The sequence below is a fragment of the Salmo salar genome, chromosome 11 (genome assembly GCF_965601325.2).
Source record: "Salmo salar chromosome 11, fSalSal1, whole genome shotgun sequence".
In the NCBI taxonomy this organism is placed as follows: domain Eukaryota; kingdom Metazoa; phylum Chordata; class Actinopteri; order Salmoniformes; family Salmonidae; genus Salmo; species Salmo salar.
This window is the reverse complement of record NC_138301.1, coordinates 93,424,277-93,496,365: the sequence shown is the minus strand read 5'-3', so window position 1 is coordinate 93,496,365 and position 72,089 is coordinate 93,424,277. Positions and strand designations below refer to the sequence as shown.

Here is a 72,089-nt window from a genome sequence, read left to right as displayed (position 1 = left end):
GTTATTATACAGTAGGACTACTGGAGTATGTGTGTTATTATACAGTAGGACTACTGGAGTATATGTGTTATTATACAGTAGGCCTACTGGAGTATGTGTGTTATTATACAGTAGGACTACTAGAGTATGTGTGTTATTATACAGTAGGACTACTAGAGTATGTGTGTTATTATACAGCAGGACTACTAGAGTATGTATGTTATTATACAGTAGGCCTACTGGAGTATGTGTGTTATTATACAGTAGGACTACTTGAGTATGTGTGTTATTATGTTATTATACAGTAGCACTACTGGAGTATGTGTGTTATTATACAGTAGGACTACTAGAGTATGTGTGTTATTATACAGTAGAACTACTGGAGTATGTGTGTTATTATACAGTTGAACTACTGGAGTATGTGTGTTATTATACATTAGGACTACTGGAGTATGTGTGTTATTATACAGTAGGACTACTGGAGTATGTGTGTTATTATACAGTAGGACAACTGGAGTATGTGTGTTATTATACAGTAGGACTACTGGAGTATGTGTGTTATTATACAGTAGGACTACTGGATTATGTGTGTTATTATACAGTAGGACTACTGGAGTATATGTGTTATTATACAGTAGGACTACTGGAGTATGTGTGTTATTATACAGTAGGACTACTAGAGTATGTGTGTTATTATACAGTAGGAATACTAGAGTATGTGTGTTATTATACAGCAGGACTACTAGAGTATGTATGTTATTATACAGTAGGCCTACTAGAGTATGTGTGTTATTATACAGTAGGACTACTGGAGTATGTGTGTTATTATACAGTAGGACTACTGGAGTATTGTGTGTTATTATACAGTAGGACTACTGGAGTATGTGTGTTATTATACAGTAGAACTACTGGAGTATATGTGTTATTATACAGTAGGACTACTGGAGTATGTGTGTTATTATACAGTAGGACTACTGGACTATGTGTGTTATTATACAGTAGGACTACTAGAGTATGTGTGTTATTATACAGTAGGACTACTAGAGTATGTGTGTTATTATACAGTAGGACTACTAGAGTATGTATGTTATTATACAGTAGGCCTACTGGAGTATGTGTGTTATTATACAGTAGGACTACTTGAGTATGTGTGTTATTATGTTATTATACAGTAGCACTACTGGAGTATGTGTGTTATTATACAGTAGGACTACTAGAGTATGTGTGTTATTATACAGTAGAACTACTGGAGTATGTGTGTTATTATACAGTAGAACTACTGTAGTATGTGTGTTATTATACATTAGGACTACTGGAGTATGAAAGTTATTATACAGTAGGACTACTGGAGTATGTGTGTTATTATACAGTAGGACTACTGGAATATGTGTGTTATTATACAGTAGGACTACTGGAGTATGTGTGTTATTATACAGTAGGACTACTGGAGTATTGTGTGTTATTATACAGTAGGACTACTGGAGTATGTGTGTTATTATACAGTAGGACTACTGGAGTATGTGTGTTGTTATACAGTAGGACTACTGGAGTATGGGTGTTATTAAACATTAGAACTACTGGAGTATGTGTGTTATTATACAGTAGGACTACTGGAGTATGTGTGTTATTATACAGTAGGACTACTGGAGTATATGTGTTATTATACAGTAGGACTACTGGAGTATGTGTGTTATTATACAGTAGGACTACTAGAGTATGTGTGTTATTATACAGTAGGACTACTAGAGTATGTGTGTTATTATACAGTAGGACTACTAGAGTATGTATGTTATTATACAGTAGGCCTACTGGAGTATGTGTGTTATTATACAGTAGGACTACTTGAGTATGTGTGTTATTATGTTATTATACAGTAGCACTACTGGAGTATGTGTGTTATTATACAGTAGGACTACTAGAGTATGTGTGTTATTATACAGTAGAACTACTGGAGTATGTGTGTTATTATACAGTTGAACTACTGGAGTATGTGTGTTATTATACATTAGGACTACTGGAGTATGTGTGTTATTATACAGTAGGACTACTGGAGTATGTCTGTTATTATACAGTAGGACAACTGGAGTATGTGTGTTATTATACAGTAGGCCTACTGGAGTATGTGTGTTATTATACAGTAGGACTACTGGAGTATGTGTGTTATTATACAGTAGGACTACTGGAGTATTGTGTGTTATTATACAGTAGGACTACTGGAGTATGTGTGTTATTATACAGTAGGACTACTGGAGTATGTGTGTTGTTATACAGTAGGACTACTGGAGTATGGGTGTTATTAAACATTAGAACTACTGGAGTATGTGTGTTATTATACAGTAGGACTACTGGAGTATGTGTGTTATTATACAGTAGGACTACTGGAGTATATGTGTTATTATACAGTAGGACTACTGGAGTATGTGTGTTATTATACAGTAGGACTACTAGATTATGTGTGTTATTATACAGTAGGACTACTAGAGTATGTGTGTTATTATACAGTAGGACTACTAGAGTATGTATGTTATTATACAGTAGGCCTACTGGAGTATGTGTGTTATTATACAGTAGGACTACTTGAGTATGTGTGTTATTATGTTATTATACAGTAGCACTACTGGAGTATGTGTGTTATTATACAGTAGGACTACTAGAGTATGTGTGTTATTATACAGTAGAACTACTGGAGTATGTGTGTTATTATACAGTTGAACTACTGGAGTATGTGTGTTATTATACATTAGGACTACTGGAGTATGTGTGTTATTATACAGTAGGACTACTGGAGTATGTCTGTTATTATACAGTAGGACAACTGGAGTATGTGTGTTATTATACAGTAGGACTACTGGAGTATGTGTGTTATTATACAGTAGGACTACTGGAGTATGTGTGTTATTATACAGTAGGACTACTGGAGTATTGTGTGTTATTATACAGTAGGACTACTGGAGTATGTGTGTTATTATACAGTAGGACTACTGGAGTATGTGTGTTGTTATACAGTAGGACTACTGGAGTATGTGTGTTATTAAACATTAGAACTACTGGAGTATGTGTGTTATTATACAGTAGGACTATTGGAGTATGTGTGTTATTATACAGTAGGACAACTAGAGTATGTGTGTTGTTATACAGTAGGACTACTGGAGGATGTGTGTTATTATACAGTAGGACTACTAGAGTATGTGTGTTATTATACAGTAGGACTACTGGAGTATGTGTGTTATTATACAGTAGGACTACTAGAGTATGTGTGTTATTATACAGTAGGACTACTAGAGTATGTGTGTTATTATACAGTAGAACTACTAGAGTATGTATGTTATTATACAGTAGGACTACTATAGTATGTGTGTTATTATACAGTAGGACTACTGGAGTATGTGTGTTATTATACAGTAGGACTACTAGAGTATGTGTGTTATTATACAGTAGGACTACTAGAGTATGTGTGTTATTATACAGTAGGACTACTGGAGTATGTGTGTTATTATACTTTAGGACTACTGGAGTATGTGTGTTATTATACAGTAGGACTACTGGAGTATATGTGTTATTATACAGTAGGACTACTGGAGTATGTGTGATATTATACAGTAGGACTACTAGAGTATGTGTGTTATTATACAGTAGGACTACTGGAGTATGTGTGTTATTATACAGTAGGACTACTAGAGTATGTGTGATATTATACAGTAGGACTACTGGAGTATGTTTGTTATTATACAGTAGGACTACTGGAGTATGTGTGTTATTATACAGTAGGACTACTGGAGTATGTGTGTTATTATACAGTAGGACTACTGGAGTATTGTGTGTTTTTATACAGTAGGACTACTGGAGTATGTGTGTTATTATACAGTAGGACTACTGGAGTATGTGTGTTGTTATACAGTAGGACTACTGGAGTATGTGTGTTATTAAACATTAGAACTACTGGAGTATGTGTGTTATTATACAGTAGGACTACTAAAGTATGTGTGTTATTATACAGTAGGACTACTAGAGTATGTGTGTTATTATACAGTAGGACTACTGGAGTATGTGTGTTATTATACAGTAGGACTACTGGAGTATTGTGTGTTATTATACAGTAGGACTACTGGAGTATGTGTGTTATTATACAGTAGGACTACTGGAGTATATGTGTTATTATACAGTAGGACTACTGGAGTATGTGTGTTATTATACAGTAGGACTACTAGAGTATGTGTGTTATTATACAGTAGGACTACTAGAGTATGTGTGTTATTATACAGTAGGACTACTAGAGTATGTATGTTATTATACAGTAGGCCTACTGGAGTATGTGTGTTATTATACAGTAGGACTACTTGAGTATGTGTGTTATTATGTTATTATACAGTAGCACTACTGGAGTATGTGTGTTATTATACAGTAGGACTACTAGAGTATGTGTGTTATTATACAGTAGAACTATTGGAGTATGTGTGTTATTATACAGTTGAACTACTGGAGTATGTGTGTTATTATACATTAGGACTACTGGAGTATGTGTGTTATTATACAGTAGGACTACTGGAGTATGTGTGTTATTATACAGTAGGACAACTGGAGTATGTGTGTTATTATACAGCAGGACTACTGGAGTATGTGTGTTATTATACAGTAGGACTACTGGAGTATGTGTGTTATTATACAGTAGGACTACTGGAGTATTGTGTGTTATTATACAGTAGGACTACTGGAGTATGTGTGTTATTATACAGTAGCACTACTGGAGTATGTGTGTTGTTATACAGTAGGACTACTGGAGTATGTGTGTTATTAAACATTAGGACTACTATAGTATGTGTGTTATTATACAGTAGGACTACTGGAGTATGTGTGTTATTATACAGTAGGACTACTAGAGTATGTGTGTTATTATACAGTAGGACTACTAGAGTATGTGTGTTATTATACAGTAGGACTACTAGAGTATGTATGTTATTATACAGTAGGCCTACTGGAGTATGTGTGTTATTATACAGTAGGACTACTTGAGTATGTGTGTTATTATGTTATTATACAGTAGCACTACTGGAGTATGTGTGTTATTATACAGTAGGACTACTAGAGTATGTGTGTTATTATACAGTAGAACTACTGGAGTATGTGTGTTATTATACAATAGGACTAGTAGAGTATGTGTGTTATTATACAGTAGGACTACTGGAGTATGTGTGTTATTATACAGTAGGACTACTAGAGTATGTATGTTATTATACAGTAGGACTACTGGAGTATGTGTGTTATTATACAGTAGGACTACTGGAGTATTGTGTGTTATTATACAGTAGGACTACTGGAGTATGTGTGTTATTATACAGTAGGACTACTAGAGTATGTGTGTTATTATACAGTAGGACTAATAGAGTATGTGTGTTATTATACAGTAGGACTACTAGAGTATGTGTGTTATTATACAGTAGGACTACTGGAGTATGTGTGTTATTATACAGTAGGACTACTGGAGTATTGTGTGTTATTATACAGTAGGACTACTGGAGTATGTGTGTTATTATACAGTAGGACTACTGGAGTATATGTGTTATTATACAGTAGGACTACTGGAGTATGTGTGTTATTATACAGTAGGACTACTGGAGTATGTGTGTTATTATACAGTAGGACTACTAGAGTATGTGTGTTATTATACAGTAGGACTACTAGAGTATGTGTGTTATTATACAGTAGGACTACTAGAGTATGTATGTTATTATACAGTAGGCCTACTGGAGTATGTGTGTTATTATACAGTAGGACTACTTGAGTATGTGTGTTATTATGTTATTATACAGTAGCACTACTGGAGTATGTGTGTTATTATACAGTAGGACTACTAGAGTATGTGTGTTATTATACAGTAGAACTACTGGAGTATGTGTGTTATTATACAGTAGAACTACTGGAGTATGTGTGTTATTATACATTAGGACTACTGGAGTATGTGTGTTATTATACAGTAGGACTACTGGAGTATGTGTGTTATTATACAGTAGGACTACTGGAGTATGTGTGTTATTATACAGTAGGACTACTGGAGTATGTGTGTTATTATACAGTAGGACTACTGGAGTATTGTGTGTTATTATACAGTAGGACTACTGGAGTATGTGTGTTATTATACAGTAGGACTACTGGAGTATGTGTGTTGTTATGCAGTAGGACTACTGGAGTATGTGTGTTATTAAACATTAGAACTACTGGAGTATGTGTGTTATTATACAGTAGGACTACTGGAGTATGTGTGTTATTATACAGTAGGACTAGTAGAGTATGTGTGTTATTATACAGTAGGACTACTGGAGTATGTGTGTTATTATACAGTAGGACTACTAGAGTATGTATGTTATTATACAGTAGGACTACTGGAGTATGTGTGTTATTATACAGTAGGACTACTGGAGTATTGTGTGTTATTATACAGTAGGACTACTGGAGTATGTGCGTTATTATACAGTAGGACTACTGGAGTATATGTGTTATTATACAGTAGGACTACTGGAGTATGTGTGTTATTATACAGTAGGATTACTAGAGTATGTGTGTTATTATACAGTAGGACTACTAGAGTATGTGTGTTATTATACAGCAGGACTACTAGAGTATGTATGTTATTATACAGTAGGCCTACTGGAGTATGTGTGGTATTATACAGTAGGACTACTTGAGTATGTGTGTTATTATGTTATTATACAGTAGCACTACTGGAGTATGTGTGTTATTATACAGTAGGACTACTAGAGTATGTGTGTTATTATACAGTAGAACTACTGGAGTATGTGTGTTATTATACAGTTGAACTACTGGAGTATGTGTGTTATTATACATTAGGACTACTGGAGTATGTGTGTTATTATACAGTAGGACTACTGGAGTATGTGTGTTATTATACAGTAGGACAACTGGAGTATGTGTGTTATTATACAGTAGGGCTACTGGAGTATGTGTGTTATTATACAGTAGGACTACTGGAGTATGTGTGTTATTATACAGTAGGACTACTGGAGTATGTGTGTTATTATACAGTAGGACTACTGGAGTATGTGTGTTATTATACAGTAGGACTACTGGAGTATGTGTGTTATTATACAGTAGGACTACTGGAGTATGTGTGTTATTATACAGTAGGACTACTAGAGTATGTGTGTTATTATACAGTAGGACTACTAGAGTATGTGTGTTATTATACAGTAGGACTACTGGAGTATGTGTGTTATTATACAGTAGGACTACTAGAGTATGTGTGTTATTATACAGTAGGACTACTGGAGTATGTGTGTTATTATACAGTAGGACTACTAGAGTATGTGTGTTATTATACAGTAGGACTACTGGAGTATGTGTGTTATTATACAGTAGGACTACTGGAGTATGTGTGTTATTATACAGTAGGACTACTAGAGTATGTGTGTTATTATACAGTAGGACTACTGGAGTATGTGTGTTATTATACAGTAGGACTACTGGAGTATGTGTGTTATTATACAGTAGGACTACTTGAGTATGTGTGTTATTATGTTATTATACAGTAGCACTACTGGAGTATGTGTGTTATTATACAGTAGGACTACTAGAGTATGTGTGTTATTATACAGTAGAACTACTGGAGTATGTGTGTTATTATACAGTAGGACTACTGGAGTATGTGTGTTATTATACAGTAGGACTACTGGAGTATGTGTGTTATTATACAGTAGGACTACTAGAGTATGTATGTTATTATACAGTAGGACTACTGGAGTATGTGTGTTATTATACAGTAGGACTACTGGAGTATGTGTGTTATTATACAGTAGGACTACTGGAGTATGTGTGTTATTATACAGTAGGACTACTAGAGTATGTGTGTTATTATACAGTAGGACTAATAGAGTATGTGTGTTATTATACAGTAGGACTACTAGAGTATGTGTGTTATTATACAGTAGGACTACTGGAGTATGTGTGTTATTATACAGTAGGACTACTGGAGTATTGTGTGTTATTATACAGTAGGACTACTGGAGTATGTGTGTTATTATACAGTAGGACTACTGGAGTATATGTGTTATTATACAGTAGGACTACTGGAGTATGTGTGTTATTATACAGTAGGACTACTGGAGTATGTGTGTTATTATACAGTAGGACTACTAGAGTATGTGTGTTATTATACAGTAGGACTACTAGAGTATGTGTGTTATTATACAGTAGGACTACTAGAGTATGTATGTTATTATACAGTAGGCCTACTGGAGTATGTGTGTTATTATACAGTAGGACTACTTGAGTATGTGTGTTATTATGTTATTATACAGTAGCACTACTGGAGTATGTGTGTTATTATACAGTAGGACTACTAGAGTATGTGTGTTATTATACAGTAGAACTACTGGAGTATGTGTGTTATTATACAGTAGAACTACTGGAGTATGTGTGTTATTATACATTAGGACTACTGGAGTATGTGTGTTATTATACAGTAGGACTACTGGAGTATGTGTGTTATTATACAGTAGGACTACTGGAGTATGTGTGTTATTATACAGTAGGACTACTGGAGTATGTGTGTTATTATACAGTAGGACTACTGGAGTATTGTGTGTTATTATACAGTAGGACTACTGGAGTATGTGTGTTATTATACAGTAGGACTACTGGAGTATGTGTGTTGTTATACAGTAGGACTACTGGAGTATGTGTGTTATTAAACATTAGAACTACTGGAGTATGTGTGTTATTATACAGTAGGACTACTGGAGTATGTGTGTTATTATACAGTAGGACTAGTAGAGTATGTGTGTTATTATACAGTAGGACTACTGGAGTATGTGTGTTATTATACAGTAGGACTACTAGAGTATGTATGTTATTATACAGTAGGACTACTGGAGTATGTGTGTTATTATACAGTAGGACTACTATAGTATGTGTGTTATTATACAGTAGGACTACTGGAGTATGTGTGTTATTATACAGTAGGACTACTGGAGTATGTGTGTTATTATACAGTAGGACTACTGGAGTATTGTGTGTTATTATACAGTAGGACTACTGGAGTATGTGTGTTATTATACAGTAGGACTACTGGAGTATATGTGTTATTATACAGTAGGACTACTGGAGTATGTGTGTTATTATACAGTAGGACTACTAGAGTATGTGTGTTATTATACAGTAGGACTACTAGAGTATGTGTGTTATTATACAGTAGGACTACTGGAGTATGTGTGTTATTATACAGTAGGACTACTGGAGTATGTGTGTTATTATACAGTAGGACTACTGGAGTATATGTGTTATTATACAGTAGGACTACTGGAGTATGTGTGATATTATACAGTAGGACTACTAGAGTATGTGTGTTATTATACAGTAGGACTACTGGAGTATGTGTGTTATTATACAGTAGGACTACTAGAGTATGTGTGATATTATACAGTAGGACTACTGGAGTATGTGTGTTATTATACTTTAGGACTACTGGAGTATGTGTGATATTATACAGTAGGACTACTGGAGTATGTGTGTTATTATACAGTAGGACTACTAGAGTATGTGTGTTATTATACAGTAGGACTACTAGAGTATGTGTGTTATTATACAGTAGGACTACTGGAGTATGTGTGTTATTATACAGTAGGACTACTAGAGTATGTGTGTTATTATACAGTAGGACTACTGGAGTATGTGTGTTATTATACAGTAGGACTACTGGAGTATGTGTGTTATTATACAGTAGGACTACTGGAGTATGTGTGTTATTATACAGTAGGACTACTGGAGTATGTGTGTTATTATACAGTAGGACTACTGGAGTATTGTGTGTTATTATACAGTAGGACTACTGGAGTATGTGTGTTATTATACAGTAGGACTACTGGAGTATGTGTGTTGTTATACAGTAGGACTACTGGAGTATGTGTGTTATTAAACATTAGAACTACTGGAGTATGTGTGTTATTATAAAGTAGGACTACTGGAGTATGTGTGTTATTATACAGTAGGACTAGTAGAGTATGTGTGTTATTATACAGTAGGACTACTGGAGTATGTGTGTTATTATACAGTAGGACTACTAGAGTATGTATGTTATTATACAGTAGGACTACTGGAGTATGTGTGTTATTATACAGTAGGACTACTATAGTATGTGTGTTATTATACAGTAGGACTACTGGAGTATGTGTGTTATTATACAGTAGGACTACTGGAGTATGTGTGTTATTATACAGTAGGACTACTGGAGTATTGTGTGTTATTATACAGTAGGACTACTGGAGTATGTGTGTTATTATACAGTAGGACTACTGGAGTATATGTGTTATTATACAGTAGGACTACTGGAGTATGTGTGTTATTATACAGTAGGACTACTAGAGTATGTGTGTTATTATACAGTAGGACTACTAGAGTATGTGTGTTATTATACAGCAGGACTACTAGAGTATGTATGTTATTATACAGTAGGCCTACTGGAGTATGTGTGTTATTATACAGTAGGACTACTTGAGTATGTGTGTTATTATGTTATTATACAGTAGCACTACTGGAGTATGTGTGTTATTATACAGTAGGACTACTAGAGTATGTGTGTTATTATACAGTAGAACTACTGGAGTATGTGTGTTATTATACAGTTGAACTACTGGAGTATGTGTGTTATTATACATTAGGACTACTGGAGTATGTGTGTTATTATACAGTAGGACTACTGGAGTATGTGTGTTATTATACAGTAGGACAACTGGAGTATGTGTGTTATTATACAGTAGGACTACTGGAGTATGTGTGTTATTATACAGTAGGACTACTGGAGTATGTGTGTTATTATACAGTAGGACTACTGGAGTATTGTGTGTTATTATACAGTAGGACTACTGGAGTATGTGTGTTATTATACAGTAGGACTACTGGAGTATGTGTGTTGTTATACAGTAGGACTACTGGAGTATGTGTGTTATTAAACATTAGAACTACTGGAGTATGTGTGTTATTATACAGTAGGACTACTGGAGTATGTGTGTTATTATACAGTAGGACTACTAGAGTATGTGTGTTGTTATACAGTAGGACTACTGGAGTATGTGTGTTATTATACAGTAGGACTACTAGAGTATGTGTGTTATTATACAGTAGGACTACTGGAGTATGTGTGTTATTATACAGTAGGACTACTGGAGTATGTGTGTTATTATACAGTAGGACTACTGGAGTATGTGTGTTATTATACAGTAGGACTACTAGAGTATGTGTGTTATTATACAGTAGGACTACTGGAGTATGTGTGTTATTATACAGTAGGACTACTAGAGTATGTGTGATATTATACAGTAGGACTACTGGAGTATGTGTGTTATTATACTTTAGGACTACTGGAGTATGTGTGTTATTATACAGTAGGACTACTAGAGTATGTGTGTTATTATACAGTAGGACTACTAGAGTATGTATGTTATTATACAGTAGGACTACTATAGTATGTGTGTTATTATACAGTAGGACTACTGGAGTATGTGTGTTATTATACAGTAGGACTACTAGAGTATGTGTGTTATTATACAGTAGGACTACTGGAGTATGTGTGTTATTATACAGTAGGACTACTATAGTATGTGTGTTATTATACAGTAGGACTACTGGAGTATGTGTGTTATTATACAGTAGGACTACTAGAGTATGTGTGTTATTATACAGTAGGACTACTGGAGTATGTGTGTTATTATACAGTAGGACTACTAGAGTATGTGTGTTATTATACAGTAGGACTACTGGAGTATGTGTGTTATTATACAGTAGGACTACTGGAGTATGTGTGTTATTATACAGTAGGACTACTGGAGTATGTGTGTTATTATACAGTAGGACTACTAGAGTATGTGTGTTATTATACAGTAGGACTACTAGAGTATGTGTGTTATTATACAGTAGGACTACTGGAGTATGTGTGTTATTATACAGTAGGACTACTGGAGTATGTGTGTTATTATACAGTAGGACTACTGGAGTATGTGTGTTATTATACAGTAGGACTACTAGAGTATGTGTGTTATTATACAGTAGGACTACTGGAGTATGTGTGTTATTATACTTTAGGACTACTGGAGTATGTGTGTTATTATACAGTAGGACTACTGGAGTATGTGTGTTATTATACAGTAGGACTACTGGAGTATGTGTGATATTATACAGTAGGACTACTAGAGTATGTGTGTTATTATACAGTAGGACTACTGGAGGATGTGTGTTATTATACAGTAGGACTACTAGAGTATGTGTGATATTATACAGTAGGACTACTGGAGTATGTGTGTTATTATACTTTAGGACTACTGGAGTATGTGTGATATTATACAGTAGGACTACTAGAGTATGTGTGTTATTATACAGTAGGACTACTAGAGTATGTATGTTATTATACAGTAGGACTACTATAGTATGTGTGTTATTATACAGTAGGACTACTGGAGTATGTGTGTTATTATACAGTAGGACTACTAGAGTATGTGTGTTATTATACAGTAGGACTACTGGAGTATGTGTGTTATTATACTTTAGGACTACTGGAGTATGTGTGTTATTATACAGTAGGACTACTGGAGTATATGTGTTATTATACAGTAGGACTACTGGAGTATGTGTGATATTATACAGTAGGACTACTAGAGTATGTGTGTTATTATACAGTAGGACTACTGGAGGATGTGTGTTATTATACAGTAGGACTACTAGAGTATGTGTGATATTATACAGTAGGACTACTGGAGTATGTGTGTTATTATACTTTAGGACTACTGGAGTATGTGTGATATTATACAGTAGGACTACTAGAGTATGTGTGTTATTATACAGTAGGACTACTAGAGTATGTATGTTATTATACAGTAGGACTACTATAGTATGTGTGTTATTATACAGTAGGACTACTGGAGTATGTGTGTTATTATACAGTAGGACTACTAGAGTATGTGTGTTATTATACAGTAGGACTACTGGAGTATGTGTGTTATTATACAGTAGGACTACTATAGTATGTGTGTTATTATACAGTAGGACTACTGGAGTATGTGTGTTATTATACAGCAGGACTACTAGAGTATGTGTGTTATTATACAGTAGGACTACTGGAGTATGTGTGTTATTATACAGTAGGACTACTAGAGTATGTGTGTTATTATACAGTAGGACTACTGGAGTATGTGTGTTATTATACAGTAGGACTACTGGAGTATGTGTGTTATTATTCAGTAGGACTACTGGAGTATCAGTGATATTATACAGTAGGACTACTAGAGTATGTGTGTTATTATACAGTAGTACTACTAGAGTATGTGTGTTATTATACAGTAGGACTACTGGAGTATGTGTGTTATTATACTTTAGGACTACTGGAGTATGTGTGTTATTATACAGTAGGACTACTGGAGTATATGTGTTATTATACAGTAGGACTACTGGAGTATGTGTGATATTATACAGTAGGACTACTAGAGTATGTGTGTTATTATACAGTAGGACTACTGAAGTATGTGTGTTATTATACAGTAGGACTACTAGAGTATGTGTGTTATTATACAGTAGGACTACTGGAGTATGTGTGTTACTATACTTTAGGACTACTGGAGTATGTGTGTTATTATACAGTAGGACTACTGGAGTATATGTGTTATTATACAGTAGGACTACTGGAGTATGTGTGATATTATACAGTAGGACTACTAGAGTATGTGTGTTATTATACAGTAGGACTACTGGAGTATGTGTGTTATTAGACAGTAGGACTACTGGAGTATGTGTGTTATTATACAGTAGGACTACTTGAGTATGTGTGTTATTATGTTATTATACAGTAGCACTACTGGAGTATGTGTGTTATTATACAGTAGGACTACTAGAGTATGTGTGTTATTATACAGTAGAACTACTGGAGTATGTGTGTTATTATACAGTAGAACTACTGGAGTATGTGTGTTATTATACAGTAGGACTACTGGAGTATGTGTGTTATTATACAGTAGGACTACTAGAGTATGTCTGTTATTATACAGTAGGACTACTGGAGTATGTGTGTTATTATACAGTAGGACTACTGGAGTATGTGTGTTATTATACAGTAGGACTACTGGAGTATGTGTGTTATTATACAGTAGGACTACTAGAGTATGTGTGTTATTATACAGTAGGACTAATAGAGTATGTGTGTTATTATACAGTAGGACTACTAGAGTATGTGTGTTATTATACAGTAGGACTACTGGAGTATGTGTGTTATTATACAGTAGGACTACTGGAGTATTGTGTGTTATTATACAGTAGGACTACTGGAGTATGTGTGTTATTATACAGTAGGACTACTGGAGTATATGTGTTATTATACAGTAGGACTACTAGAGTATGTGTGTTATTATACTTTAGGACTACTGGAGTATGTGTGTTATTATACAGTAGGACTACTGGAGTATTGTGTGTTATTATACTTTAGGACTACTGGAGTATGTGTGATATTATACAGTAGGACTACTGGAGTATGTGTTTTATGTTACAAGTTCCCCTAACGTAACCTCATGTTGAGGCAGAATGTTTTAGTCTGTTTTTCCCTAGTCACTACTACCTCATTGCTTGGTATAGTTGCCTGTGTCAGTTCTAGTTTTGGAGTTAGATTACTAATTCCATTGCCTTTTATGGATGTCAGAAACTCTCAGAAACTCTACCACAGTAGGTTGATGGCACCCTAATTGGGGAGGACGGGCTCGTGGTAATGGCTGGAGCGGAATAGGTGGAATGCTATCAAATGCATCAAACATATGGTTTTCATGTGTTTGATGCCATTCCATTTGCTCCGTTTCGGCCATTATTATGAGCCGTCCTCCCCTCAGCAGCCTCCTGTGCACTCTACAGCGCCCCAGCAGCAGCAGCTTACTCTGATCTTTACACTTTTATTTCACAGCCCTCGGTTTAAAAGTCATGTTGCTATTTTAGCTCAATCCCTGACCTCTGGCCTTCCCAGCTGGGACATGTCCCTCCAGTCCATGGGAGGCCCTGCCCTATTGGCTGAGCCTAGCTGTCCATCAGGGGGTGAAGTTCCCTCATTGGTGGAGAGCAGTTTATGCCCGGCTGCTACGCAGGGCTTCATTCCAGAATGCTATAAAAAGAGTGTGTGGGGAGTCGCTCGGGGCTGTTGGTCTCAGAGTGTGTGTGTACCATAAGGGAGGGCCGTGTCTCGTGTGTTTGGTAAAGGAATTTAAAGCAACACTGCAAGCATGACTACTGCCCATAAGTTGGTGATCGTCCGTCATGGCGAGAGTGAGTGGAACCAGTACAACAAATTCTGTGGTTGGTTTGATGCCGACCTCAGCGAGAAGGGCCTGGAAGAGGCCAAACGTGGTGCCAAGGCCATCAAGGACGCCGGAATGAAGTTTGACATCTGCCACACCTCCGTGTTGAAGCGAGCAGTCAAGACCCTGTGGACCATCATGGAAGGCACAGACCAGATGTGGCTGCCCGTGTACCGCACATGGCGTCTGAACGAGCGCCACTACGGCGGCCTGACAGGTCTCAACAAGGCCGAGACAGCCGAGAAGCACGGAGAGGAGCAGGTCAAGATCTGGCGTCGTTCCTTTGACACCCCCCCTCCCCCCATGGAACACGACCACGCCTTCCACAAGATCATCAGTGAAGTAAGAGGCCGGTGACGGTGGTGGTGAATAATAGTACTACACAAAACAGACTTGTGAACCACATTTTAGGTCTGTGACTGCTAACATAGAATAATAACACCTGGCACATTATTTTAAAATGTTGCGTGCAACTACCCCTGGAATATGTTCCCATTTTACAAGGAAACCAGTCAATTTCAGGAGATGTATGACTTGCTTAGGAGATCCTGCAAGACTAAGACTTGCAGGTGTTAGTCGAAGTAAAACAGCATTGGATGGATGGAACAGTGTTGGATGAAATTCTAGAACTTCTCATGTAAGACTTGTTACTTGTATGAGCCAAAACATGCACTGTAGAAATCAAATCAAATCAAATGTTATTTGTCACATGCGCCGAATGGAACAGGTGTAGACCTTACCATGAAATGGTTACTTACAAGCCCTTAACCAACAATGCAGTTTTAAGTTAAGTTAAGTTAAGAAAATATTTACTAAATAAACAAAAATGTAAAAAATTATGAAAAGTAACACAATTAAATAACAATAACGAGGCTATATACAGGGGGTACCGGTAGGTAGGGGTAAAGTGAGTATGCATAGATAATAAACAGCGAGTAGCAGCAGTGTAAAAACAAAGGGGGGGGGGGGGGGGGGCGCAGTCTTATTGTTCACCAGTCTTATTGCTTGGGGGTAGAAGCTAAGGAGCATTTTGGACCTAGACTTGGCGCTCTGGTACTGCTTGCCGTGAGGTAGCAGAGACAACAGTCTATGACTTGGGTGACTTCCTCTGACATGTACTGCTTGAGGTACTACGTAGACTTTGCCAGGTTTCATTTGCAACCCTCTAGGATGTTACATCACACCTGCTTTTGTGATGATACATTTGAGCAGTGTAACCCAACATGCTGTTCTGTCCTCCCACCAGTCACGGCGCTACAAGGGCCTGAAGCCCGGGGAGCTGCCCACATGTGAGTCCCTGAAGGACACTATTGCCCGTGCCCTGCCCTACTGGAATGATGTCATCGCACCTGAGATCAAGGCTGGCAAGAACGTCATCATCGCTGCCCACGGCAACAGCCTCCGCGGAATTGTCAAACACTTAGAGGGTTGGTATTATGGGCTGCTGCAGTGGCTGGGGGGGGGGGGGGGGGGGGGGGGCAGGAAGTGGCAGAGGGTGTACAGGGAAAAGGTTAGAGTTCATGTTTCACAAGGAATGTCCAGCGTGGCATGTTGTCAAACATCACATGACTCACACATCTAACAGATGCATAGCCACTGCTATACACTCATGACATTACAGTTACTCACCTAACTGTTTGCTGACTGTGGCTCAGTGAAAATACAGCTGCTGGGCCTGTAGGCATAGTATGGTACACCACATGCACCCAGTCACATAAATATATATATATATATATTACATTTTTTGCCCATTAAAATAACATCTGGTTGATCAGAAATACAGGGTAGACATTGTTAATGTTGTAAATGACTATTGTAGCTGGAAATGGCTGATTTATTATGGAATATCTACATAGGCGTACAGAGGCTCATTACCGTATCAGCAACCATCACTCCTGTGTTCCAATGGCACGTTGTGTTAGTTAATCCAAGTTTATCATTTTAAAAGGCTAATTGATCATTAGAAAACCATTTTGCAATTATGTTAGCACAGCTGAAAACTGTTGTGCTGATTAAGGAAGCAATAAAACTGGCCTTCTTTAGACTAGTTGAGTATCTGGAGCATCAGCATTTGTGTGTTCAATTACAGGCTCAAAATGGCTAGAAACAAATAACTTTTTTCTGAAACTCGTCAGTCTATTCTTGTTCTGAGAAATCAAGGCTATTCCATGTGAGAAATTGCCAAGAAACTGAAGATCTCGTACAACGCTGTGTACTACTCCCTTCACAGAACAGGGCAAACTGTGGGAGTGGGAGCCTCCGATGCACAACTGAGCAAGAGGACAAGTACATTAGAGTGTTTGGTTTGAGAAACAGATGACTCACAAGTCCTCAACTGGCAGCTTCATTAAATAGTACGCGCAAAACACCAGTCTCAACGTCAACAGTGAAGAGGCGACTGCTGGCCTTCTAGGCATAGTTCCTTTGTCCAGTCTGTGTTCTTTTGCCCATCTTAATATTTTATTTTTATTGGCCAGTCTGAGATATGGCTTTTTCTTTGCAACTCTGCCTAGATGGCCAGCATCCTGGAGTCGCCTTTTAAAATGATAAACTTGGATTAGCGAACACAACGTGCCATTGGAACACAGGAGTGATGGTTGCTGATAATGGGCCTCTGTACGCCAATGTAGATATTCCACTAAAAATGTGCCGTTTCCAGCTACAATAGTCATTTACAACATTAACAATGTCTACACTGTATTTCTGATCAACTAGATGTTATTTTAATGGACAAAAAATGTGCTTTTCTTTCAAAAACGAGGACATTTCTAAGTGACACCAAACCTTTGAACTGTATATATATACAGTACCAGTCAAAAGTTTGGACACACCTACTCATTGAAGGGTTTTTCTTTATTTTTACTATTTTATACATTGTAGAATAAAAGTGAAGACATCAAAACTATGAAATAACACATATGGAATCATGTAGTAGCCAAATTGACTATTTAAAATGGATGAAATAAAACATTTGCTCAGCAATCTACACACAATACCCCATAATGACAAAGCAAAAGCAGGTTATTTGAATTTGTTTCAAATGTATACTTTCTTTAAACCGAAATACCTTATTTACATAAGTAAACAGTCCCTTTGCTATGAGACTCGAAATTGAGCTCAGGTGCATCCTGTTTCCACTGATGATCTTTGACATGTTTCTACAACTTGATTGGAGTCCACCTGTGGTAAATTCAGTTGACAGGACATGATTTGGAAAGGCACACACCTGTCTATATAAGGTCACACAGTTGGCAGTGCATGTCAGAGCAAAAACCAAGCCATGAGGTCGAAGGAATTGTCCGTAGAGCTCCGAGACAGGATTGTGTCAAGGCACAGATCTGGGGAAGTGTACCAAAAAATGTCTGCAGCATTGCAGGTCCCCCAAGAACACAGTGGCCTCCATCATTCTTAAATGGAAGAAGTTTAGAACCACCAAAACTCTTCCTAGAGCTGGCCGCCCGGCCAAACTGAGCAATCGGGGGAGAAGGGTCTTGGTCAGGGAGCTGATCACTCTGACAGAGCTCTAGAGTTCCTCTGTGGAGATGGGAGAACCTTCCAGAAGAACAACCATCTCTGCAGCACTCCACCAATCAGGCCTTTATGGTAGAGTGGCCAGACGGAAGACACTCCTCAGTAAAAGACACATGACAGCCCGCATGGAGTTTGCCAAAAGGCACCTAAAGACTCTCAGACCATGAGAAACAAGATTCTCTGGTTTGATTGAACTCTTTGGTCTGAATGCCAAGCGTAACGTCTGGAGGAATCCTGGCACCATCCCTACAGTGAAGCATGGTGGTGGCAGCATCATGCTGTGGGGATGTTTTTCTGGGGCAGGGACTGGGAGACTAGTCAGGATTGAGGCAAAGATGAACGGAGCATAGTACAGAGAGATCAGGACCTCAGACTGGGGCGAAGGTTCACCTTCCGCCAGGACAACGACCCTAAGCACACAGCCAAGACAATGCAGGAATGTGCGAGGCATTGGAAAACCTCCCTGGTCTTTGTGGTTGAATAAGTGTTTGAAATTCACTGTTCGACTGAGGGACAATACAGATAATTGTATGTGTGGGGTACAGAGATGAGGTTGTCATTCAAAAATCATGTTAAAATCTATTATTGCAGACAGAGTCCATGCAACTTATTATGTGACTTGTTAAACACATTTTTACTCCTGAACTTATTTATGCTTTCCATAACAAAGGGGTTGAATGCTTATTGACTCAAGACATTTATTTATTTTATTTTATGAATATATATTTTTTTCTCAAAACATAATTCCACTGACATTATGGGGTACTGTGTAAAAACATTCAGGCTGTAACACAACCAAATGTGGAAAAACGTAAGGTGTGTGAATATTTTCTGAAGGCACATTTCCAGATAACCAGGAGTCTATAAATAGCTTGGGCTCTCTCCCTGGAGCTCAGACAGACACAGTGGAAAAGGCCATGGGCGCGGTTCCCGTTACTGACACGACCTTTCTGCAGAAAGGTTCTGCATTCTCCAGGAGTGGTGGGACCGGGGTGATGCAGACAGGGTTGCTGGGTGGCAGGGTTGCAGAGGGAGAGGGGGTGACAAGAGGGCAGAGGGAAAGGGCAGAGAAAGGTAAGGTCTGCTGAAACAAGCTACTTAGTGGCCCCCCTAGCGCTCCCCTGAAAGAGGAGTATGGACGACCTCCCCTGTCAAAGGTGGTAGTAGTTAAGAAATATACCAGCCTTTGAGGATCTGTACTTCCCCTCCACTGGGAATACACATGTCAAATACATTGCCTTATGTGAATTTCCTCTATGTGAATGACCAGTCTTGATTTCCCACACTATCCTCTGCTCACTCCTAACACGTCTTTCTGTCTGTCTCGTCAGGCATGTCAGACGCTGCCATCATGGAGCTGAACCTGCCAACAGGTATCCCCATTGTGTACGAGCTGGACGCGAACCTGAAGCCCGTCAAGCCCATGGCTTTCCTGGGAGACGCTGAGACTGTGAAGAAGGCCATGGAGGCCGTGGCTGCCCAGGGCAAAGCTAAGAAGTAAGCCAGCCTGGAGACATCAAGAGGAGAAAGAAAAAAAGTGACTGTCCCTCCCCCCCGCACAAGCCTTGTCCACTCACCCAAACACACAAACACACACACACTATTGTGGAGTGTCACAGTCCCACTGTAGGTGTTGGTGAAGCCCTGTGTTAAGGGCACAACAGTCTGACACAACAAATAAAGAAAACACCTTTTTGTGTATTTGCCTGTTTCTGCTTTTATCTCTTCCCTCTTCACCTCTTCCTCCACCTCTGTTTTGATGTTTTTTCTCCTTTCTAATCTTTTTCATCATTTTCCTCACTTGCTCCACTTTTTCCATTTACTCCTCCATGACCTGATCTTCCTTCTCTCCCTGATGGGTAATTCAGTGGTATCAGCATGGCGATGGTGGTGCTGTGTAATCTTATCCAGATAGCAGAGCAGAGCGGGGAGGAGAGAGAAGAGGAGGGTCACTGAGTTCCTTTTGGCAGCGTTCCTGTGGTGCAGCAGCACCTTGTCTGACTCCGTCCCTCCCCATCCCTCTCATCTCCTCAGTACAGACACAATACACTGGCTGGGGCTGGCTCAGGGCCAGGGACACGTTTAACACTGGACTAGTAGCTCTCTCCGGTGACAAAAGGACAGGTGCAGGGGATAGTGTGTGTGTGTGTGTGTGTGTGTGTGTGTGTGTGTGTGTGTGTGTGTGTGTGTGTGTGTGTGTGTGTGTGTGTGTGTGTGTGTGTGTGTGTGGTGTGTGTGTGTGTGTGTGGTGTGTGTGTGTGTGTGTGTGTGTGTGTGTGTGTGTGTGTGTGTGTGTGTGTGTGTGTGTGTTTAGGGGGTGAGGTACCAGGGCAAAGTCAGTGTGTGTAGCAATATAGCTCAGTATTTGTATGATTTATTTGAGTGTTTTATTTTGCTCAACTTTATCAAGGGTGCCAATAATTTCGGTCATGACTGTATATCAGATGACTGGGTCAGAGAAGGGGGCACTAAAATAAATTGCCTTCACATTAGATTGAACGCAAATGACATCAAACCTAGAGCTGAGACAGCAGTAAAATGACATTTTACACTAACTAGTCTGGATCCTAAACACAGCGCTGTTCTAAAGTGGATAAATAAAATCATACTTCCATCACTTAAGTTAGAAAATCTTTAATTCAATTCTCGACTACAGCCAACCTTATAAAGCAGTGTGTTGTAAGACATTCAGATGTTCTTATTTAAGTTTTATACTGTAAGGTATCTATGTCTTCACTGACACAAACAATTTAGCTTTTCCAATCAATCTTGCTTCAAAAATAGGTTTTCTCTCTACTTGCATTGAATAAAATCCTTCATTTAAAGTGAAAAGTATTCATCCACATAATAAATGATCAAGCCCCAGAACTGACTTCTCTCAACTTTTCAAATATAAAACACAATTATAATGTTGAATGTGCTATTGAGCAGTCAAAGGCTAAATGCTACCTACTAACAGAGGTGTTGATATGGAAGTAAATACCAGAGTTGTTCAATGTATAAGCTATAGGAGAAATTAGAGTATCAATGTATAATCTATGGGAGAAATTAGAGTACCAATGTATAATCTATAGGAGAAATTAGAGTACCAATGTATAATCTATAGGAGAAATTAGAGTACCAATGTATAATCTATAGGAGAAATTAGAGTACCAATGTATAATCTATAGGAGAAATTAGAGTACCCTCTAGTGGTTCAACGTGTTCTTATCTGTCGAGTGATTATTTTCCACATTATTAGAATTGCATGTGTGGGGAGCCAGAAGCAGCTGAGCCCAATAGGTTGCCATGCAACCAGAATCCACCAGGGTGAGCTAGTCCCACAGAGATGCCCACTGCGGCAGAGAAACTTCATCTGAAGAGACCAGAGAATGCCAGAGAAGCCGGTGTTTGAAGGATGTATTGGCACAGGTGTTGTTAGGCCTGAGATGAAGTCGAGCGTTGCGTTATGCCTAACAACAGCCCTTAGCCGTGGTATATTGGCCTATTGCTTTATTAAGCCAATGTCTAACTTCTTTGACATTAAACGGTCCCAACACAATTTTTTTGCCATGCATACTGTATCATAGTTGCAAAGGTCATGGGGAAAACCTACACTTCAGGTACATAGGCCTACAGAATTCCACCTTCCAGGCTGAGGTTGATCTAGGCGGTAGGGATGTGTCTCTGCATGTCAGTCTGGAAGGTAGATGGGCCTAATTGAACACTCCGATGTGCTTCAACTTCTCCGAGGCTATTGTACAACAGATATGCATGTGCACGCACACAAACACACCTTGATTTTACCTGAGTATTTAGGCCTGCCTGAGTCATCCAGGTTTTCCCATCTGGAACATTCTTAAAGCTGAAGGTGCAAAATGAAACAGAGATACTAAGCTTTCTGCAACAATGAGTTTCACACTGACATACAAAGTTTGAGTCATGCATTTGTTATACGTCCTCTGTTGTATCCCTATGAGAGATTCCATTTAGCACTGTGTGAATTGAATTATATCCCTATACTAACTCTTGAGACAATAGCCACTAAAGCTACCACATACAAAGGCCTCACCCTCTACCCTTGTGCTATGAAAAGTGTTGCATACAATGTCCACACACAGACACAGTAACCTATTCAGAATTGAAACAATGTTTATTCAAAGCACTTTTTCACCAATCTGGGCCATGTGCTCCAAAACAGTGCAGTAATAGTTTATCACAGAGTAATTAACACAAATACAGTATGCACAACATAGACTCAAACCCAACTTCTGGAGTCCTCTCAAACCTCAATGATGATTGCGTCTGAAATTCAGATAGGATGTGCCTGGGCTGTGTGACCGTCACTCCTTCACTGCTCTCTGGGTGTGTTTAGCATGTGTGTGGATCTCAGCCGGGGCTCAGGAGGGTGCTCCAGACCCAGACAGGGGCCGCACGGGATCAGAGCAGCCAGAATGGAGGGCCCTGCGGTGGGGTTATCACACATCAGAAACCCTGGAGCCTCCATCCATCCCCCCATCCCCTCCCTCTGTCCTTTCAGGCTAACAGGCCACTTGTGCCAGCCCCATTAGGCCCCATACGGCACCTCTCCAGGCCTGGGGTGCCATCGGCCATGATTAGCCAGAACTGCCTCCCATTGTCAAGGACGGAGATAACTCAACCCCCCCCACTCCCCCATTTAAAACCCTTAACCAACAGTGCAGTTCAAGAAATAGTTAAGTAAAATATTTACCAAATAAACGAAGTAAAAAATTATAATAAAAAGTAACACAATAAAAAAACTATAACTTGGCTATATACAGGGGGTACCGGTATCGAGTCAATGTGTGGGGGGTACAGGTTAGTCGACATAATTTGTACATGTTGGTAGAGGTGAAGTGACTATGTATTGATAATAAACAGCAAGTAGCAGCAGTGTAAAAAAACTAATGGGGGGGGGGTCAATGTAAATGAGGCTCCCAGATGGCGCAGCGGTCTAAGGCACCACATCTCAGTGCTTGAGGCATCACTACAGACACCCTGGTTTGATTCCAGGCTGTATCACAACCGGCCGTGATTGGGAGTCCCATAGGGCGGCTCACAATTGGCCCAGCGTCGTTCGGGTTTGGCCGGTCTATGCCCTCATTGTAAATAACTGACTTGCATAGCTAAATAAAGGTACATTAGTTTATTTGAAAAGTATACATACTTTATTTAAACAGTGATTTCTAGAAACAAAAGGTCACGTTCAGGCAGCTAATTCTTCACAGCAGCACAGTATGCCCACCCCCACCATTTCCCACCCCCTTGTCTGACACTTCAAAGGTTCGAAACCAGGCACACCACTCTGTTGTAACCACACCCACTTTGTCCTCACGGCCATTCCCCTTCTGGGCTGACCAATGAACTCCAGAGGTCAGCCCCTCTAACTCCACAAGTTAAGGATATGGAAAGGAAAGTTTTGAGATTGATACGAAACTTTTCATGATCCAAGGACCACCACTAAGTCCACGGCTCCTCTCACAGTATTCTCACAGCGATGTGGGTCTGACAGCAGCGATATCAGCACACACATTTGGATAAGGAATTTGATCTTGATATTCTCTTTGACCATTGTGGTGAACCGTGCAGGCAATGCAGCATATCTCTGGTAAGTATCACTTTTTCAACCTTTGCTACGTCAGTCAGGGGTCTAGCAAGAGAGTAACAGCAAGTCTATTGCATAGTTGAAATGTTGCATTGTCTGTGGAAATCTCTGTGTACAAAGGGTTTCTCCAGCACTGGTCCACTCTATAAGGCTCCATGTCCCCCTCTCTCTCTCCAGAGCCGAGGCCCAACATGATGACTCCGTCCCCCCCTACAGCTGACCCCTACCACCAAGGCAACGTCAGGATGATCCTGGAGAAGGCTGACCTCTGGAAGTCCTTCCACAACCTGGGGACTGAGATGATCATCACCAAACATGGCCGGTACAATTGTTGTTATATCCTTCACCATCATTTTTGATCTGTGTAAATCTACTAAACACATTCTATGCTATGGTGTGTTCACTGCAAAGTACCTTTCACCCGCGTTTCATGCCATATTGTAGCTTTACCAATGTTGTGAAAGTGTATCTGTTGCTAGTATGCTTTTTTTGAGAGAGCGCATAGAGTTGTGATCAGGAATTGAGAGGATAATACAATTAGTGTGCATTTGTATGTATCAGGAGGATGTTTCCCCACTGCAACGTCAGTATATCTGGACTCCAACCCTATACCAACTATGTCCTCATGGTGGAAATGGTTCCGGTGGACAACTCCAGATACAGGGTAAAAGCAACATGTCCACCATCCTTATATAATGCCTCAGTTGCAGGGAGTTTTTCCTAGCCACCGTGCCTCTACATCTGCATTGCTTGCTGTTTGTGGTTTTAGGCTGGGTCTCTGTATAGCACTTTGTGACATATGCAGATGTAAAAAGGGCTTTATAAATACATTTGATTGATAATACATTTGATTGATAATACATTTAATTGATAATACATTTGATTGATATATCATGTCTTATACACACATTACAATACATTTCTACTGGGAAAGTTCCAATTAGATAAGCACAATGTGTCACAGTTTGGAATATAGTCAGGCATTGATTTAAAAGGAAACATAAGGAGATTAAGTAGAAGACAAGCTTGCAGTCAGTCTGCATCCAGCATACAGTCCAGACGGTGCTCCGCCCACACCCAGCCAATCACCACACACACTGCATATCAAAGACCATTACTACGTCCTGTTTTTCTACCCCCGGCTGGAGGTTCAGCCTCAGCCATTTAGCAAACCCCCCCCACTCCAATCAAAGTGAATGGGGAGCAATACCCCCTCCATGCATCCACTGGCCCTCCCCTCAGTACACATTGCTTTTGACCATATGCTCCAGAGAGAGAGGAGCGTTTTTCTTTTGCTATAGCAGTTCATATATATATGTTGGTAGATTATATGCAATTATATACATACCTACAGGATACTGTTCAAGCTTGCAATAATATGCACCACAGATTCCTTATATATATATCAGTGTAAAGACTGGGGGTATGTGAGTTTTTGTGGAGTGTCTACGTGTTGAGGCTTGTCTTGTGGTACGTTTCACACCTGAGTAACGCCTGTCCCCTCCCCCCTTCTCTCTGTCTTTGTAGTGGAATAAAGGCCAGTGGGACATGGCTGGGAAAGCCGAGCCCCAGCTCCCCTGTCGGACGTATGTGCATCCAGACTCCCCCACCCCGGGCTCCTACTGGATGAAACAATCGGTGTCCTTCCTCAAGCTCAAACTCACCAACCACACACTGGACCAGCACGGCCATGTAAGAACACGTATCTCCTTCTCTACTGAATCCCCAGCCCCCAACCTCTCACAGTCTGAGAGTAGACAGCTGTCATTTCTGTAAACAACATTATTTGCTGACTCATTAGTGGTGTCTGTTCTCTCCTCAGATCATCCTGCACTCTATGCATCGCTACATCCCACGCTTCTCTGTGGTCCAGGCTGACAGTCTGCACAGTGTGCGCTGGGGACACTTCCATTACTTCTCCTTCCCTGAGACCTCCTTCACTGCAGTCACGGCCTACCAGAACACTAAGGTCCATCTATCAACTCATGTATTAAGAACATACAAACGGCGCACCCACATAATTAACTTGCTCTTTGGGAATGGGTGTAACCCCATCTGATGTCTTCATCTCCACTCCTGCTTTCAGATCGCTAAACTCAAGATTGACCACAACCCCTTTGCTAAAGGATTCAAAGGGGAGAACACCCGTACTCATAGCAAGAGGTAGGGATCAATAGAACTATAACACTACGTGCGTGTGAGTTGGGGAGACGTGCTTTACAAGTTTTTATTGTCTTTTATTTTATAGGTGTCGATCCAACAAGAGTCCTGGAAATGCTTCGAAGAAAGCCAAACAAGACAGAGAAACAGAATTCAAAAGTCCTTCAAGTATGAATCTTAACTCTATACAGTAAGATTAGATTGGTCAGATCTGTATAATGTCAAAGGTTGTCCAGCCCATAGACCTATAGGCAGTCTCATAGATCCACAATCTTTTCCCATATAGACCTCCAAAGGGCAACATTAGACTGTGAGCCAGCAGAACGGGGGATAACCTTGGGAACAACAGAGAACATGGTGTCGGCTAAGGAGGAGCTCTTCTCCCCCTGGGCCATGGAACAGGACCCGTCCCAGAGCCACAGCCTGCACACTGAAATACTGGAGCTCCACGACCACAGACAGGACTACAGTACTGAGGAGCAGATGGTGCCTGGCCCTGCATCTATGTCCTACCAACCATGCAGGTACTGTACAACCACCAGGCACAAACGCATGCATGTATAAGCGCAACATTGTAGCATTATAAACTAGATTGTAAAGCATACCTTGACTTAAATTTTTTGGAGGTGAAACCCAACATACAGGCGAATCCCCACTCTAACAGCCTGCACACCCACACAGGTTCATATTCAGAATCATGACCCATTATGCCAAAAGAAAACTCAGTGACTCTGTGCTATACTTAACAGGCACTCTATGGTGCAGAATACACCTCCATACTGTGCAATTAAAAGTGACACTTTGAGTCAGCGAGTGTTTGAGTTCACATACTGTATGTGGGTTGATGACAATAACAACTAAGAAGTCATATAAGTAACCCGCTCCATATTTATTTTTCTCTCCAGATCTGTTGAGCATGGCAGACTTCCCTCTCCACCTTCTGCAATGGAGGATTGCAAAGGCAGGCGCAGCTATGAGTCTCACCTCCGTGATGTAGCCACTGTCCCTGGGCACAAGACTAACAGTCCTGGCCATGTCAGGGACATGGGACACACCCCCTTGGCTCCAGCCATGCCCCAGGACTATAGAATGTCCCCTGTCCATCTGCCCACGTGCTCCAAAACCTACCCTGGATACCTGGGTTACAGTTACCCCCTTTATGGCCACTACACTACTAACCAGGGTATGGGTCAGTGGAGTGAGGGGGGTACAGGACAGTACCCTGGACAGTCCTTGACTCACCATCTGCCCTTTTTCACCAGTCAAACACTGACTGCAGACCACGGCACCCACCAACGCAGCGTCCATCACCATGGCAACACAGAGGCAGAGTGGAGCTGGAGCCAGTACTTGAGTTTGGATAATGATCAGAATAGCTGACTGACTCACAAAGTGAAGGAGCTGAGTTTCATTCTGTGAACAAAGCTACTTGTGACATTTCAGAAAAGTGAGAGCCTATGGTCTTTGTGCACGAGGTCCAAACCAAGATATCGTCAAGTGTGTTTTTTAACTTGTTCTCTGCTATGGACATGTGTGTCAAGAGGAGTGTGTGCAATTTTCTGTTACAAGTCTTTGCAGAGCTGTAGTCCTATTTAGCGGAAATAGCAGAAGGCTATTTGAGCTATATACTGGACTTAATGGACTGAGCCTCCACATACTGTGCCTGGTGCTCCATATGAACTGCATTCAAATGTTTGTGGGCATTCATGCTTGTATTACGTATGTGATGTGTGTATGCTTGTTTGTTTACTTATCAAAGTGATGATAATTGAGATCAGATTATGACCAAAAGGATATCATGATATCCAAAAATAAATAATAATAAGATTCCCATATCTGTATGGTTCTCTACATCATAACTGTTGTAAATATGACAACTCTTAAGAGGTTTCACACAAGCCATAAGTGATTCCAACATGAAGGGTCATCAATGTTACCCAGCAGAAACTGCATGACAGAGAGCTACAAAGGGACACAGAGGTGAGTCCTTCACCCCCACAGGAGGACAGACAGGCCAGGAACACATGTAAATAAGTCAATCAATCAAATGTATTTATAAAGCCCTTTTTACATCAGCCGATGTCACAAAGTGCTATACAGAAACCCAGCCTAAAACCCCAAACAGCAAGCAATGCAGATGTAGAAGCAAGGTGGCTAGGAAAACCTCCCTAGAAAGACAGGAACCTAAGAAGAAACCTAGAGAGGAACCAGGTTCTGAGGCGTGGCCAGTCCTCTTCTGGCTGTGCCAGGTAGAGATTATAACAGTACATGGCCAAGATGTTCAAACGTTCATAGATGACCAGCAGGGTCAAATAATAATAATCACAGTGGTTGTAGAGGGTGCAACAGGTCAGCACCTAAGGAGTAAATGCCAGTTGGCTTTTCATAGCCGATCATTCAGAGTTAGAGACAGCGGGTGCGATTAAGAGAGAGAGTTGAAAACAGCAGGTCCGGGACAAGGTAGCACGTCCGGTGAACAGGTCACGGTTCCAAAGCCGCAGGCAGAACAGTTGAAACTGGAACAGCAGTACGACCAGGTGGACTGGGGACAGCAAGGACTCATCAGGCCAGGTAGTCCTGAGGCATGGTCCAAGGGCTCAGGTCCTCTGAGAGAAGAGAGAATTAGAGGGAGCATAGTTAAATTCACACAGGACACCGGATAAGACAGGAGAAATACTCCAGATATAACAGACTGACCCTAGCCACCCGACACATAAACAATTGCAGCATAAATACTGGAGGCTGAGACAGGAGGGGTCGGGAGACACTGGCCCCATCCAACGACACCCCCGGACAGGGCCAACCAGGGATACCTTCAACCACCACCTTACCATCCTGAGACAAGGCCCAGTACAGCCCACAAAGATCTCCGCATGGCACAACCCAAGGGGGGCGCCAACCCGGAGAGGAAGATCACGTCAGTGACTCAACCCACTCAAGTGACGCACCACTCATAGGGACGGCATGGAAGAGCACCAGTAAGCCAGTGACTCAGGCCCCGTAATAGGGTTACGGCAGAGAATCCCAGTGGAGAGAGGGGAACTGGCCAGGCAGAGACAGCAAGGGCGGTTCGTCGCTCCAGTGCCTTTCCGTTCACCTTCACACTCCTGGGCCAGACTACACTCAATCATAGGACCTACTGAAGAGATGAGTCTTCAATAAAGACTTAAAGGTTGAGACCGAGTCTGCGTCTCACTCAATCATATGACCTACCGAAGAGATCAAATCAAATTTTATTTGTCACATACACATGGTTAGCAGATGTTAATGCGAGTGTAGCGAAATGCTTGAGTCTTCAATAAAGACTTAAAGGTCGAGACCGAGTCTGCGTCTCTCACATGGATAGGCAGACCATTCCATAAAAATTGAGCTCCATAGGAGAAAGCCCTGCCTCCAGCTGTTTGCTTAGAAATTCTAGGGACAATAAGGAGGCCTCTGTCTTGTGACCATAGTGTACGTGTTGGTATGCACCGCAAGACCAAATTGGAAAGATAGGTAGGAGCAAGTCCATGTAATGCTTTATAGGTTAGCAGTAAAACCTTGAAATCAGCCCTGCCGTAACAGGAAGCAAGTGTAGGAAGGCTAGCACTGAAGTAATATATCACATTTTTTGGTTTTAGTCAAGATTCTAGCAGCCGTGTTTAGGACTAACTGAAGCTTATTTAGTGCTTTATCCGGGTAGCCGGAAAGTAGAGCATTGCAGTAGTCTAATCTAGAAGTGACAAAAACATGGATTAATTCTTCTGCATAATTTTTGGACAGAATGCTTCTGATTTTGTAATGTTACGTAGATGGAAAAACGCTGTCCTTGAAATAGTCTTGATATGTTCGTCAAAAGAGAGATCAGGGTCCAGAGCAACACCGAGGTCCTTCACAGTTTTATTTGAGACGACTGTACAACTATCAAGATGAATTGTCAGATTCAACAGAAGATCTCTTTGTTTCTTGGGACCGAGAACAAGCTGTTTTGTCCGAGTTTAAAAGTAAAAAAGTTGCAGCCATCCACTTCCTTATGTCTGAAACACAGGCTTCCAGGGAAGGCAATTTTGTGGCTTCACCATGTTTCATTGAAATGTACAGCTGTGTATCGTCCGCATAGCAGTGAAAGCTAACATTACGTTTCCGGGTGGCATCACCAAGAGGTAAAATATATAGTGAAAACAATAGTGGTCCTAAAACGGAATCTTGAGGAACACTGAAATGTACAGTTGATTTGTCAGAGGACAAACCATCCACAGAGACAAACTGATATCTTTCCGACAGATAATATCTAAACCAGGCCAGAACTTGACCATGTAGACGAATTTGGGTTTCCAATCTCTCCAAAAGAATGTGGTGATCGATGATATCAAAAGCAGCACTAAGGTCTAGGAGCACGAGGACAGATGCAGAGCCTTGGTCTTCAGGAAGGCAGTGAGTTGCTGCGCAACAGCTTTTTCTACAATTTTTGAGAGGAATGGAAGATTCGATATAGGCTGATAGTTTTTTGTATTTTCTGGGTCAATGCTTGGCTTTTTCAAGAGAGGCTTTATTACTGTCAATTTTAGTGAGTTTGGTACACATCCGGTGGATTGGGAGCCGTTTATTATGTTCAACGTAAGAGGGCCAAGCACAGGAAGCAGCTCGTTCAGTAGTTTAGTTGGAATAGGGCTTGCAGTTTGAAGGTTTAGAGGCCATGCCTATTTTCATCAATGTGTCAAGAGATATAGTATTAAAAAACTTGAGTGTCTCCCTTGATCCTAGGTCCTGTCAGTGTTCTACAGACTCAGGACAACTGAGCTCCAGAGAAATACACAGATTTATAGAGGAGTCCGTAATTTGCTTTCTAATGATCATGATATTTTCGTCAAAAAAGGTCATGAATTTATCACTGCTGAAGTGAAAGCCATCCTCGCTTGGGGAATGCTTCTTTTTAGTTAGTTTTGCGAAAGTATCAAAAATACTTTTTGGATTGTTCTTATTTTCCTCAATTAAGTTGGAAAAATAGGATGATCGAGCAGCAGTGAGTGCTCTTTGATACTGCATGGTACTGTCTTTCCAAGCTAGTTGGAAGACTTTCAGATTGGGGAAGCGCCATTTCCGTTCCAATTTTCTGGAAGCTTGCTTCAGGGCTCGTGTATTTTCTGTATACCAGGGAGCTAGTTTCTTATGACAAATGTTTTTTGTTTTTAGGGGTGCGACTGCATCTAGGATGGAGTCCGTTACTCCTCAACAAGCCAGGCTTGGTCCTGTTTGTGGGTGAGTCCCAGAAAGAAATCAATTATCTACAAATTCTATCTTTTGGGAGGGGCAGAAAACAGTTTTCAACCAGCGATTGAGTTGTGAGACTCTGCTGTAGAGCTCATCACTCCACCTAACTGGAAGGAGGCCAGATACAATTACTCGATGCCAACATCTTTCTAGCTGATTTACACACTGAAGCTATGTTGCGCTTGGTGACATCTGACTGTTTCATCCTAACATCGTTGGTGCCTATGAGAATAACAATATCCCTATACTCTATACTCGCCAGTTTTAGCCTTAGCCAGCACCATCTTCAGATTAGCCAAAACGTCGGTAGCCATGCCCCCTGGTAAACAGTGAATGATCGCTGGATGAGTCTAATACTGCGGGTAATGGAGTCGCCAATGACTAGGGATTTCAATTTGTCAGAGCTAATGGTGGGAGGCTTCGGCGTCTCAGACCCCATAACGGGAGGAGGAGAGACCAGAGAAGGCTTGGCCTCTGACTCCGACTCGTTGCTTAATGGGAGAACCGGTTGAAAGTTTCTGTCGGCTGAATTAGCGACATCGGTTGAGCATTCCTACAGCATTTCCTTCCAGAAGCTATGAGAAAATTGGCCGTCTGCGGGGATTTTACGAGGGGATTTATACTACTATCTGTACTTATTGGTGGCACAGACGCTGTTTCATCCTTTCCTACACTTAAATTACCCTTGCCTAACGATTGCGTCTGAAGCTGGGCTTGCAGATCGAGCTGCAAGTCCTGCCTCTCCCATCTCCTCATTGGTTTATAGAAGCAGGTACCCACGTGCCATCTCCTCATTGTGTCACGTCCTGACCAGTAAAGGGGTCATTTTGTTATTGTAGTTGGTCAGGATGTGGCAGGGGTGTGTTTGTTTTGTGTTGTTGGTTTTTTGGGTTAGTTCTATGTTATGTATTTCTATGTTTGATTTTCTAGTATTTATATTTATATGTGGTATTGTTTGGGATTGGTCTCTAATTGGAGGCAGCTCTATCTCGTTGCCTCTGATTAGAGGCCATATTTAAGTAGTGGTTTTTGTCTTGTCTTTTGTGGGTGGTTGTTCCATGTATAGTCATTGTACCTTACAGGACTGTTTTTCGTCGTTCTTTTATTCAGTGTTCATTTCTTTAATAAATCAAGAAGATGCTTCACATCCCCGCTGCAGTTTGGTCCGATCATTACGACGCTTATGACAGAACCACCCGCCATAAGAGGACCAAGCAGCGGAGGAAGGAGCAGCAGGAGGACTATAAAGAGTCATGGACCTGGGAGGAGATCCTGGATGGGGCAGGACCATGGCACCAGGCTGGGGAGTACCGGCGCCCTAAGGAGGAGCTGGAGGCAGCTAAGGCGGAGCGGTGCCATTACAAGGCGTTATACGCAGGGCTTAGCAAGTGCGAGAGGCAGCCCCCAATTTTTTGGTGGGGGGGCACACGGGGAGTTGGAGTAAGTCAGGCAATAGGCCTGAACCAACTCCCCGTGCTTATTACGGGGAGCGACGGATCAAGAAAGCACCGAGCTATGCGGAAATGCGCACTGTATTGCCCAGACGCATTCAAAGTCCGGTGCAATCGGTGAAAGCTCCTCAGTATGGCCAGGCTATGGGGAGCACTCAGCCATGAAGGGTTGTGCAGGCCATATGCTCCAGACCTCCAGTGTATCTCCAGGGTCCAGTTTACCCTGTTCCTGCTCCTCGCACTAGCCCTGTGGTGCGTGTCACCAGTCTGGCGCCTCCAAAGCCAGCCCCATGCACCAGGCCTCCAGTGCGCCTGCCCAGTCCAGTACGTCCTGTTCCTGTTCCTCGCACTAGCCCTGTGGTGCGCGTCCCTAGTCTGGCCCCTCCAAAGCCAGCCCCATGCACCAGGCCTTTAGTGCGCCTACCCAGTCCAGTACGTCCTGTTCCTGTTCCTCGCACTAGCCCTGTGGTGCGCGTCCCTAGTCTGGCCCCTCCAAAGCCAGCCGCACGCACCAGGCCTTTAGTGCGCCTGCCCAGTCCAGTACGTCCTGTTCCTGCTCCTCGCACTAGCCCTGTGGTGCGTGTCACTAGTCTGGCGCCTCCAAAGTCAGTCCCACACATCAGGCCTTCAGTGCGCAATCCCCGTCTAGAGCTTCCGGCGACAGTGCCCCGTCCAGCGCTTCCGGAGTCGCCCACCAGTCCGGCGCAGCCGCCCGCCAAACCGGCGCAGCCAGAGTCGCCCGCCAGTCTGGCGCCTTCAGCGGTGGGCTACAGCCCTGAGCCTTCAGAAGGGGTGGACAGGTTAGAGTGGGGACTAAGGCCGGAACCAGAGCCACCTCCGTAGGAGGGAGTATTGGGGAAGGAGGGGTGTTTGCACAGGAACCGTCGGTGACGGTGGCCACCCTCCCTTTAGTTTTGTTTTTTGTTGTTGTGGGTTGTTGGTGTCTTATGGTTAAGGTGCATTCGGTGTCTGCACCTTGGGGGGGGGGGGGGGTACTGTCATGTCCTGACCAGTAAAGGGGTAATTTTGTTATTGTAGTTGGTCAGGACGTGGCAGGGGTGTGTTTGTTTTGTGTTGTTGGTTTTTTTGGGCTAGTTCTATGTTATGTATTTCTATGTTTGATTTTCTAGTATTTCTATTTCTATGTGGTATTGTTTGTGATTGGTCTCTAATTGGAGACAGCTGTTTTGTGGGTGGTTGTTCCATGTATAGTCATTGTACCTTACAGGACTGTTTTTCGTCGTTCTTTTATTCAGTGTTCATTTCTTTAATAAATGAAGAAGATGATTCACATCCCCGCTGCAGTTTGGTCCGATCATTACAACGCTTATGACACATTGGTTATACCCACGAGGGTGATTGAAAGACGAACTGTTGTCGTGGAAATACTATGAAAGTTTAGATGCCAATCACAATATAAGTTCAAAGATGAAAAAGCCTGGAAGGAGGAGAGATGACTAGAAACTATTCGGTTGACCGTTTTATGTGTGGATTAATTGTTGGAGTAGAGGACCTTGTGTATTTCAGGTAAAATAACAACCTAATGTTTATATCCCAGAACAAATTAGCTAGCAACAGCAAGCTAGCTAAATAGGACAAATTAGCTAGCAAGTGCAAGCTAACTAGCTAAATTGCCATAAATGTTTAATGCTTTTCGACCTGTCCCCAAATTAATGTCATTGGTTCAGAGTTTGTTTTGATATTTTAACCTGCGTGTCGTGATCGCGTTTGGTGTGAGGGGACAAAATACATTTATGCACAATGGCGCACACGCGCAGCCGATTTGGGTTCCGTAAGGCGATTGTTCTCCTGTATATTATGAGTACAGCGACTGCAATTAGAAGGCATAATGTTAATGTTACTTCTTAGCTTCGGCTGGTGGAGGTCCTGTAGAACCATGTCCAGATTAAGCATCCAGGGTGAAAAAGTTGAATGAAGAAAGTCGAGCGAGCAAATTTTTTTAAATATAAAATGGTAATTAAAACCATAAAGTTGGCAGGTAGCAAAGTAGCGTTAGCAACAAACCGCACAGCAGCACGTAAACAAGTCCACAAGTCCATAAGTCTATCATTCTCATAGGATGGTTGGTAACGCAGGGTACTGACGGACATAGAATGGCACTAAGAACAGTTAACACTTTACTTGACACCCAGGGTCATAACACATTATGACACGGTCATAACCATGTCACAACAGCTGACATAACTTGCATAACGTGTCATAATACGGTCATAACACTGCCATGAACTTATGACACCTACGTAAGAATGTCAAAACCTAGCCAGGGGCACACTCCAACACTCACACATAATTTTCAAACTAAGCATTTGTGTTTAGTGAGTCCACCAGATCAGGGGCATTAGGGATGACCAGGGATGTTCTCTTGATAAGTGTGTGAATTGCAGGACTATTTTTCTGTCCTGTCAAAAATTCAAAATGTAACAGGTACTTTTGGGTGTCAGGGAAAATGTATGGAGTAAAAAGTACATAATAATATTTAGGAATTTAGTAGAGTAAAAGTTGTCAAACATATTAATAGTAAAGTACAGATACCCAAAAAACGACCTAAGTAGTACTTTAAAATATTTTACTTAAGTACTTTACACCACTGTGAAAAACACAGAGAGAAAGAGATTATGATAATTATAAGGCTGGCCTGGTTTCCCCGGTAATAAATATTTAATGGTAATAAATGTTTAATGGAGAGAGAAACCGTCTGCAACTAGGCCATAGAGCTTCTGGGAGCACGCTCTCCACAAAGCCATGTTAAAGCTCGAAGTCTCCTCGTCCTCCTAAATACTGTGGCATGATCTTCTGAGTTCATGTGTCGATGGTTGCAATTATACCTGAGCGCAGATCAGTTAGATATTGTTAGTTTATACCTGAGCTCAGATCAGTTAGATATTGTTAGTTTATACCTGAGCTCAGATCAGTTAGATATTGTTAGTTTATACCTGAGCACAGATCAGTTACATATTGTTAGTTTATACCTGAGAGCAGATCAGTTAGATTGTTAGTTTATTCAGGAAATCAAAGTGGACATGAAGTTTATGGAAATGGTCCAAAAACGAATATAACTCTGAAGTGGTCAAACCTATTTTGAAATGTAAGGAGCTGCAATGCAATGAACAAAATGCACTCCTATTCAGCCATTTAAATACAATATTCATGAACCATTTAGACATTCTTGTCTTTTATATTATCCTAATCTAAATCGCACAAAAGCGCTGAAAACATATTCACAGATATTAAACTAGGTAAAAAATTATTATTGGACTGATGCCCATGCAAACACTGTGAGTGACAGCTGCTCAGTGGTGGAAAAAGTACCCAATTGTCATACTTGAGTGTAACGGGTTGGCAGTCGTGGTGAAGGAATGAGGCACAGGAAGCAGCGAGCACAGGGTAGTGGCGTATTTAATTTACACTCACACAAAACAAATACTCCCAAACACAGGGGAGAAAATACACACGGCGTAAAATAGCGCCGACACGAACATGAGCCATCACTATCGTAATAATCCCGCACAACACGGAAGCGGACCAGCTAACATAAATAGCCCCGCTAATTAACCAAACTAACACAGGTGCACAAAACCAAAAAGAAGGGAATCAGTGGTAGCTAATAGGCCGGTGACGACGACCGCCGAGCGCCACCCGAGCAGGAGGGGGCGCCACCGTCGGTGGGAATCGTGACAGTACCCCCCTCCTGACGCGCGGCTCCCGCAACGCGCCGACACCGGCCTCGAGGACGACCCGGAGGGCGAGGCACAGGGCGATCCGGACGGAGGCGATGGAAATCCTTCAACATGGATGGGTCCAAGACGTCCTCCGCCGGCACCCAGCACCTCTCATCCAGGCCGTACCTCTCCCAGTCCACGAGGTACTGCAGGCCCCTCGCCCGGCGTCTCGAGTCCAGAATGGCCCGTATGCTGTACGCCGGGGACCCCCCGATGTCCAGAGGGGGTGGAGGGACCTCCGGCACCTCACCTTCCTGCAGGGGACCAGCTACCACCGGCCTGAGGAGAGACACATGAAACGAGGGGTTAATACGGTAATAGGAAGGGAGTTGTAACCGATAACACACCTCGTTTATCCTCCTCAGGACTTTAAAGGGCCCCACACACTGCGGCCCCAGCTTCCGGCAGGGCACGCGGAGGGGCAGGTTCCGGGTCGAGAGCCAGACCCTGTCTCCCGGTACGAACACGGGTGCCTCACTGTGGTGGCGGTCAGCACTCCTCTTCTGCCATCCACTGGCCTCCTTCAGGGAGTCCTGGACGGCTCTCCAGGTCTCCTTGGAGTGCTGTACCCAGTCCTCCACCGCAGGAGCCTCGGTCTGGCTCCGGTGCCATGGTGCCAGGACCGGCTGGTAACCCAAACACACTGAAAGGGTGACATGTTAGTAGAGGAGGGGCGAAGTGAGTTCTGGGCTAACTCAGCCCAGGGAATGTACCTCGCCCACTCCCCTGGCCGGTCCTGGCAATACGACCTCAGAAACCTGCCCACCTCCTGGTTCACCCTCTCCGCCTGCCCATTGCTCTAGGGGTGATAACCGGAGGTCAAACTGACCGAGACCCCCAGCCGCTCCATAAACGCCCTCCAGACCCTGGATGTGAACTGGGAACCTCGATCAGAGACAATGTCCTCCGGCACCCCGTAGTGCCGGAAGACGTGGGTAAATAGGGCCTCCGCAGTCTGCAGGGCCGTAGGGAGACCGGGCAACGGGAGGAGACGGCAAGACTTAGAGAACCGATCCACAACCACCAGAATCGCAGTGTTCCCCTGAGACGGGGGAAGATCTGTCAAGAAATCTATAGACAGATGCGATCATGGCCGTTGTGGAACGGGGAGGGGCTGTAACTTCCCTCTCGGTAGATGCCTAGGAGCCTTACTCTGAGTGCACACCGAACAGGAAGAGACATAGGACCTCACGTCCTTAGCCAAGGTGGGCCACCAGTACTTCCCCCTGAGACTCCGCACTGTCATCGCCACACCAGGATGACCCGCAGTAGGTAGCGTGTGCGTCCATCGAATCAATCGATCACGAACACCGAGCGGCACATACATGCGACCCACTGGAACCTGCACAGGCGCAGGTTCCAACACTAATGCCCGCTCGATGTCCACGTCCACCTCCCATACCACCGGTGCCACCAGCCTAGACGCTGGAATGATGGGAGTTGAATCGATGGGCCGGTCCTCCGTGTCATAGAGACGGGACAGCGCGTCGGCTCTAGTGTTAAGGGAACCCGGTCTATAGGAGATAGTGAACCTAAACCGGGCGAAGAACATGGCCCACCTTGCCTGACGTGGATTCAGTCTCCTCGCTGCCTGGATGTACTCCAGGTTTCGGTGGTCGGTCCAGATGAGAAAGGGGTGTTTAGCCCCCTCAAGCCAGTGCCGCCACACCCTCAAAGCTTTTACCACCGCTAGCAACTCCCTGTCCCCCACATCATAGTTACGCTCCGCCGAACTGAGCTTCTTCGAAAAGAAAGCGCAGGGGCAGAGTTTCGATGGCGTACCCGAGCGCTGTGATAGCACGGCACCCACCCCAGCCTCGGATGCGTCCACCTCCACTATGAATGCTAGAGACGAGTCCGGGTGCGCCAACACGGGTGCGTCGGTGAACAGCGTCTTCAACTTCTTGAAGGCTCCGTCCGCCTCCGTCGACCATCGCAAACGCACTGGCCCCCCCTTCAGCAGTGAGGTAATGGGAGCCGGCTCGTTTGGAAAACACACATTTCTCAGCCTTAACGTATAGGTCATGCTCCAGCAGTCTACCAAGCACCTTGCGCACCAGGGACACATGCGCGGAGTGGGTGGCGGAATATATCAGAATGTCATCGATATAGACAATCACGCCCTGCCCGTGCAGGTCCCTGAGAATCTCGTCAACAAAGGATTGAAAGATGGCTGGAGCATTTTTCAACCCATACGGCATGACGAGGTACTCATAATGGCCCGACGTGGTACTAAAGGCGGTTTTCCACTCGTCTCCCTTCTTGATACGCACCAGGTTATATGCGCTCCTGAGATCCAGTTTTGTGAAGAACTTTGCTCCGTGAAATGATTCCACCGCCGTAGCGATGAGAGGTAGTGGGTAACTAAACCCCACCGTGATAGCGTTTAGACCTCTGTAATCAATGCACGGACGCAGACCTCCCTCCTTTTTCTTCACAAAAAAGAAACTCGAGGAGGCGGGTGAGATGGAGGGCCGAATGTACCCCTGTCCCAGGGATTCCGTGACATATGTCTCCATAGCCGCCGTCTCCTCCTGTGACAAGGGGTACACGTGACTCTTGGGAAGCGCAGCGTTAACCTGGAGATCTATCGCACAATCCCCCCGTCGATGGGGTGGTAATTTAGTCGCCCTCTTTTTACAGAAGGCGATCGCCAAATCGCCGTACTCAGGGGGAATGCGCACGGTGGACACCTGGTCTGGACTCTCCACCAACGTGGCACCTATGGAAACTCCTAGACACCTCCCCTACCTCCATAGGGGTAGGGGCGGGGGTGCACGGAGGTGGAACGGGCAGGACCCTCTCCGAACGCCCGCGGGCAGCCAGCAGATTGTCCAAACGAACTGACATGTCGATGAGCTCGTCCAGGGATAGAGCGGCATCTCGACAGGCCAGCTCCCTGCGGGCGTCCGCCCGGAGACTGCATCTATAGTGGTCTATGAGGGCCCTGTCGTTCCACCCCGCCCCAGCAGCCAAGTCCTGAACTCCAACGCGAAGTCCTGAGCGCTCCTCTCCTGAGGGAGCAGGTCTGACGGTGGCCAGGTAAAGCTCGAGCTGGAGCAGAAATCCCTGGCACCCAGCCGCCGCCCCATCATACTCCCTTGGGAGCGCCAAACGAAGCGCGCCTGAGCCAGACGTAGTGGGAGGAGGAGGTGGCTGCATCGGAGGTGGAGAGAGGAGACCACTTCTCTCCCATCGGTCCATCCTCTCCATCATCTGGTCCATCGCGGATCCTATGCGGTGGAGGACCGTAGTGTGGTGGAGGACGCGTTCCTCCATCGAGGGAAGAGGGGTGGCCGCTGCTCCTGCTGATTCCATGCCTTTTCGTGGTGCGGGATTCTGTAACGGGTTGGCAGTCGTGGTGAAGGAATGGGGCACAGGAAGCAGCGAGCACAGGGTAGTGGCGTATTTAATTTACACTCACACAAAACAAATACTCCCAAACACAGGGGAGAAAATACACACGGCGTAAAATAGCGTCGACACGAACATGAGCCGTCACTATCGTAATAATCCCGCACAACACGGAAGCGGACCAGCTAACATAAATAGCCCCGCTAATTAACCAAACTAACACAGGTGCACAAAACCAAAAAGAAGGGAATCAGTGGTAGCTAATAGGCCGGTGACGACGACCGCCGAGTGCCACCCGAGCAGGAGGGGGCGACACCGTCGGTGAGAATCGTGACATTGAGTAAAAGTAAAGATACCTTAATAGAAAATGACTCAAGTAAAAGTGAAAGTTACCCGGTAAAATACTACTTGAGGAAAAGTCTACAAGTATTTCGTTTTAAATATACTTAAGTATCAAAAATAAATGTAAATGCAAAAATATACTTAGTATAAATCATTTCAATTTGCTGATATTAAGCAAACCAAACGGCACAATTTTATCAAAAGTAAAAGTATAAATCATTTCAAATTGCTTATATTAAGTAAACTAAGCAGCACAATTTCCTTTTATCTTTTTTACAGATAGCCAAGGGCACACTCCAACACTCAGACATAATTTACAAACAAAGCATTTGTGTTTAGTGAGTCCGCCAGATCAGAGGCAGTAGGGATGACCGGGGATGTTCTCTTGATAAGTGCATGAATTAGACAATTTTCCTGTCCTGCTAAGCATTCAAAATGTAACGAGTACTTTTGGGTGGCAGGGAAAATGTATGGAGTAAAAAGTACATTATTTTCTTTAGGAATGTAGTGAAGTCAAAGTAAAACTTGTCAAACATATAAATAGTAAAGTACAGATACCCCAAAAAACTTCTTAAGTAGTACTTTAAAGTATTTTTACTTAAGTACTTTACACCACTGCAGCTGCTTGAGTACAGACAGTAGTTGTGATACTCCAGGACCATTTCCAGGCCTCAGTGTGCCAATTAAAAATCTGTTTTAGCTGTTCCTAGCCTGACAAGAGCCTGAGCTGGCCATAAGTTCAGCTGACTGTGACTAATGAAAACTGGCTAAAAATAGGCTCATCATTCATTCTGTGCTTTCTGCTGCAGTTGAGCAAGTCAACCAAGGAGAAAATCGGATTCCTTTCCTCGGACAGGACAAATGGATGGACCAGAGGGGAGATGAGGCGACAGAGAGGAAGACGTGACTGACCATGCAGAGTTGAGGAAAGGCCATCACAGGGAGAGAACATAACATAGGAGAGGCATGCAACAAAGGCTTCCCTTTCTCTGTTTGAGGTTGAAGAAAGTCAGGGAGCATCTCCTCTCTCACACACACTAACACCCACACAAACAAATGCACACACACATACATGCACACACACGCACGCACGCACGCACGCACGCACGCACGCACGCACGCACGCACCCACGCACACACACACACACACACACACACACACACACACACACACACACACTGAAAATAGCAAAACATATATGGATTGGGTAAACACTAGCATTTACAAAGCCAATCAATGCTGATTCATTAACCTATCTAGACTGCCACAGAATTGCATCCTGCTCCACTACTTAGCATATACACATTGTAGAGAAGATTGAACCTGCCTTCTCTTTCACAGCTCCCAGGGTAACACTCATCACTATGGGTTCAACACTCTAACATGGCAGCCGCCAACAGATAGCTTGGGGGTGAGCTGCTAATGGAATGGAGAGAGGCCTGTATCGACCTTGTGCTACACAGCCTGATTCATTTCAGGAAGTACCATTGAAGCCACAGCTATAACAGTCTAAATTAATACATCAAGTTAGCCTTTAATGACTCTAATTTAACCTGACATTTTGTGTTGGAAGCTAAATAGGACAGAACATGATGCAGGTTGGTCTGATTTTGCTTCTTTGTGGCAAGGGCGAGAATGTAGAGAAGTCTACATGTACCTGAAAAAGCTTGGCTAGAGTGGAGCAGCGGGTAGAAGTCCATGCGATCAAATGGGGGCCCATACCTGTAAAAGGAAGGAGCAATAGGGGAGGCTGGGAGAAAGAGGAACACAACTGCTTCAAATTTGGAGTAAAACAATGCCCTCTTGTGTATGCAGTTACATCTAGGCTACTGTATCATTTATTTCAGAAGCATACGGGCCTAGAAACAGTTACGTAATGGCCTTATTTATATCGCCGCCAGTGTCGTGCCACTTTGTCTGCGAGACACCCGTTGGCGGTGGTAACCCAAGAGTTGGCCGTAGTTGAGCACTCTGCTCGTATGCACCTGTTCTTGCGTATCATTGCGAGCATCTGTGGCCCTCCAGTCAGCCTGGGCTGCAGTGGCTGGAGGTGAGTAGAATATACCACATAGACTGCTAGAAGCAGGAGTCAGCCACTCAATCAAGTGTGAAGAGATACTGGAAGATGAGTGGATATAGACGCAGATGTGCAATGCACCTCTGTTGTGTAATGCAATCTCCAAAGACCACACTATGGAGGGCATGTTTTTTTATCATCTGACTTGTTGGACAAAGTCTACGAATAGCCTAGTCGAGGCTGGGTGCCATGGTGGTTTCCATACCAACAGGCCAGATAAGTCAAGCTCTCCCCTCCTTCAACACAGACCACAATCTTCTTTCTCACCATGAAGACCTTACAAAAAGATGTACTGAACAAAAATATAAACGCGACATGTAAAGTGTTGGTCCTATGTTTCATGAGTTGAAATAAAAGATCCCAGAAATGTTCCATGTGCACAAAAAGCTTATTTCTCTCAAATTTTGTGCACAAATTTGCTTACATCCCTGTTAGTGGGCATTTTTCCTTTGCCAAGATAATCCATCCACGTGACAGGTGTGGCATATCAAGAAGCTGATTAAACATCATGATCATTACACAGGTGCACCTTGTGCTGTGGACAATAAAAGGCCACTCTAAAATGTGCAGTTCTGTCACACAACACAATGCCACAGATGTCTCAAGTTTTGAGGGAGCTTCCAATTGGCATGATGACTGCAGGAATGTCCACCAGAGCTGTTGCCAGAGAATTTAATGTTAATTTCTCTACCATAAGGTAGAGAATTTAGCAGTACATCCAACCGGCCTCACAACCGCAGACCAAGTGTAACAACGCCAGCCCAGGACCTCCACATCCAGCTTCTTCACCTGTGGAATTGACTGAGACCAGCCATCCGGACAGCTGATGAAACTGTAGAATTTCTGTACAAGCTGTCAGAAACCGTCTCAGAGATGCTCATTTGCGTACCCCACCCCAAAGCCATATTACAACTTACACTGTACGTGTTGTAATAATTGCGTTGTTTGCTGTTAATTCATATGCCTTGTGTCCGTGATATAAAGACCTAAAGGCTGAGACAATGAGAAGACAGAGACAGAATAAATTCAACCACACCCTTGTTTTACCACAAAACTGGATAGCAACCTCTGTCCGGTGAAGTCCATGATGCAAATTGCATGGAACAGACAGTTACATGACCTACAACATGGTCAAGCAAATTAATGTTTCAGACATTTTCAGACCACTAAACAACTATTGATTTAGAACCACAGAGTTACTGCAAGTCACAAAGAAAACAGGAGCTGCCTCCACTATTCCAGCACCATTTACACTTCAACATTTTAACATCATCAAATCCCTATGCTTAGTCTAATACAGTGACAATTAAAAAGATACCAAAAACAATTTAGTCCAGTCAACATAAGCTAAATATGATGTGGCTGTCCATGGTTCTGATTTCTGTTTGTGTGCTTGTGTGTGTGCACATGCGTTCATGCAAGTAGAAAAACATGTTGACTCACCCTACTTGTAGAGAAACGCCAATGCCACCCTCCTCTCTTTCATGTTGACGAAGCGGTCTATGACTCTATCATACAGTACACACTTGTATTTTTTGTTGTCCTAGGCTACCTGGCTAAAATGCTTGCTCGCTAACCTTTACTTATATTCATGGGCAATGTTAGTTAACATTAGCCTTCTATATCTAGCTACATATTGCACTTCCATCCTCTCAGGCCAGGGGCACAACAATGTATTCATTTATGGTTGGATCAGAATCACCGTTATAATCATTGGCCAGTACGGAGAATTAAGTAAAACTACAAGTCCAAATCCCTATCTCCATCCATGGCTAATTTAGGAAAGGGACAATTTTAGCTAGCTAGCCATCTGAGAACAAGACAACGAGACGCAACAACATAAGTTGTTTCTGTTAATGACGTACAGTGGGGGAAAAAAGTATTTGATCCCCTGCTGATTTTGTACGTTTGCCCACTGACAAAGAAAGGATCAGTCTATAATTTTAATGGTAGGTTTATTTGAACAGTGAGAGACAGAATAACAACAAAAATATCCAGAAAAACGCATGTCAAAAATGTTAAAAATTGATTTGCATTTTAATGGGGGGGGGGGGGGGGGCAGTAGCCTGGCATCCCTTTGCGTCCATGAATACAGGTCACTGCCTGCGGGATCGTCTGAGACCAGCCACCAGGGCAGCTGATGAAACAGGAGTATTTCTGTCTGCAATAAATCAATTTTGTGGGGAAAAACTTATTTGGAGTGGCTGGGCCTGTCTTCCAAGCAGGGGGGGGGGGGGGGGGCTATGCCCTCCCATGCCTACCCCTGCCCAGTCATGTGAAATCCATAGATTAGGGCATAAATAATTCATTTCAATTGACTGATTTTCTTATATGAACTAACTTGAAATTGTTGCATTTATATTTTTGTCCAGTATAGTTTTACAATGCCCAAACTAAGCTGATATTGAATGGAGTACGTTTCCAAAACTATACCCTATTAACCTGAAACCTCAGATGGCTGCATTGCATATAGTAGACCTAAATGCACATATTTGGATACCGGTCATGTAAGGAGAAGAGACTAAACCTTGCCCTTTAAAATGTCTCTCTCTAGGTCAGCGCTGTGTGTGCAAGATTTCTTTTATTAGCACTTCATTAACATTAATTAATTGCTTCCTTTCTCCTGGGCACAGCCACAATCAAAACTGGAACTAATAGAAATGAAGCAGAGAGCAACAGTCCCATGCTCCAGATACAGTCATTCCTGCTGCAAAAATCCCACCCACCTACTCCTCTCCTGTTCCACTTTAACATACACATCCCCATCCCATCTATGCTGAGCAGGAGACTTATTTGGGGCATTCCTATTCCCATCTCATAAGAAAGACGTCAGAGCAACTTAAAGAAGTAGATGTACATTTTATTGACTTGTTCTGTACATAAAGGGTCATACCAGCACGGGTGTTAACCATGGGAAATATTAACACATGTAAATGGTATAAGAAAATAAAAAAAGGCACAATTTTTCATTTTGAATTAAGAATACAACATGGAGGCTCTCTTAAACACAAGGGGAAAAGCACAGTAATACTTTTAATGCCTTGAGAAAACAAACAAAAAAATCTGAAGCAGGTTGAAAACATCACCTAACAAAAACTAGAATGAGGATTGGTGTATTGCTTAATCAGATGGGTTAATATGGGAGGTTGGACAAGGGAAACCAAACTATATTTGAAAGGATTTATCCCACAGATGCTGTAAAAATTTTTAAACAAAATAAAAAAAATAAAAGTCTAATTCATACTTTGAGGAAATTAGAACTGACAAAGCAGCATTTGACCTGGAAGAGAAACCTCAAGGCCAAGAAGTCATGCAGAGGCCACCAACAGGCATTTATTTCCTCCCTTTTTAGAAAGCGACCTTCGGTCTAATTTTCAGTCTAACAGCTGGCTAACATAATAAACAACAACAGTACAGTTGGGACACGATTGATAGCTGTACAATGGTATTACTCTACCCAATGAAAAAGCTCAGGGGGATTGAGGGAAAGCACTCAAGGAGAGAACAGCAAGGGTAAGTCTGTTTTCTTCTTTACAGCAGAGATCTAGTAGAGCACTTTATCAGCGCGTGCACACACACACACACACACACACACACACACACACACACACACACACACACACACACACACACACACACACACACACACACACACACACACACACACACACACACACACACACACACACACACACACACACACACACACACACACACACCTGAGAGCAGGACAGCTCTGGCATCACAACATCAGACATACCAAAGACAACCATGTTTTCTCCCCAGAACCTGTGCTCGACAGTCAACACTGTCTACAAACAAGACAGAAGTGTAACCAATCACCACCTTAGGGAACCTGGAGAGAGAGAGAGAGAGAGAGAGAGAGAGAGACAGGAAAGGATTGCTTGTGCGAAAGTTGCATTTTCAGTGAAAGGTATTGATGGGGTGTCATTGGCTGGATGAAACCTTTGCCCGCCTCCCATGTCATTGGATGCAGGAGGCATCCGTCTCATAGAAAAGCCCTTACCCCTCAAAAGTATTTATAAGCCCTCTTATAACATTGGCTATAGCCTGGTCACAGCCATGCACTTACACTATGACAAACACCTTGCAGAACTCCTGAATTTATGGCACAAATAAAACAAAAAGATATCACACATGGCCATTTCACATGTTGTCTTGGGAAAACATAAATAAGGGAACTCTGTCGACTAGGTTCATGTCACTGAGGCTGTGGGCTTGTCCTCCTGTCCCCGTCTGACACAAGCTGAGCTGAAGAGACTGATCCTTACACACACACACAGCAGTTTCCCTAAACAAGTAATAGTCTACCGGTGTGTATGTGTGGCTGTGGTTAAGGTACAACAGTGAATGATTGTTTGGTGAGAGACAGTTAACCTGCTGGTTCTAACCTCAGGCCCCACCTGAAGCCCTCTATGCCTTTGCTCTCATGACCTCAGTCAGTTCATGTGATGTTCAGTCACCTTTCACTCTCTTTCCCCCTTCTTTTTTTTTTTTACATTAACCTCCTCCCATCCACAACACGAAACACACAAGCAAGCTCTCAACAAATTCCTAAGTATTCAAATGTAACAAAATATCAAATAAAAAAAATGACCAGGTAAGACATGGCATCGTGGGAGCCATGGCAACACACATTAAAGGACATAAAGGCAAAAACCACAGACCAAACTGTAACCAAGTTGGGGATGTAGGAGTTTAGTTGAGTCTGTAGCTGTAAACAGTCAGAAAGCTGCACGATGGTTGGCGTGACAATAACAGGGAGCGCTGCGGTATAGCCTCAAGCAGGCAAGCGCGTAACCGTGGTGACACTGGCGGGCGGGGTGGAGACAGCCAGCATTTTGGGTGTCACTGTGGGAGGGTTGGTTGGTTGGGGTCCAGGTCATTCACACTCATCTGGATTCAGGGGGTCTATTATTTTGACGTGGGTGAAGGGGAAGAGACCTCTCCGGCCGTTTACCTCTCCCTCCCACTGACCGCTGATGTTCATCCTCGTCACTTTGACTATATCACCCACCTGAGGAGAAATGGAGCATGGCATTAGAAGAGTTTTCCTTAATACCACAGAAAAATGGGGTGGAAAATTTAAGATAAGTGCCAACAGCAGCCACCACATGTTAACAAAGTACTGACTCACTGAAAAAGTGATTTGGCCAACCCTTCATTATTTGACACTGTACTATGGTTATGACAGGCTGAGCAGAAAGCCATAAATCGGATGCTTTGTGACACTGTGCGTGACCCCAAACTGCAGACCACATGCTATTTACTCAGGATTAAAATGTGGAAAGTTGGCATTGTTAAGAGAAAGATTAAAACCTGAAAGTGGAGGGAAGGCTCTAGATGTTGTTGCAGAAAGATTGGATCAAATGAGGCTTCATGGACATTGAAGTCATCCAGACCTATCTGCAATCCATAATCATAATCCTTCAAATTCCTCAGCTTTAATACTGCCATTTGTAATCAACGCATGCTCTTCTTGCATAGTGAAAGAACATGTTGATCTAGTCAACATTTAAAAAAAGGTGCCATATGCACAAATCGCTCCATCATTTCCTGGTTGCTAAAATTCTAATAGTATGCTTAATTTCAGTTTATGTGACAAAACAAGCAATGTATAGTGTAGAGATTCATTGTACCATATAAACCACTGAAATATATTGTGTACAAAAACCAAAAGAAGTAAAAACTAAATTTAAAACACGGAAGCATAGAAATAGAGTACATAGAACAGATCTCCTGCTTCTTAAGACTTGCTTTCAATGAAGAATGACAGATCTATAAATCACATTTGTGTGAATTGGGTCAGGTCGACCAAAAAGCTTTAGTAGAACTAATCTGACTACAAAGATTAAAGTAATGGGTGAATGGGGTCCTGAATAACCACTGTGTAAAATCCCAATGTATAGGCTACTAGCACTTTCTTCATATTAGAAATGATTCTGTTGTGTGGTGATACAATTTTCCTGAACTGATTTTGCGAATGGTCCTTATCATTACAATGTAAGTTATGTTAAGAATAAGTAATATATTTTCAATAGTAAAACCTTAGTAATAACCAGCTTTCAGTAAGCCTCTCTGTAATAAGAGTGGGTGGGTGGTGCGGCATATCACAGGGTATATTCCTCCCTTCAGATGGAGTTAGAATAATGACTTTGTTTCCGGAAGCAGATAGGCCCCAAAATAGACTGCTGCTAAATTGTAGGTTTCTGCTGTAGGAAATGACCTACTCTAAGCAATTCAAAGAGTGAAAGAGATCACATTAGTGAGTGTGTGAGAGGAAAAGAGAGTGAGCGAGCAATGAGAAGACTAGAAAAAAAGAGACGGAAAGAGAGAGATGAAGTGTAAAAGACTAATAGCAAAACACTTTACACATATGGACCATTTGAGGCTCCTCAGAGGAGGACTAGGGCTGACCCAATTTAGTCGACTGGTCGATTGTTTGGTCTAGCAATAATTTTTTTGTCTTGATTGACACCTATCTCAGTGGATTAATACATTGTGGAGGCCTCGGCTTTGCCACACCAGTATCACCAGCAGTACATTTACCATTAATTCCCATAATTTCCCATCTACAATGTTTGTTTGGTAACCTTTTATTGCATTCAATATATTATTACGGTCTTTTAGCGTTCTCATTTTTGGAGTTGACATGTTTACAGAGTGCGCAACCTAGGCTACACTTGTGAGAGACAAATTTTGGTTAATTTCATTCCATTTACGAGTTGTCAATTTATTCATTGTGTTTTATTTGGAGCGCTCCTGTTAATGTTGAGTAAGGTGCACCTGACTACTCATAAAAGTAGGCCTAGGCTACCAGGCCTGCGTGCAAATGTAGGCTTATAAAATGTGCCTATTTGGGAACCTAATAGTATTTCTGACTGTCTTAACTCAGCACTACTGAGCTGTGGAGCCTCTCAAAGTCATATCTTCACCTCAAAACAGCAAGTAAACAAAGTCTGTGTTTACATCCATTGAGAATGACAATAGGTCCTTAATGTAGCCTATTTGAAAAATCGTTCCAGCTCTCTCCCTTTCGATAACCACTGTGTGAAAGAGAAAACAAATGTAATGCTCTGATCTAGTGGGTGGAAACGTCAGAAAATACCTGATTACTTCTTATCCTATACGCAAATAGCCTACAGCTGTGCCTGTCTGGAGCATGGTTAACTGAGGGTCCAGAATATTTTATACAATGTTGCAAGTTTGTTAGCACAAGCTTAAGGCTGGACCAAGTTGATACAATGTTTCAAGTTCCTTGCAGACAAGCCATGAGTAGCCAAAGTGATTTATTGTTCAAAATCTGATTATTTCCTACCTTCAGGCTGCAATGTTTTTATTTGTTGGCTTTATCTAGGCTATTTTTTACAAAGTTGGCAATGGAAGTTACTTTAAGATTTGCATAATTTTCATAGAATTTCATTAAATCACATGACAATGATTGAGATACGAAGACTATCATAAAATAAACTGTTCCACGAAAATGTGCATATGAAAATCATAACTGGCACGCAGATCGATAGAATTGACAAGATAAATTGGCACTCCAAATGGAAAAAGGTTGCCAAACCCCTGGTGTAGCCTATTCACGGCAACTTCGGGAGCGTAGTGGCAGAATCTGTGAAAGCCAGCAGCAGGTGGTGGTTCAGGAACAGGTTATTTAAAAAAATATATAATAATCTGGTTAGGCTCTTGATCTCTGGCTCCCTCGAATCAATTGTGTGTCTTAATTATTTAAATCAGAGTGTGCTTAATGCATCAGACAAGCGCAGTAGCCTACATATCGTTGATGTTATTAAAACACATAGGGGTGTGTCTTTATATGGAAAAACATACTTTGGCTAAATCGATTGGTTGAAAGAAGTTGGCGGGGTTTTTTTTGGTCGGGGACAGCCCTAAGGAGGACCTTACTCCTAAGTGAATATAAGACATTTTTTTAAATATTTTTTTTAAGTAAACCTTTTTAGATAAAACTACACTAAATATATTCATGTCACCAAATAATTGATTAAAATACACTGAAGGTCTACAGTAGCCTCAACAAAACTGTAGGGTAGCACCATGGCATGGCCAGAAGACAGCTAGCTTCTGTGCTCCTCTGGGTACATTGACTTCGATACAAAACCTAGGAGGTTCATGGCTCCCCCCCTCCTTCCATAGACTTACACAGTGATTATGACAACTTCCGGAGGACGTCCTCCATCCGATTGGAGCTCTTGCAGCATGAACTGACATGTTGTTCACCAAATCAAAAGATCAGAGAATGAATCTAGTACTGAAAGCATTAGCTACAGCTAGCTAGCACTGCAGTGCATAACATGTGGTGAGTAGTTGACTCAAAGAGAGAGAATTATAATAGTTGAACAGTTTTGAACAAATTAATTTCTTCCCAAATTAAGGAGAAGCAGAGAGAGCTACAGAACCAGTCAAAAGTTTGGACACACCTATTCATTCAAGCGTTTCTTTATTTTTACAATTTTCTACATTGAAGAATTATAGTAAAGACATCAAAACCATAAATGACCACATATGGAATCATGTAGTAACTAAAAAGAAAAGTGTTAAACTTTTCAAAATATATTTTAGATTCTTCTATGTAGCCACCCTTTTCCTTGATGACTGCTTGGCATTCTCACAACCAGCTTCATGAGGAATGCTTTTCCAACAGTCTTGAAAGAGTTTCCACATATGCTGAGCACTTGTTGGCTCTTTTCCTTCACTCTGCGGTCCAACTCATTCCAAACCATCTCAATTGGGTTGGGGGGTGATTATTGTGGAGGCCAGGTAATCTGAAGCAGCACTCCATCAGGCTCCTTCTTGACCAAATAGCTCTTACACAGCCTGGAGGTGTGTTTTGGGTCATTGTCCTGTTGAAAAACAAATCGTAACACGGAACCCAAACCAGCTGTGCGTGTGCGCCATCGTGCATACCGTAAATTCCGGACTATAAGCCGTAACTTTTTTCCCACGCTTTGAGCCTCGCGGCTTAAACAATGACGCGGCTAATATATGGATTTTTCCCGCTTTCAAATTTTTTTCCTCAAACCCCCCCCCCCCCCCACATTCTGTGACGTGCTCAGTTTTTTGGCGGCATGAAGCTTTCATTAGACCAATGAAATTGCCGAATGGGTTAACCTGTTTAGGATAGGGGGCAGTATTGACACGGCTGGATAAAAAACATACCCGATTTAATCTGGTTACCACTCCTACCCAGTAACTAGAATATGCATATACTTATTACATATGGATAGAAAACACCCTAAAGTTTCTAAAACTGTTTGAATGGTGTCTGTGAGTATAACAGAACTCAAATGGCAGGTCAAAACCTGAGAGATTCCTTTACAGGAAGTGGCCTGTCTGACCATTTCTTGAACTTCTTTTCCATCTCTATCATTTACTAAGGATCTCTGCTCTAACGTGACACTTCCCACGTCGTCCATAGGCGCTCAGAGCCCGGGAAAAAACAGAATGTCGTCATTCCAGCCCCAGGCTGAAACACATTATCGCCTTTCTCAAGTGGCCGATCAAGGGACACTGGGCTTATGCGCGTGACCCCGACCGCCCCCGCCTTTGGGATTTTTTCCTCTGTTTGCCGAAAAGGAGATTCCCTGTCGGAATATTATCGCTTTTCTACGAGAAAAATGTCGTAAAAATTGATTTTAAACAGCGGTTGACATGCTTCGAAGTACGGTAATGGAATACTTAGAATTTTATTGTCACGAATTGCGCCATGCGCGCGACACTTCTTTACTATTTCGGATAGTGTCTGGAACGCACGAACAAAACGCCGCTATTCGGATATAACGATGGATTATTTTGGACCAAACCAACATTTGTTATTGAAGTAGCAGTCCTGGGTGTGCATTCTGACGAAGACAACAAAAGGTAATCAAACTTTTATAATAGTAAATATGATTATGGTGAGTGCTAAACTTGCCGGGTGTCTAAATAGCGAGCCCGTGATGCCTGGGCTATGTACTTAGAATATTGCAAAATGTGCTTTCACCAAAAAGCTATTTTAACCTGTTGGGGCTAGGGGGCAGTATTTGCACGGCTGGATAAAAAAATGTACCCGATTTAATCTGGTTACTAATCCTACCCAGTAACTAGAATATGCATATACTTATTATATATGGATAGAAAACACCCTAAATTTTCTAAAACTGTTTGAATGGTGTCTGTGAGTATAACAGAACTCATTTGGCAGGCAAAACCCTGAGACATTTTCTGACAGGAAGTGGATACCTGATGTGTTGTATTACCTTTAAACCTATGCCATTGAAAAACACAGGGGCTGAGGAATATTTTGGCACTTCCTATTGCTTCCACTAGATGTCACCAGCCTTTACAAAGTGTTTTGAGTCTTCTGGAGGGAGATCTGACCGAACAAGAGCCATGGAACGATGATGGCCTATTAGACACCTGGCGCGCGAGTTCATGTTGGGTACCCTCGTTCCAATACGTTATAAAAGAGAATGCATTCGTCCACCTTGAATATTATTCATGTTCTGGTTAAAAAAGGCCCTAAGGATTTATGCTATACAACGTTTGACATGTTTGAACGAACGTAAATATATTTTTTCCCCTCGTTCATGAAGTGAAGTCCGGAGGGCTTAGATCATGTGCTAACAAGACGGAGATTTTTGGACATAAATGATGAGCTTTTTTGAACAAAACTACATTCGTTATGGACCTGTGATACCTGGAAGTGGCATCTGATGAAGAGAATCAAAGGTAATGGATTATTTACATAGTATTTTCGATTTTAGATCTCCCCAACATGACGGCTGGTCTGTATCGCAACGCGTATTTTTCTGGGCGCAGTGCTCAGATTATTGCAAAGTGTGATTTCCCAGTAAGGTTATTTTTAAATCTGGCAAGTTGATTGCGTTCAAGAGATGTAAATCTATAATTCTTTAAATGACAATATAATATTTTACCAATGTTTTCTAATTTTAATTATTTAATTTGTGGTGGTGACTTGACTGCCGGTTATTGGAGGGAAACGATTTCCTCAACATCAATGCCATAGTAAAACGCTGTTTTTGGATATAAATATGAACTTGATAGAACTAAAAATGCATGCATTGTCTAACATAATGTCCTAGGAGTGTCATCTGATGGAGATTGTAAAAGGTTAGTGCATCATTTTAGCTGGTTTTATGGTTTTGGTGACCCTGTCTTTGAATTGACAAAACATTACACACAACTCTTGTAAATGTACTGTCCTAACATACTCTAAATTTATGCTTTCGCCGTAAAACCTTTTTGAAATCGTAAAACGTGGTTAGATTAAGGAGATGTTTATCTTTCAAAGGGTGTAAAATAGTTGTATGTTTGAAAAATGTGAATTTTTACATTTATTTGGATTCAAATTTGCCGCTCTTGAAATGCACCTGCTGTTGATGGAGTGCACCACGGGTGGGACGCTTGCGTCCCACCTAGCCCATAGAGGTTAAAATCGGACATATCGAGTGCATAGAGGAGGTCTGTATCTATAATTCTTAAAATAATTGTTATGCTTTTTGTGAACGTTTATCGTGAGTAATTTAGTAAAATGTTAGCGAATTCCCCGGAAGTTTGCGGGGGGTATGCTAGTTCTGAACGTCACATGCTAATGTAAAAAGCTGTTTTTTGATATAAATATGAACTTGATTGAACAAAACATGCATGTATTGTATAACATAATGTCCTAGGGTTGTCATCTGATGAAGATCATCAAAGGTGAGTGCTGCATTTAGCTGTCTTCTGGGTTTTGGTGACATTATATGCTGGCTTGAAAAATGGGTGTCTGATTATTTCTGGCTTGGTACTCTGCTGACATAATCTAATGTTTTGCTTTCGTTGTAAAAGTAATAGGAAGTAAAGTAATAGGATTTTTAAGGTTTTGAAAATCGCGCCACAGGCTGCAAGTAGCTGTTACGTAGGCAGCGTCCCACCTAGCCCATAGAGGTTAAAACAAGTCAAAATTAGGCTCAGTAGTGTGTTTGGTCTCCACGTGCCTGTATGACCTCCCTACAACGCCTGGGCATGCTCCTGATGAGGTGGCGGATGGTCTCCTGAGGGATCTCCTCCCAGACCTGGACTAAAGCATCCGCCAACTCCTGGACAGTCTGTGGTACAACGTGGCGTTGGTGGATGGAGCGAGACATGATGTCCCAGATGTGCTCAATTGGATTCAGGTCTGGGGAACAGGCAGGCCAGTCCATAGCATCAATGCCTTCCTCTTGCAGGAACTGCTGACACACTCCAGCCACATGAGGTCTAGCATTGTCTTGCATTAGGAGGAACCCAGGGCCAACCGCACCAGCATATGGTCTCACAAGGGGTCTGAGGATCTCATCTCGGTACCTAATGGCAGTCAGGCTACCTCTGGCGAGCACATGGAGGGCTGTGCGGCCCCCCAAAGAAATGCCACCCCACACCATGACTGACCAACCGCCAAACCGGTCATGCTGGAGGGGTTTGCAGGCAGCAGAACGTTCTCCACGGCTTCTCCAGACTGTCACGTCTGTCACGTGCTCACTGTGAACCTGCTTTCATCTGTGAAGAGCACAGGGCGCCAGTGGTGAATTTGCCAATCTTGGTGTTCTCTGGCAAATGCCAAACGTCCTGCACGGTGTTGGGCTGTAAGCACAACCCTCACCTGTGGACATCGGGCCCTCATACCACCCTCATGGAGTCCGTTTCTGATCGTTTGAGCAGACACATGCACATTTGTGGCCTGCTGGAGGTCATTTTGCAGGGCTCTGGCAGTGCTTCTCCTGCTCCTCCTTGCACAAAGGCGGAGGTAGCGGTCCTGCTGCTGGGTTGTTGCCCTCCTACGGCCTCCTCCACGTCTCCTGATGTACTGGCTTGTTTCCTGGTAGCACCTCCATGCTCTGGACACTACGCTGACAGACACAGCAAACCTTCTTGCCACAGCTCGCATTGATGTGCCATCCTGGATGAGCTGCACTACCTGAGCCACTTGTGTGGGTTGTAGACTCCGTCTCATGCTACCACTAGAGTGAAAGCACCGCCAGCATTCAAAAGTGACCAAAACATCAGCCAGGAAGCATAGGAACTGAGAAGTGGTCTGTGGTTACCACCTGCAGAACCACACCTTTATTGGGGGTGTCTTGCTAATTGCCTATAATTTCCACCTATGGTCTATTCCATTTGCACAACAGCATGTGAAATTTATTGTCAATCAGTGTTGCTTCCTAAGTGGACAGTTTGATTTCAAAGAAGTGTGATTGACTTTGAGTTACATTGTGTTGTTTAAGTGTTATCTTTATTTTTTTGAGCAGTATATTTTGATATGTTTAAAACTTTTTTGGTTACTACATGATTCCATGTGTTATTTAATCGTTTTGATGTCTTCACTATTATTCTACCACGTAGAAAATAGTAACAGTAAAGAAAAAACCTGGAATGAGTAGGTGTGTCAACTAGAGGTCGACCGATTAATCGGAATGGCCGATTAATTAGGGCCGATTTCAAGTTTTCATAATCGGAAATCGGTTATTTTGGACACCGATTTGGCCGATTTAAAAAAAAAAAAGTATATATATTTTTTTTACACTTTTAACTAGGCAAGTCAGTTAAGAACACATTCTTATTTTCAATGACGGCCTAGGAACGGTGGGTTAACCTGTTTGGGCTAGGGGGCAGTATTGAGAATTTTGGAAAAAATATGTGCCCATTTTTAACTGCCTCCTACACCAACTCAGAAGCTAGAATATGCATATTATTGTTCAGGTTTGGATAGAAAACACCCTAAAGTTTCTAAAACTGTTTGAATGGTGTCTGTGAGTATAACAGAACTCCTATGGCAGGCAAAAACCTGACAAGGTTTCATGCAGGAAGTGGCCTGTCTGACAAGGAGTCGTGCGTCTTGCATCTGTTTATTGAAGAGTAAGGATCTTAGCTGTAACGTGATAATTCCCAGGGCTCCAATAGGCTCTCAGAACCCGGGAAAAACCTGAACGATGACGAGGCAGCCTCTGGCTGAAACAGATTATCGCCTTATCCAAGTGGCCGATCAGAGGACCATTGAATGAGGCGCGTGCACGATTCGCCCCCGTGGAGAAATTTCATTCGGCTGTTTAGCTTATTGCAGATTCCCGGTCTGAATATTATCGCTTTTCTACGAGATAAATGGCATAAAAATTGGTTTTAAACAGCAGTTGACATGCTTCGAAGTACGGTAATGGAATATTTAGACATTTTTTGTCACGCCATGCGCGCGACCGTTATTTACCATTCGTATAGTGTCTAGAACGCACGAACAAAACAGAGGATATTTGGATATAACGATGGATTATTTGGGACCAAACCTACATTTGTTATTGAAGTAGAAGTCCTGGGAGTGCATTCTGACGAAGAACAGGAAAGGTAAGAACATTTTTCTTATAGGAAATAGGATTTTGGTGAAGGCCAATCTTGCCGGGTGTCTAAATAGCTAGCCATGATGGCTGGGCTATGTACTTAGAATATTGCAAAATGTGCTTCATCCGAAAAGCTATTTTAAAATCGGACATATCGAGTGCAGAGGAGTAATGTATCTATAATTCTTAAAATAATTGTTATGCTTTTTGTGAACGTTTATCGTGAGTAATTTAGCAAACTGTCAGTAAATTCCCCGGAAGTTTGCGGGGGGTATGCTTTTTCTGAACGTCACATGCTAATGTAAAAAGCTGTTTTTTGATATAAATATGAACTTGATTGAACAGACATGCATGTATTGTATAACATAATGTCCTAGGTGTGTCATCTGATGAAGATCATAAAAAGGTTAGTGCTGCATTTAGCTGTGGTTTGGGTTTTTGTGACATTATATGCTAGCTTGAAAAATGGGTGTCTGATTATTTCTGGCTGGGCACTCTCCTGACATAATCTAATGTTTTGCTTTCGTTGTAAAGCCTTTTTGAAATCGGACAGTGTGGTTAGATTAAGGAGAGTCTTGTCTTTAAATAGCTGTAAAATAGTCATATGTTTGAGAAATTGAAGTAATAGTATTTCAAACGATTCAAAAATCGCGCCACTGAATTCAGGTGGCTGTTACGTAGGTGGGACGAATTCGTCCCGCCTTGCCCATAGAGGTTAACTGCCTTGTTCAGGGGCAGAACGACAGATTTTTACCTTGTCAGCTCGGGGATTCATTTTTGCAACCTTCCAGTTACTAGTCCAACGCTCTAACCACCTGCCTTACATTGCACTCCACGAGGAGCCTGCATGGCAGGCTGACTACCTGTTACGCGAGGGCAGCAAGAAGCCAAGGTAAGTTGCTAGCTAGTATTAAACTTATCTTATAAAAAACTATCAATCTAAACATAATCACTAGTTAATTACACATGGTTGATGATATTACTAGTTTATCTAGCGTGTCCTGCGTTGCATATAATCGATGCGGTGCCTGTTAATGTCTCATCGAATCACAGCCTACTTCGCCAAACAGGTGATGATTTAGCACTGTTGTTGCACCAAACCTAACCATAAACATCAATGCCTTTCTTTAAAATCAATACACAAGTATATATTTTTAAACCTGCATATTTAGTTAATATTGCCTGCTAACATGAATTTCTTATAATTAGGGAAATTGTGTCACTTCTCTTGCGTTCCGTGCAAGCAGTCAGGGTATATGCAGCAGTTTGGGCCGCCTGGCTCGTTGCGAACTGTGTGAAGTCCATTTATTCCTAACAAAGACCGTAATTAATTTGCCAGAATTGTACATAATTATGACATAACATTGAAGGTTGTACAATGTAACAGCAATATTTAGACTTAGGGATGCCACCCGTTATATAAAATACGGAACGGTTCCGTATTTCACTGAAAGAATAAATGTTTTGTTTTCGAAATGATAGTTTCCCGGATTCGACCATATCAATGACCAAAGGCTCGTATTTCTGTGTGTTATTATATTATAATTAAGTCTATGATTTGATATAGCAGTCTGACTGAGTGATGGTTGGCAGCAGGCTCGTAAGCATTCATTCAAACAGCACTTTCGTGCGCTTGCCAGCATCTCTTCGCTGTGCTTCATGCATTGAGCTGTTTATGACTTCATGCCTATCAACTCCCGAGATTAGGCTGGTGTAACTGATGTGAAATGGCTAGCTAGTTAGCGGGGTGCGCGCTAATAGCATTTAAAATCGGTGACGTCACTCGCTCTGAGACTTGGAGTAGTTGTTCCCCTTGCTCTGCAAGGGCCGCGGCTTTTGTGGAGCGATGGGTAACAATGCTTCGAGGGTGGCTGTTGTCGATGTGTACCTGGTTCGAACCCAGATAGGGGCGAGGAGAGGGACGGAAGCTATACTGTTACACTGGCAATACTAAAGTGCCTATAACAACATCCAATAGTCAAAGGTATATGAAATACAAATGGTATAGAGAGAAATAGTCCTATAATTCCTAAAATAACTACAACCTAAAACCTCCTACCTGGGAATATTGAAGACTCATGTTAAAAGGAACCACCAGCTTTCATATGTTCTCATGTTCTGAGCAAGGAACTTAAACGTTAGCTTTTTTACATGGCACATATTGCACTTTTACTTTCTTCTCCAACACTTTGTTTTTGCATTATTTAAACCAAATTGAACATGTTTCATTATTTATTTGAGGCTAAATTGATTTATTGATGTATTATATTAAGGTAAAAGAAAAGTGTTAATTCAGTATTGTTGTATTTGTCATTATTACAAATAAATAAATAAATAAAAGACGACTGATTAATCGGTATCGGCTTTTTTTGGTCCTCCAATAATTGGTATCGGCGTTAAAATCCTAATCGGTCGACCTCTAGTGTCAACTTTTGACAGGTACTATATACTGAACAAATACATAAAAGCAACAAGTAAAGTGTTGGTCCCATGTTTCATGGGCTGACATAAAAGATCGCAGAAACGTTCCATAGTCAAAAAAATCAAATTTCTCTCAAATATTGTGCAAAAAAATAGGTTTACTTCCCTGTTAGTGAGCATTTCTCCTTGGCCAAGATATACCAGCCACCTGACAGGTGTGGCATACCCAGAAATTCACTAAACGGCATGATCATTACACAGGTGCACCTTGTGCTGGGGACAATAAAAGGCCACTAAGATGTGCAGTTGCGTCACAACACAGGTGTCTCAAGTTGAGGGAGCGTGAAATTGGCATGATGACTGCAGGAATGTCTACCAGAGCTGTTGCCAAAGAATTGAATGATAATTTCTCTAGAGAGAATTTCTCAGTACATCCAACCGGCCAGCCACCTGATGAAACTGTGGGTTTGCACAACTGAAGAATTTCTGCACGAACTGTCAGAAACCATCTACGGGAAGCTCATCTGTGTACTCGTCGTCCTCGCCAGGGTCTTGTCAACGTTGTGAAAAGAGTGCCCCATGGAGGCAGCGGGGTTAAGGTATTGGCAGGCATGAGCTACGGACAACGAACACAATTGCATTTTATTGATGGCATACTGAATGCACAGAGATACTGTGACGAGATCCTAAGGCCCATTGTCGTGCCATTCATCCGCCGACATCACCTCATCTTTCAGCATGATAATGCACGGCCACACGTCACAAGGATCTGTACACAATTTGTGGATACAGAAAACGTCCCAGTTCTTACTTGGCTTACATATTCACCAGACATGTCGCCCATTGATCATGTTTGGGATGCTCTGGATTGACATGTACGACAGCGTGATCCAGTTTGCACAGACATTGATCAGGAGTGGGACAACTTTCCACAGGTCACAATCAACAGCCTGATCAACTCTATGCGAAGGAGATGTGTTGCGCTGCATGAAGGCAAATGGTGGTCACACCAGATAATGACTGGTTTTCTGATCCACGCCCCTACTTTTTTTTTTTTTAAGGTACCAACAGATAAATATCTGGATTCCCAGTCAAATGAAATCCATAGAGGTGGGCCTAATGAAATTATTTCAATTGACTGATTTCCTTATATGAAGTGTAACTTTAAATATTTTCATTGTTGCATGTTGCGTTTTAATTTTTTGTTCAGTGTAGTCGCGAAAAGGAATTATATATACACAATGAGCAAAGTGATCATGCTGTTTTTATGTGGCTGCTATGAAAGTGAACTGTGTTTGCGTTGTGATCAGGGGTGTATTCATTCTGCTGATTCTGTTGAAAAATGTTTCTTAAACAAAAGCAAACTGAAAGCAGATAAAAATACCTGAATTTGTCCAAAAGAAACTCACACTGTTGGAATAATGATTACAACCTAGATCAGCTAGATACAGGCAAGAGTGTGCAAAGCAGTATTGAACGTATGTATCACTATCACCTTGATTATTCAAAATTCTCTAGACCTGTGCACCTACGATATAAACTTTAATTCATAAGCTAGGTTGTAGGATGATGGGTAACACAAAGCTAACACAATATCATGTAGTAGCCTAAACCTATCCATGTTACAGACTTGGGTGAATGGAATATGAATAAGTCAACCAACATGCTGTAATAGAAATAAGACCATGCTCATAAATGCTTAAAGTGTGTGTATGAAGAGTGGATGTATGATGAGTGGGTGTATGAGGACAGTGCAGCAACACCAGGGGGAAGTCCCCAACAGACTTGTACCCACCAGAGGCCTGCTGTGGAAACACGGATGCACCACGAGCAGAATCTCTAAATGAGAGATGATTTACTTTAGTGTGGAGGTCTAGTACTAGCTACTGATGACTAATGCTGCAGATCTCTCGCTCCCTCTGAAAATGTGCACTATGACTAATAGTACATTTGACAATATGCTAATCTCCAATGAAAATACTGCTACAGTTGAGGGCTGTGGGTGAAAGGAGACTGGACATTGCCTACAGATGTTCATACCAAACCAATACATTCAAAGTCATGAAATAAGTCACCTGAGTTAGGAGGAGTGACCATTGCCTCGGGTGGTGTGATGGAAACTATATTCAGAGTCAGAGAGACAAGAGGAAAAAAGCTGAGAGATTCTGATGTGGAGCCACAGCAGTTTCCATTACTAAATCAGATGACTTAATCCAAGGTGGTGGAAGCTACCGTAATACCCAATTTTTCTCCACTGACTCAAACTCTGCTATATTCTGGGGGAGGCTGGTAATCCAAGGCATTAGTCAGCCTTGCTCTAGTTTGTGAAAGTGGTGGTGCAATTCACACAACCCCTGACTCTCTTTCTGGCAGATGGGAATTTAAACGCAAACCTTCCATCTGCTCTGGAGGATACATGATGAGAACAAACTGACCTGACTCACAAAACACATCCCTCTAATTAACCTCTCTAGGGTAGGGGGCAGTATTTGCACGGCCGGATAAAAAACGTACCCGATTTAATCTGGTTATTACTACTGCCCAGAAACTAGAATATGCATATAATTATTGGCTTTGGATAGAAAACACCCTAAAGTTTCTAAAACTGTTTGAATGGTGTCTGTGAGTATAACAGAACTCATATGGCAGGCGAAAACCTGAGAAGATTCCTTACAGGAAGTGCCCTCTGACCATTTCTTGGGCTTCTACACTCTCTTTATTGATAACTGAGGATCTCTGCTGTAACGTGACACTTCCTACGGCTCCCATAGGCTCTCAGAAGGCGGCAAAACGCTGAATGATGCCTTTGGAGCCCCTGGCTGAAAAACAGTAGCGCATTTGGATAGTGGTCGATCAGAGAACAATGAGACTGAAGGCGCGTGCACGAGGCGACACCATGTTTTTATTTTTTCGTCTTTGAACGAAAACAACGACTCCCGGTTGGAATATTATCGCTTTTTTACGAGAAAAATCGCATAAAAATTCATTTTAAACAGCGGTTGACATGCTTCGAAGTACGGTAATGGAATATTTTGAAATGTTTTGTCACGAAACGCGTCGGGTGCGTCACCCTTCGTCACCCTTCGGATAGTGTCTTGAACGCACGAACAAAACAGAGGATATTTGAACATAACTATGGATTATTTTGAACCAAACCAACATTTGTTGTTGAAGTAGAAGTCCTGGGAGTGCATTCTGACGAAGAACAGCAAAGGTAATAACATTTTTCTAATAGTAAATCGGAGTTTGGTGAGGGCCAAACTTGGTGGGTGTCAAAATAGCTAGCCGGTGATGGCTGGGCTATCTACTCAGAATATTGCAAAATGTGCTTTTGCCGAAAAGCTATTTTAAAATCGGACATAGCGATTGCATAAAGGAGTTCTGTATCTATAATTCTTAAAATAATTGTGTTTTTTGTGAACGTTTATCGTGAGTAATTTAGTAAATTCACCGGAAGTTTGCGGTGGGTATGCTAGTTCTGAACGTCACATGCTAATGTAAAAAGCTGGTTTTTGATATAAATATGAACTTGATTGAACAAAACATGCATGTATTGTATAACATAATGTCCTAGAAGTGTCATCTGATGAAGATCATCAAAGGTTAGTGCTGCATTTAGCTGTGGTTTGGGTTTATGTGACATTATATGCTAGCTTGAAAAATGGGTGTCTGATTATTTCTGGCTGGGTACTCTGCTGACATAATCTAATGTTTTGCTTTCGTTGTAAAGCCTTTTTGAAATCGGACAGTGTGGTTAGATTAACGAGAGTCTTGTCTTTAAAATGGTGTAAAATAGTCATATGTTTGAGAAATTGAAGTAATAGCATTTCTAAGGTATTTGAATAACGCGCCACGGGATTCCACTGGCTGTTGAGTAGGTGGGACGATTTCTTCCCACATACCCTAGAGAGGTTAATGAATAATCTCAGGATTGTTCTCGCTCTCAGAGCAAGAGGTCGACAGAGAATAATCAAGAGAGTTGACTTCAATGGTTAAACAGACCAAAAATGAAGTTTGAGTGGTGGTGTTAGATACCCACTTGGCATGTCATCGGCCCTAGCTTCCCCGTGGGGTACCTGTCCATCAGGGGTGATCTTAGGGAGAGCGGGAGCCAGGGTTGGGCGTTAAACAGATTTTCATATTCTCATGCAGTCCTTCTCTCATACTGGGATTTACGGTATTACCGGCTTAGTACACAAGGGTCACCAAAAACAAAAAAGCCTATTACCAGAATGCTAACAAAATCAGCACAAGTAATAACGAATTTCCATGGAGGCTGCTAGCTAAATATGCTAACGAGCGCAAGCAAACATAAACGAATTGCAAAAACAGGCAATCGGCTTATAAAGTGGGTGTCACTAGGGCAATGGGCCTGCCTGCTCTGACAAGATAGGGGAGAAGCAGAGGGTCCCAGAATGGAGGACAAAAAACACAAGGAAATCAAGCTGTACAGATAACTCATCCAAAGGGGTGATCTAAAATTATTCTTATAGTAATTTCTGCTCATCAAACTAATTTTGTGCTTCAGACGCACTACTCCACTCGGATGAGAATTCACAAATGGGCATTCTATCAAAAGACAGCGCTCTGACTGATGTGTAGCAACTTTTCTGGGTGTAGCTAGCTTACTTTTCTCTGCTAAAACATTTTGAAATGTAGCTGTTTAGATTTTTTTCTATGATAAACATTAGAAATATGATGGCCACGCATTGTGTTTGGCAAAAAAAAAAAAAAAACATTTCGTTTTCATTGTAAGCTCATTTACTTGTGTGGCTGCCAGCCAAATAGTTTTGCACTTCTGTTGGCATCTGATGACAATGAAGCTATTTTCTGCCAAATGTGTTGCACTAATATATTTTCTGTGAAGATAAACTATAGTTGCACGTCCCTGATCACTCTATTGAAGCAAAAAAATAAAAATACATCTGACTTTCAATATAAAATGCGCTCCTGTCACACACACAGATGGACTCACCTGCTCCCACTTTCTCCCGTTGTGCTATTTACAAACAAACATGACTGGCTCAACTGTTCTGGGGAACTACAGTAAGCTTCAAAATGTAAAATAATGTGACAGGTGAAATGAAGAACGCAATCTGCTTTATCTCCTAACATATTGTACAATTTGACTGCAGGTATTTACTTAAAAAGTAGCTAACAATATAGAAATGTATTGAAAAACAGTTTCAACAGCATTGAAAAACCATCCCGTGGCTATTTTCAAATACACCTAGCGGCTGGCTCTGGAGGATGAGCTTAACAAATAGAGAGAGGCGTCCAGAGAGCTCAGAGCCACCCACCGCCACCCTCAGCATTTATACTCCAGAAAAAGCTGACTACTTTGCGCTTCCTCACGAAAAATCTACACCGGCTGATTGATGGAATCTATACCACTGGTCAGGAGAAGAGAGCGGAGAATAGGAGGAGAAAAGGGAGGAAAGGAGATTACTTAAGACAGAATATGCTTGCTGCATCAGAACTGTCTCAACCTCAACTGTATTTAAATGACTTGATGCATAATATTTGGCACAGCCTGTGGCTGCAGGCTATAGCTCCTGACAAACTACAATGCAACTTCCACAGTACCAGCTCATTAAATCTAATAAAATGTACACAACATAGTGAACCAACTAATCAAATATGAGAATAGGGGACAACTGGGAGCATTTAGGCCTCCCTTCACAAAGCCATACTAGAACAGAAAGTGAGGAACTCCTACCTCTAGAGCCAGGGCAGTCTTGTCATATGCACAGGGCACTCGTTTCTGGATGGCCTTAGCCATGACTGGCCCGTTCTGCATGGAGGGTAGGGGGGTGATGACCGCTCCAGGGGTGCCAGGAGGCAGGGGCGAGGGCGTCTGAGGCTGGGCGTAAGCGTGGGCCGGCTCTGGGATGCCATAGCTGTTGGAGTTGCGGGAGCTGTGAGGGGGCTGGCCAGGGTGAGGGGAGGGTCGCACCAGCTTTTCCACATAGGGCACAGGGATCATGCCCACACGGCCCTCCTTGCTCTTGGCGCTCCACCACTGCTCCTCAGGCTTCTCCAGGATGATCAGGATCTCCCCCTTTTTGAAGGGCAGGTCCTCAGTGTCGCTGCCCGTGAAGTCGTACAGAGTTCGCACATACTCCAGGTTGTCCTCTGGGCCCCCCATCGTCTGAATGGGGCCGGTGCCTATCGCTGTGTTAGGGTACCTGGACAGGAGGGTGAGCATAAAATACAGATTAACATGTAGATTTTCAAAAGACTGTTTCAAGATAATAGCAGTTTTACTGCTGAACTACTGAAACCATCAGCTGACTAGATGGAAATGTATACATTCCTCTCACAAAATAGCAGTCACTACTGTTTTTAAAGTGTGACCCTCTTTGTGAACATACAACTAAACAAGGTTCAAATGGTTATGCAGCAACAATAACTCTGAAACACTGGAAGGAACTACACAATTCCTTGTTAGACTTGTCATTACAAGAGAGGTCAATCAGGTCCCTTATTCATTAAGTATAAGCGTGGTAGCCTATAGTTTATGATTGAAATGGGGTACAACCATCAGAATCGGTTTCTAATAGGTCAATCACATATCAGGAAATGTGTCAAATAATTGGAATTCTAAATATCTTGCATTCCTTTGAGTAGTTTGTGGTCGCAGGTGCAGCCTATGAATGACAGTTCCTTACCTGGGGGCAGGTTCTATCAGTGTAGTCGTATCCAGGTAGTGGATTTTGTAGAACTCCAAAAGAGCTGGGAGGAGCTCGAATTCTTGGTCACCGATCTTGAACCTCTTGCTTGGCAAGGAGTTGATGATATAGTGGGACACTTTGGAGTTTTCAGATACTGACAGCACATAGTCGCCAGGGCAGGTAGAGGAATCCCGAACCAAAAACATGCCATGCCTCTGTCCTTGTAATCTATTCTGCGCCTCCTGTCTCGACACCGGCCCAAAATACCAACTGGACCGGTCCGATGAATCAAACCGTGCAGATGACATATTTGATCTAAATTAAATTAACTCAAAATAGAAATAACAAATATATTAGTTTAAACAATAAATAAATACAAATACACTAGTTAACTAAATAAGCCAGATAGATAACGACGCGAAACCGATTTTCACAACTAAATGTTGAAGATCCAGGGCAGGGCAAGCCGTCGCCCTATACTCGTCTTGAATCAATTTCTAGCCGAAGGCTGCAAGTTTCAGCTAGCTACATCCAATAGAAACGTTACCTGGCGTTTCAGAGACAGGCTGCGACTAGCTTGAGCCAACTTCGAAGCATAATGTTTCTACGTTTATTGTCAATGATAAATGCCAGATCTCGGTGTCAAACTACGAGAAGAAGTGACACACATTTAGAATGCCTGGCTGCAACAATGATCAATCAAGGTTCCCCTTTTCGTTCCCTCTTCCGAAAAAAGTATAATCGTAGCTATCTCATGAAACAATATATATCCAGTCACTGTCTAAATGAGAACGGAAAAGGTCGCCTCAATACTAGATTAAACGAATCTCCATGTCTAAACAATGTTGCAAATAGCTGCGCGCTGGAGCCTAAATTGTAATTTTGTAATTTCTTGGTCGAACATTGGCACGATTCGGGGAAATATATTTTTAAAATCCTATTCTGGAGTCCCGAAAGACTTTTGAGGCAGTAACAAAAATGGCGGCCTGCAACACGTCTTCACACAAAATTATTTCACTAAATAGTGACTCTGCTCCAATGCATGCATTTCTAGCCACAAAAATGTAGAGTTTGTTGCGTATATTTGTATCCTCTGGAAATTTGAATAATAGGGTCCCTCTATAATTGTCTTTCCCTTCTTTATACTCGGCTCCACTCCTCCAGCCTGATGGAGTCCGAGACCGAAAAATGGCGGCTAGAGGGCGGGTCTGTGCGCTCCCAGTCTTTCGAGTTCTACTAGATAGCACAGCTACAAAGTCAAAAAGGGCTAATAATTTTTTTTTAAATAAAAACAAACATTTGCTTTTTAGCCTTTACGATTGGGGTTAACAGTGTGGTTAAGGTTAGGTTTAAAACCATATGTTAAGAAGATCAATTGTAGAAATAGGCGGAGTGTATATGACTGTGGCAACTAGTGACGACCAAGTATATTTTCACGTCACTGACACCTCGCTCGAGCGATACGGAAGAGGAAGAACGAGGCCCAACTCGACGGGAAATCTTTCTTCCTCCAGCAGGTAGCGTTTTTTCGCCCACCAAGCAAAGAGTTTTGTATGGAGGTCAATAGTGGTTTCCATCCAATTGGCGACAGATTTTCATGCGAATATTCTAAACCCCGCATAAAAATAATATGCGCATCTCCCCATTAAAAATGTGGACACAAGTATGTGCGTGAGGAAGTAGGGCACATATTTTGCGGGTGAATTCGGATGTTCTAAATATAAAATTAGATTCCATCCCATTTTCAAATCTACCGATGGTTTTCTCACAAAACATTTTTGCGTTATATAACGAGTGTGCCACCTCCGGTATTGGCAGTTAAATTCTTGCCAACATTGCCATGTATAGCCTACACGATGAGAGTATTATGGACAAAAGAGACATTATTTTGTCAAATGGCAACCAAGCATCGATGATAATGTCACCAGAATAAGACCCTCGATATTTATTGGAAAGGACCATCAAGCTCTTCACCTTGCACTTTCACCACCATTTGAAGTTCGTCTTCATTTATTCGTATGTAGCCTAATAAACTGCATGTTTTCGTGATGAGTCGTTGTGGAAATACCACGCAACATGTCATCACGTGACTCCAAAGCGTTTCCATCGACATTTCTCACATAATTCATTTTACAGACAAAATGGTCCCACCTTGTCTAGTTTATTTTGTTAACATTTGGAACGTTTATGGAATTTGCTTTTATCTGACAAGTACTTCACTCACATAAAAAGGCTGGATGGAAACCTGGTTAATCAACAAAAAAATGTATGGTTTATTTGCTACCTGAGGTTTTTATTTGATCAAATAGAAGTGTCATAAGGTTTCAGTTGTTATGAGTGTACTAATATAAATAGGACACCTTAAATCCAGGCAACTTGATTGTTTACTTGATTTATGATGATGACTGCTAGCTAAGATTTTGAAAGTATGAAGTTGACATCATACAGGCTGTGTATGTTTTGGTTTTACAAAGATGTGTAAATAATAACATCCAACCAATTAATTGCATACATTTTTTCCAATCCTCAGTTCTAAACATGTATTTGTCTTCTCTATGCACGTGATATATTTCCCTGTGCGCATATGACACACGGTGGTCGGAGGACGTCTCTAGAGCCGCTGAGCCGGAGGAGAGTGTATTAATCCTGCTGTAGGCCTAGGACTCATTACGGCCAGCACTATCATGTCAAACGAACGACTAACATGAGCGAGTCAATCAGAAAGACATATCATGACTCTCGAATCAGTAAAAAGAGTGGTTCAAAAATAACTAATCGTTCGCAAACTGCACATCACTAGCATTGCTGCTCAAGCACAGCCAACAGCAGTAGGGTACAGATTTTCATGCAAATATTCTAGAATCTGCATAAAGAAAATATGTGCATTTTCCCACTGGTATTTCCACTTGTTGCATAAAAATCAGTGTGTGATGAGGTAATGCACACAAAACGTAGACTACTTTTTTGCTTAAGTTTTTCCTACCGATTTAAAAATCTAAAGTTGAACATATTTCCATGGCTTTTTCATCTCTGATAGTTTTGTCACAAAAACTGTTGTTAAATAGCAAATGTGCCTACTCTGGTCTTGGCACATGCGCTCTAGCCAAAAGCTTGCAGATGCTGGTAGGCTAGTATACATTGCACGGTTTCCCTCCCTTCTCTGATCCACCTCTAGCAGATGACACCATTCTGTATACTTCTGGCCCTTCTTTGGAGATTGTGTTAACTAACCTCCAGATGAGCTTCAATGCCATACAACTCTCCTTCCGTGGCCTCCAACTGCTCTTAAATGCAAGTAAAACTAAATGCATGCTTTTCAACCGATCGCTGCCCGCACCTGCCTGCCCGTCCAGAATCATTACTCTGGACGGTTCTGACTTAGAATATGTGGACAACTACAAATACCTAGATGTCTGGTTAGATTGTAAACTCTCCTTCCAGACTCACATTAAGCATCTCCAATCCAAAATTTAATCTAGAATCGGCTTCCTATTTCGCAACAAAGCATCCTTCACTCATGCTGCCAAACATACCCTCGTAAAACTGACTATCCTACCGATCCTTGACTTCGGCGATGTCATTTACAAAATAGCCTCCAACACTCTACTCAGCAAATTGGATGCAGTCTATCACAGTGCCATCCGTTTTGTCACCAAAGCCCCATATACTACCCACCACTGCGACCTGTATGCTCTCGTTGGCTGGCCCTCGCTTCATATTCGTCGCCAAACCCACTGGCTCCAGGTCATCTATAAGTCTTTGCTAGGTAAAGCCCCGCCTTATTTCAGCTCACTGGTCACCATAGCAGCACCCACCCGTAGCACGCGGTCCAGCAGGTATATTTCATTGGTCACCCCCAAAGCCAATTCCTCCTTTGGCCGCCTTTCCTTCCAGTTCTCTGCTGCCAATGACTGGAACGAATTGCAAAAATCACTGAATCTGGAGACTCATATCTCCCTCTAACTTTAAGCACCAGCTGTCAGAGCAGATCACTGCACCTGTACATAGCCCATCTGTAAATAGCCCATCCAACTACCTCATCCCCATACTGTTATTTTTTGTTGTTGCTCCTTTTCACCCCAGTATCTCTACTTGCACATTCATCTTCTGCATATCTATCATTCCAGTGTTTAATTGCTAAATTGTAATTATTTCACCACTATGGCCTATTTATTGCCTTACCTCCCTTATCTTACCTCATTTGCACACACTGTATATATACTTTTCTATTGTGTTATTGACTGTATGTTTGTTTATTCCATGTGTAACTCAGTGTTGTTGTTTGAGACCCACTGCTTTGCTTTGTCTTGGCCAGGTCGCAGTTGTAAATGAGAACTTGTTCTCAACTTGCCTACCTGGTTAAATAGAGGTGAAATAAAAAAAATTACAAAAATAGTCACATTGAGACCATACATCATATAATTGCGTGACTCCAAGTTTAATTGGATATGATGGTTATTATATCAATATTTGTGCATAAAGGCGTTTCCACCCTCATTTCTGGCATAATTAATTTTAATGACACAAAAAGATAGCACCAGGTCGAGCAAAAAAATGATGTACGCATTTATAAAATTGTACCGAAACTTCCTGTTTCCAACACAGCTGTCATGATTTTTTTATATGGTATGTCTTGGCATAAAAACTCATAATATTCTCATCATGTAGACTAGCCTACCAGCACAGGCTAATGCTTGACTGACGTTTCACAAATAAAAAATATTCTCGCTCTCATCCATAACAATCTGATCATAGACTAACCTACCCACACACAGTATCTGTGAGCTGTTGGCTAGAGCGCGTGTGCCAAAACCAGATTAGGCACATGTAGCCTAATATTTAACGCAACAGTTTTTCCTGACAAAACTATCAGTAGAGTTGAAAATGTGATGGAAACATTGATTTATTCGGTACATGAAAATTTAAACGCAAAAGTAAATTATGTTTGCCCTACGTCATCACACAGATTTTTATCTGAAACAACTCCGTTGTTTCCACATTCGAAAATGTGCATGAAAATCTGTCACCAATTGGATGGAAACCTAGCTAGTGATGGTAAAGAAATTACATTGTGGGTTTCTGAAAATAATTATATCACTATACCTGCCTATATGAAGTAGATGCCAATCTGAAATGACACAATGTGTTGGATAATTAGTAGGCTTATCCCCCTAATTGGAAAAACACCACTGATCATGAGTGGAGGTAAAAACATGTTCTTAGCCTACCTACATCCAATCATGTTGACCACATAGGAGGACATCATTATGTCTAAATCATAAGAGGACCTTGATGGTTCACCTTTAAACAAAGAAATTTGGCTTGTCACCAAAAACACTCACAAACTTTTACAGATGCACAATCGAGAGCATCCTGTCGGGCTGTATCACCGCCTGGTACGGCAACTGCTCCGCCCACAAGCGCAAGGCTCTCCAGAGGGTAGTGAGGTCTGCACAACGCATCACCGGGGGCAAACTACCTGCCCTCCAAGACACCTACCCCACCCGATGTCACAGGAAGGCCAAAAAGATCATCAAGGACAACAACCACCCGAGCAACTGCCTGTTCACCCCACTATCATCCAGAAGGCGAGGTCAGTACAGGTGCATCAAAGCTGGGACCGAGAGACTGAAAAACAGCTTCTATCTCAAGGCCATCAGCCTGTGCCATCAAACCCCTACAACTCATCCAGAACGCCGCAGCCCGTCTGGTGTTTAACCTTCCCAAGTTCTCTTACGTCACCCCGCTCCTCCGCACACTCCACTGGCTTCCAGTTGAAGCTCGC

The 72,089-nt window shown here is 42.2% G+C and overlaps 3 protein-coding genes across 3 annotated transcripts; 2 read left to right on the top strand and 1 right to left on the bottom strand.

The window, feature by feature from the left end:
- Positions 1-15,173: 15,173 nt before the first annotated feature.
- LOC100194644 (phosphoglycerate mutase 2-1 (muscle)) lies at positions 15,174-20,535 on the top strand (the record flags this gene model as incomplete). Its single annotated transcript, NM_001139729.1, is given in 3 exon segments — positions 15,174-15,647; positions 16,552-16,732; positions 20,168-20,535. Coding segments are annotated over 3 exon segments (768 nt in total). The 3' UTR covers positions 20,338-20,535.
- A 3,893-nt stretch (positions 20,536-24,428) lies between these two features.
- On the top strand, positions 24,429-28,476 carry LOC106563169 (T-box-containing protein TBX6L). The gene is made up of 7 exons (XM_082957565.1): positions 24,429-24,444; positions 24,619-24,763; positions 25,003-25,105; positions 25,969-26,133; positions 26,264-26,486; positions 26,888-27,125; positions 27,507-28,476. Exons 1-7 carry the CDS (start codon positions 24,429-24,431, stop codon positions 27,979-27,981), a joined length of 1,365 nt encoding a protein of 454 aa, XP_082813691.1. The 3' UTR covers positions 27,982-28,476.
- Positions 28,477-47,334: 18,858 nt separating this feature from the next.
- LOC106563168 (crk-like protein) lies at positions 47,335-67,023 on the bottom strand. Its single transcript, XM_014128455.3, has 3 exons — positions 66,302-67,023; positions 65,350-65,818; positions 47,335-47,854 (listed from the first exon to the last, which is right to left on the bottom strand). Exons 1-3 carry the CDS (start codon positions 66,610-66,612, stop codon positions 47,720-47,722), a joined length of 915 nt encoding a protein of 304 aa, XP_013983930.1. The 5' UTR covers positions 66,613-67,023; the 3' UTR covers positions 47,335-47,719.
- Between the last annotated feature and the right edge of the window lie 5,066 nt (positions 67,024-72,089).

What these genes read in the sequence shown, in the direction of transcription:
- LOC106563169 (XM_082957565.1), top strand. An exon ending in CACTGGACCAGCACGGCCAT is followed by an intron (nt 26,134 to 26,263) that starts GTAAGAACACGT and finishes TTCTCTCCTCAG; the next exon opens with ATCATCCTGCACTCTATGCA. An exon ending in CTTGCTCTTTGGGAATGGGT is followed by an intron (nt 26,487 to 26,887) that starts GTAACCCCATCT and finishes TTTCCCATATAG; the next exon opens with ACCTCCAAAGGGCAACATTA.
- LOC106563168 (XM_014128455.3), bottom strand. Translation starts at nt 66,612, where the DNA reads ATGTCATCTGCACGGTTTGATTCATCGGACCGGTCCAGTTGGTATTTT. An exon ending in CTGATAGAACCTGCCCCCAG is followed by an intron (nt 65,819 to 66,301) that starts GTAAGGAACTGT and finishes CCTCCTGTCCAG; the next exon opens with GTACCCTAACACAGCGATAG. An exon ending in AGACTGCCCTGGCTCTAGAG is followed by an intron (nt 47,855 to 65,349) that starts GTAGGAGTTCCT and finishes ATTTCTCCTCAG; the next exon opens with GTGGGTGATATAGTCAAAGT.